The sequence below is a fragment of the Ischnura elegans genome, chromosome 13 (genome assembly GCF_921293095.1).
Source record: "Ischnura elegans chromosome 13, ioIscEleg1.1, whole genome shotgun sequence".
Classification (NCBI taxonomy): domain Eukaryota; kingdom Metazoa; phylum Arthropoda; class Insecta; order Odonata; family Coenagrionidae; genus Ischnura; species Ischnura elegans.
The window spans coordinates 19974287-20046375 of record NC_060258.1 but is presented as its reverse complement, the minus strand read 5'-3'; the positions used below and the strand labels follow the sequence as shown (position 1 = coordinate 20046375).

At 38.6% G+C, this 72089-nt stretch overlaps 1 protein-coding gene across 1 annotated transcript; it reads right to left on the bottom strand.

The window, feature by feature from the left end:
• Positions 1-12779: 12779 nt before the first annotated feature.
• On the bottom strand, positions 12780-54320 carry LOC124170185. Its single transcript, XM_046548879.1, has 5 exons — positions 54140-54320; positions 21709-21870; positions 20106-20288; positions 17809-17928; positions 12780-13890 (listed from the first exon to the last, which is right to left on the bottom strand). Exons 2-5 carry the CDS (start codon positions 21820-21822, stop codon positions 13816-13818), a joined length of 492 nt encoding a protein of 163 aa, XP_046404835.1. The 5' UTR covers positions 21823-21870; positions 54140-54320; the 3' UTR covers positions 12780-13815.
• Between the last annotated feature and the right edge of the window lie 17769 nt (positions 54321-72089).

Sequence of the window (72089 nt, the reverse complement as noted above, 5' to 3'; positions counted from 1 at the left end):
AGTTCGCAGAGTTCATTGAGTTCACGTTGTTCATTTAGTTCGCTGAGTTCATTGAGTTCACGTTGTTCATTTAGTTCGCTGAGTTCATTTAGTTCACGTTGTTCATTTAGTTCGCAGAGTTCATTGAGTTCACGTTGTTCATTTAGTTCGCTGAGTTCATTTAGTTCACGTTGTTCATTTAGTTCGCTGAGTTCATTTAGTTCACGTTGTTCATTTAGTTCGCTGAGTTCATTGAGTTCACGTTGTTCATTTAGTTCGCAGAGTTCATTGGGTTCACGTTGTTCATTTAGTTCGCTGAGTTCATTGAGTTCACGTTGTTCATTTAGTTCGCTGAGTTCATTGAGTTCACGTTGTTCATTTAGTTCGCAGAGTTCATTGAGTTCACGTTGTTCATTTAGTTCGCTGAGTTCATTGAGTTCACGTTGTTCATTTAGTTCGCAGAGTTCATTGAGTTCACGTTGTTCATTTAGTTCGCAGAGTTCATTGAGTTCACGTTGTTCATTTAGTTCGCTGAGTTCATTTAGTTCACGTTGTTCATTTAGTGCGCAGAGTTCATTGAGTTCACGTTGTTTATTCGGTTCGCAGAGTTCATTTAGTTCACGTTGTTCATTAGGTTCACGTTGTTCATTCGGTTCGCAGAGTTCATTGAGTTCACGTTGTTCATTTAGTTCGCTGAGTTCATTTAGTTCACGTTGTTCATTTAGTTCGCAGAGTTCATTGAGTTCACGTTGTTCATTTAGTTCGCTGAGTTCATTGAGTTCACGTTGTTCATTTAGTTCGCTGAGTTCATTGAGTTCACGTTGTTCATTTAGTTCGCTGAGTTCATTGAGTTCACGTTGTTCATTTAGTTCGCAGAGTTCATTGAGTTCACGTTGTTCATTTAGTTCGCTGAGTTCATTGAGTTCACGTTGTTCATTTAGTTCGCTGAGTTCATTTAGTTCACGTTGTTCATTTAGTTCGCTTAGTTCATTGAGTTCACGTTGTTCATTTAGTTCGCAGAGTTCATTGAGTTCACGTTGTTCATTTAGTTCGCAGAGTTCATTGAGTTCACGTTGTTCATTTAGTTCGCAGAGTTCATTGAGTTCACGTTGTTCATTTAGTTCGCAGAGTTCATTGAGTTCACGTTGTTCATTTAGTTCGCTGAGTTCATTTAGTTCACGTTGTTCATTTAGTGCGCAGAGTTCATTGAGTTCACGTTGTTTATTCGGTTCGCAGAGTTCATTTAGTTCACGTTGTTCATTAGGTTCACGTTGTTCATTCGGTTCGCAGAGTTCATTGAGTTCACGTTGTTCATTTAGTTCGCTGAGTTCATTTAGTTCACGTTGTTCATTTAGTTCGCAGAGTTCATTGAGTTCACGTTGTTTATTCGGTTCGCAGAGTTCATTTAGTTCACGTTGTTCATTCGGTTCGCAGAGTTCATTGAGTTCACGTTGTTCATTTAGTTCGCAGAGTTCATTAGGTTCACGTTGTTTATTCGGTTCGCAGAGTTCATTTAGTTCACGTTGTTCATTCGGTTCTTTATGAACGACATGAAAGAACAGTTCATTCACATGAATAGAACCGAATGAATCGAATCACGGAAATGAACCGAAAATCCCACCTCTAGTACGTAGTTCCTTGGATTTGAAAGAGCATTTTGTGTTATGCATGGATTACTGAGAAGTATGATGCATAATGCATGCACGCATTATCTGACATAGACAGTCATTAAAAACTTATTGTTAGCTGTTAGAAGAAAACTCATTAACCCATTTATGCCGAAGGTTTGAAAAATGCGAAATTAACCCTGATTTTTACATATTGTCGATAAAAATGTGTATCAAAACAATATCCGAAAGAAAAAACAATGTATCTCTTGCCAATTATTAATTACGAGGTGTTCCAAAAATGGAACACTCGGCAAATCATCTACTATGACGTACTCATTGATAACATGCAAAAAATTTGATTCAACTCACTATTAATAATGATATCCAGGTGAACACTTAACATGCAAGGATACATTGCAGTTTTTACATTGAAAAATGGTATTTTATGGCATTTGACACAGCGAGTCTGCTTTCCCTGCTTTACATTCTAATGATTCATGCCGTCATTACGTGAGTCAAGTTTATACGATTCATAGATTTCATGGTCTCCCGTTCCCACCAGGCTCAGCAGAATTACCGTATGTCTCTATATAGTGACAGGTCACACGGCGACGAAATTCAAGATCAACGCCTTATCTGACAGAGGCAGTCATTAAAAACTTAGCTGTCAGAAAAAAACTCATTAAAACTTGTTAACGTGGGACGTAAACGTTTTCATATTAAGGGCCGTTTTATAATGTATGGACATCTGTTTTATTGTCTGGTTAAACTGGACATTTAAAAACTGGGATTAGGATTGGTCAAGTCTCAAAATAGGGTTTTATAATGCGTGGTTAAGTTAAGTCTGTACGTTATTGAGGCAATAAAGTAAAACCAAGGATTTCCACGGGACAAAAGGTGTATGTGGAGTTTAAACCTTTAGAGACGGGAGCGTAAAAGTTTTTCTTCCTCTGTGAGCGGGACATGAGCAGGGAAGATATTTTACCCTCGATCCCGGACGTGTGTCTAGCAGGTATGGTGGACACTATTAATCCGGGACCGCCCACCCTATCCACTGACGAAAGACCATGAATATAACATGTCCTTGGTATTTAGGGTAGTTTCCTTCATCAAAGAAAACGAAAGGCATTGATTGCGATTCGTTACCCACGATTAGTGTATTCATAATATACAAATTATTTGGCTTTAGAAATCCCAGTTTAGACGAATGACAATGGTCAATTTTAACCTCATTTGAAAAAGGCCAGATTGGCGCCCATGCGATGCCACTCCACGTGACGTCACAGGGACACAGTTTCTACACGAGAGGATAGGAGTTATACATCGTCTGAGGTTACCCATGCATGCATGAGGCACAGAGCTCAGGGAAGCACGTCTTAATAATCACCTATTAAAACTGGCTAAGGTCAGAAAGTTTCTTCGTTTGATAAGGTATTAATAATCCTTATTTAAGCCAAGTGCTACCAGCTAGCATGGTACTCTGCTACCTGCTAGCATCCTACGTCGTATCAGCGCTCAGAGCCTGACCCAAAGGTCACCTCACACGGCGACAGCGGGAACCAGAATGACGTCAAACAGGGTTTTCCCAGTATTCATACATAGCCGTCGCGTTTACGCGCGCTTGAAAATTTTCACTTTTCATTTAATCGCGAAAAATAGATATCGTTATTTAAAAATCTAAAAGCGTGAAATACGTACTCCAGGAGTAATAAACTTTCGATTCAGGCAATTAAAAAATAATAGGTAACCAACTTATTACGCAGGGACAGAGGACCCACCACCAAAAAGTATAAGAAAGAGAGACCTATGATTTCGAATAATTTTCCCCGGCTAATGGACAACGGGAAGATGTTTAAATTCCAAGGAAATGCAAGGGTTCGTCGAATTACTAAAAGTCACGTTCAAATATTTGAACGTTACTTATAGTAAATCGATTGTTATAGGATTTTTTTCCTCAAATTTGGCCAGCGTGACATATTTATGAGCGATTTGATATCAAACAGTAATAAAACCCATATTACTCGATATTTCAACCATATATTCAGCCGATTTGAACTTCGCACATAACTGGTAATTACGCAGGGGAGAAAGACCCACCGCCAAAAAAGCATAAGAGAGAGAGAGAGACCTATGATTTGAAATAAGTCTCCCCGGCTAATGGACAACGGGAATATGAATAAATTCCCAGGAAATGCAAGGGTTCATTGGAATTGTTTTCATCGTGAATGCGCCGTGAAGAGCTCTCTCTCTCAGATAAGGGATAATCCGGGTAGGACTCCCCGTGGTGAGGGTCAGTGGCGCAGCGAGAAATTTTTAAGAGAATTTTTTTTTCTCAGAGAAATTTTTAAGTTTAATCAATTTTACTTAATTGGATTGATATTACTAATAGAATAGTGTAAGGATTAATAAAATATCCCCTGCGCCCCTGGTGAGGGTACCCAGTCCTTGAAAGACTCCTTCGTGCTATCTGCCAATAGGTTAGGCCGAGTTCAAGGAACCGCGGAACGGACGGCAATAAAATCGTAAGGAAAGGCTGCCAGTGGTAAGAAAATGTGGTCAAACGTAGAAAAACGTTTTTCCCGCACTCACCATTCAGACCATTCAAAACCTTTCCCACAGGCTCAGGGTTAACTGAGCTAAAGGCTATCGATATTTTATCACTACCGTCGACAGGTCCAAAAGATGTAGGTGGTTGTTTTCGGGAATAGCGTAGTTTCCTTCATCAAAGAAAACGAAAGGCATTGATTGCGATTCCTTACCCACCATTAGTGTATTCAAAATATACAAATTATTTGGCTTTAGAAATCCCAGTTTAGACGAATGGCAATGATCAATTTTAACCTCATTTGAAAAAGGCCAGATTGGCACCCATGCGATTCCACTCCACGTGACGTCACAGGGACCTAGTTTCTACACGAGAAGATAGGAGTTATACATCGTCTGAGATTACCAATGCATGCATGAGGCACAGAGCTCAGGGAAACATATATCTTAATACTCACCTATTAAAACTGCCTATGGTCGGAAGGTTTCCTTCGTTTGATAAGGTATTAATAATCCTTATTTAAGCCAAGCGCTAGCTGCGTCGTAACAGCGCTAAGCCTCGCCCCAAGGTCACCTCACTTGCGGCAGCGGGAACCCGAACGACGTCACACGGAGTTTTCCCAGCTTTCATACTTAGCCGTCGCGTTTTCGCGCGTTTGAAAATTTTCACTTTTAATTTAATCGCGAAAAATAGATATATAGTCATTTAAAAATCTAAAAGCGAGAAATACGTTCTCCAGTAGAAATAATCTTTCGATTTAGGCAATAAAAAGTAATAGGAAACCACCCTATTGCTGCTTAGGTAACATTTTCACACTCAAATAACGTTTCACTGCTCCTACTGGGTGCGTTATCAAGAGAATGGGAGGAAAAGCGTTCTCGTCCCGAGCTTAGGTGTATAGGTTTCGATATCCCATTGTTGACCCGAATTTAATTCTCACGGAAGGTCATTAGATTGGAACCCTCGAGAGAAACGAAACGAGTGAAACGTCGCGTAAGAAAATGTTACCTACGCAGCAATAGGGTGGTTTCCTATTATTTTTTTATTGCCTAAATCGAAAGATTATTACTCCTGGAGTACGTATTTCACGCTTTTAGATTTTTAAATTACGATATCTATTTTTCGCGATTAAATGAAAAGTGAAAAATTTCAAGCGCGCGAAAACGCGACGGGTAAGGAAATATCTCCGTGTGACGTATTTCTGGTTCCCCCTCCCGTCTTGTGAGGTGACCTTGATCGAGGCTCTGAGCGCTGATACGACGCAGGCTGCTAGAGGGTAGCTGAGTGCCTTGCTGGCTGGTAGCGCTTGGCTTAAAAAAGGTTTATTAATACCTTATTAGATGAAGAAAACTTTCCGACCTTAGCCAGTTTTAATAGGTGATTATTAAGACATGTTTCCCTGAGCTCTGCGCCTCATGCATGCATTGGTAATCTCAGACGATGTATAACTCCTATCTTCTCCTATAGAAACTAGGTCCCTTTGACGTCACGTGGAGTGGCATCGCAAGGGCGCCAATCTGGCCTTTTTCAAATGAGGATAAAAATGGACCATTGCCATTCGTCTAAACTGGGATTTCTAAAAACAGTTAATTTGTATGTTACGAATACGCTAATGGTGGGTAACGAATCGCAATCAATGTCTTTCGTTTTCTTTGATGAAGGAAACTACGCTATTCCGGAAAACAACCACCCTAGCTGCACCAAAAGGAGTATGTCTGTATATTTTTAAGATTTCGAAATATATTGGTTTACAGATTTGCCAATCTGTATATTATGCATATTTTATACATGTCTGATGATCCATGGTCCTTGATGTATACCAGAATCTCTAAAATATACAAATAATATCCTTACGGCGTAACCAGAGATCATCAAACATGTATTAGATATGTATCATGTACAGATTTACGACGAGTTATACGTATTTAAATAATATAAAATCCATATTATGGCAGCAGATATAATACGTATAACATTTATACCAGATCATATATGATACATATATAGATTATATTTTATATGTACATATTATCTGCGTGGTAGAGGACATTTGCATGTATTTTATGCAGAATTAATGTGTATGCTATGACACGTATCAAATCTAGATATAATCCTTTTGGTGCTCCTAGGGCACATACATTGATAAAAGAAGCTGTGAAAATATTCATGCGAAGGTTCAAAAGATTCCAAAAAGTTTGGTACTTACTGAAAATTAGCTCGGCGGAAGCGGACGACGCAATGGTGTTCCATCATGTTGTTAACCAAATTTAAGACGATGTTTTTACTATTACTACATGTCCTAAACATGCCCCATAATCCTCCTCCTGTCAATGTGCGGGCTACACTTGATGTATTATCATCAACATATCAATAAATAATGAACGTATACAAAAATAATTGGTATTTTCCAGATAAAAAATATTTCTTTTGAAATAAACATAAACATTTTCAACAACCATTAAAAAATTACAATTACAAATAGGTACATCGTTTCATAAAAGTTTGTAAGGTTCACTATTATATAAGTGTGGGCAACACACGAGTTTCGTAACGTAGGGTCCATTTAAAGGTGATTCCAGTCAGTCAGACTCCAGCAGTTACATCTCCAGGTGACTCCGTGGGTGTCTCCAGTCGCCTGAAGATGTAACTATGTTACGAAACCCGGGTCGTGTTCATATTAATATAATAGTGAACCTTACAAAGGTTTATTCCTTTATTTCCAAATTGGGGAGGTTTCACAAAGTAAAGCCTGAAGTTATCAGTTACATCATTTCATGTTAAAAAATTCACTTCAAAGGCCTTTTATCAGCGTTTAAAAAACAACGTATGGTAGGATAGGATAGTTTCCTTCATCAAAGAAAACGAAAGACATTGATTGCAATTCGTTACCCACCATTAGTGTATTCATAATTTACAAATTATTTGGTTCTAGAAATCCCAGTTTAGACGAATGTTAATGGTCAATTTTAACCGCATTTGAAAAAGGCCAGATTGGCGCCCATGCGATGCCACTCCACGTGACGTCACAGGGACCTAGTTTCTATACGAGTAGATAGGAGTTTTACATCGTCTGAGATTACCAATGCATGCATGAGGCACAGAGCTCAGGGAAACATATCACAATAATCACACAAAATAACTAATTTCGGAAAGTTTCCTTCATTTCATAGAGGAATAATAATCCTTATTTAAGCCAAGCGCTACCTGCTAGCAGGGTTCTCTGCTACATACTAGCAGCCTGCGTCGTATCAGCGCTTAAGCCTCGCCCCAAGGTCACCTCACACGCCTACAGCTGGAACCAGAAATACGTCACACGGACTTTTGCCATCATTCCTACCTAGCCATCGCGTTTTCGTGCGCTTGAAATTTTTCACTTTTCATTTAATCGCGAAAAATAGATATCGTCATTCGAAAATCGAAGAGCGTGAAATGCGCACTCCAGGAGTAATAATCTTTCGATTTAGGCAATAAAAAAATAATAGGAAACCACCCTATTGGTGTTCATAATATGGATGATTTTTTTCAGTCACTGTAGCGCCCAGTTCTTGGTAGGTACTTAAAACATCTCTTGATAGAATGGAATCATGAGGCTACTTCTAGCCATAGTAGGCTACCTTCCTTTGACAGAAATCGTAAATTACATTTTTGTTTAAGGATTAATTATGGATGCTTAAACTGACTCTAAAAAGAGATCCAATCAACCCCTGAAGCTTATTATGTAAAATATTTCAGTAAATTTTATTTCTTGAATTTTAATTCCTTTATTCACGTCAATGTACCCAGTGATTCAGGGAGTAATTTTATCTAAAATGGTACTTAAATGTACTACTCTGCAACAACAACATTCTCTTTCACCGAGAAACTCATCTTAAGGGAATCAATTTAGGTTTTAAAATAACTTTTGAACCTGCATGCGTAACTTTATCTAATTTCTTTTTAAGTTTCCTTTTCTAAATCCGCTTAATAAAATACTTTTCTCAATAATAAATGTGATGTTTGAAGATAAAAATTTATATTTTCATTGTTTTCCAGTTTCTCTGGTGTTATTATGAACACATTCATTCACATGCTAAGAAATACTTGGAATATCATGTTCACAGTCCACGGTTTTTGTAGCGGCGATAAAATTTCTCGCCCATACAAACGGTGTTTGCCCTGGGATAATTTTGTGCCTTGGGCCGGCAAAAAAAAATTTTTTTTCATCCTTTCACCCATTCCAAGACTCCACAAGGTATATTTCCTTACCATGGGGATACAATTAATGTTTCCTCTTGGCCGTTGAAATTCGAGTGTATGCAGGAATATTTATATTGATTCAAGCTGGGATTTGGGATTTGTACGAGCGAAATAATATTGTTTTTTTTTCTCGTGCAAAAAAACTTTGGACGGGATGAACTTTATGGGATCGTCCACTTCTTTATCTATCCATGTTTGTACATTGTGATAAAGAAATCCCGATATTTAACTAAAAATTTAAATCTCGGCCTGATGGAGTTGGAGAACCTGACCCGGTGGAAATCCCGTGTAACCTTCCACAAGATGAAAGTAGTTAAGTTGTAGCACATTCTTACGAGTTTATTACTCACGTGTTGACTGTTATTCCAGGGTGAACATATGTGGCTCAAATAATCAGAGGTAATCGCGAAGATATTTAAGTTATATCGTTAGGTGAAGCGATCTAAGGTAGGTATGTATCTCTATGCTGCTTTTTCTCCAGTTAGGTATGAAAGAGAGGAAGTGTATTCGTCCGGTATGTTCCGGTTTTCCTATAAAATATACCTTATTTCCGATGTTGCTGTCGTCCGTCCATCTTTTTATGCAAGACCTTTCCATTTTGAAATAACTTCTGCCAAATTATGTTGCGAAAATAGAGGTGAGAAATTCCAATCATAGCAGGGTTTTCACTGTTGAGATTTTTAACTGTTAATAGGGTAGTTTCCTTCATCAAAGAAAACGAAAGGTACTGATAGCGATTCATTACCCACCATTACTGTATTCATAATATAGAAATTATTTGGTTTTAGAGATACCGGGTTAGAGGAATGGCAATGGTCCAATTTTAACTGCATTAGAATAAGGCCAGATTGGCGCCCATGCGATGCCACTCAACGTGACGTCACAGGGGCCCAATTTCTATACGAGTAGATAGGAGTTTTACATCGTCTGCATGAGGCCCAGAGCTCAGGGAAACATGCCTTAATAATCACCTACTAAAACTGGCTAAGGTCGGAAAGTTTTCTTCGTTTGATAAGGTATTAATAAACCTTATTTAAGCCAAGCACTACCTGCTAGCAGGGTACTCTGCTACCTGCTACCAGCCTGCGTCGTATCAGCGCTCAAAGCCTCGCCCCAAGGTCACCTCACACGGCGACAGCTGGAACCAGAAATACTTCACATGGGGTTTTCCCAGCATTCATACTTAGCCGTCGCGTTTTCGCACACTTGAAAATGTTCACTTTTGATTTAATCGCGAAAAATACATATATATCGTCATTTAAAAATCTAAAAGCGTGAAATACGTACTCCAGGAGTAATAATATTTCGATTTAGGCAATAAAAAATAATAGGAAACCACCCTATTATTGACGTATGCAGTTCTAATATTATGTTTTCCTATTTGGTTAAAAAATTCGCCATTAAAATGATATCTTAATCCGATATATGAAAGAACTGATTGCGTAACATGGTCCTTGTAATACATTTATTCATCCTCATGTACATTTTTTCACACTTGATTAGGATTAGTTGCTCCCAGGCTTTTTAGCAAAAATATAAAAAAATACATTCATTGTTAAAAAATAAAACATTGAAGCGTCGACATTGTCCTCCTTTAAAAAAAACTCATTTCAATGAGGAGGAACAGTATCTGCACAAACATACAACAAATGTAGACAACAGTTACATACTAAAACGTTAATGTAAACTTAGAGGTTCACCGATGATATTCGTGAATGTGAACAAATATATATATTTTTTCACTCTTTGTTGTGGCAACCCGCAAACATAGGGATGAGTCGACCCATTAATGCCCAGAGAAAATTTTTATTTAGACAATTTTTATCAAAATTTAGAATGTTTTCCCCAAATAGTTACCTCACTTCGGAAAATAATATTATTCAAGTGGGACAATGTTTTTTCTGGCACTTTAAGCTGCCAGAAAAGATATACAGTTCACGATACAGTACAGTACAGTTTGCGATAAAAATTGTTAACAAATTGTACACATTTATCAAAATTTACCTTTGAGTACTAAAGAGAGAAGGGGTACCAACTGTAATAAAAATCTTTTTTATTTTATTAAATTATCTCCCCACCTTCCATGTAGCCCTCGCAATATTTATTTCATTTGAACATGATATTAGATATGGTGAAAGGTTTATGTTTTGCTTTTTTAACCAATTCCTCAGTGATAATCCTATCAAAACAATACAGCATGTGAGAAAAAAGAATTTTGATTGTATCAATAATAAAAGCAAATAAAAACTGCGAAAATTAACAATTATTATATAAGGTAGAAGCCAAAATGGATACATTCGTTAGTTCTAGGAGGGGTGTCGAGTCCGGTATTCCTATATTGTTAAACGTCAAAGCTCGGGAATGACCACTTATATACATTGTGTGTATGAAATTCTTATGCGTTATGTAAGAAAGTTTGTTATCCATGTGTAAATTACTGCAAGTTCACGATCGAATCCAATCGGTAAGGAAACAAATCGCTGAATTAAACGAAATAAATTCATTTTCATTGTATATCAGCACCAGTCATGTTTTAAACAGTGTACGATGGTAGCCTCAAAAGTATTCCACAAAGGGGTGCCTATACATTCCACAATTATTAAAGGGTTTTTCGATGTAATGTATTTGAATATCAGTGGAATGAAATTATATTATTATTATTGTATATTTTCGTTATTCGGGTCCTATGGCAACGAGCTGTGATATCGGAAATGATGCGAAATGGCGACGGCGGTAGGGACCGTGTGATTCAGAAAAATGATCACTAGAGCGATCGCTTTTCGCGACGAAAGAAAATATCTCGTGATTCAGGCTTACGGCGCGTATTGGGGAAGAAAACATGTTTCAAAAGCGGGAAAATATTTTGGTAACTTAGGTTTCCAATTGGCATTAATGGGTTGATATTGTTTCCCAATTTTTCCCCACACTTCTCCACAGTAAGTGGACAACTAAGCGAGATACCACAAGAAAAAAATGCATCCCCATAGAATATTTAGGTCAAAAAAACCTCATTTAATTCTTTCAAAAATTAAACTCCAAGCATAAAATACACCTATTTGACTATAACTCCCGGCGAGGTTACTAGTTTGTAGATTTAAATCTTTATTGTTGTTGAAAAAATAAATATTCTGTTCGAAAAGTTTAAAAGTAGAAAGATTTTGTAATTTTTTTAACATATTAAAAAATTTGTAAAATAACATCGAATATATCAATGCATACAAAAATGTTTTGTCATTCCACTTCCGTAAATAAAAAAAACACTGTACAATAAAGTTTCCACATTGAATTATGAACAATATTTGTTTCGTAAGGTGCCACGAAAGCTTGCACGTGCACATGCAATAGGATCATTCATACGTCATATAAAAATGTATCGTAAGAAATAAAGTGATCACTTAAGCCATCAAAAAATAATCTGTGTACTTAGTGAGTGCATTCAAATGCAAATGCATATAGTTATTTCAATCATATTTATATGTACAAAAATCACAAATGCAACGATGATTCTTTTAGCTAGGTACAAATGAAATGTCTGATAAAAAGATAATGTATTTCGCTCATTCATACAAAATTGTGTGCGTTGTATAATAGTTTAAAAGTTAACAGCAAACTCTTTCTAGGTTGCGTTGGCAACACGTTCATCTATGTAGCAATAAATAGAAAACGAATGGAAATGACAGACTTAGAAAACGAATGATAAATGGATGTTATTGTTGTCAACGTCAACAACGTTCTACCAAAACATCGGGCAGCACGTTTTTTTGATTCTATTTCGCATCAATTTTTTTACTGCCTCGTTGACAAAGAAATAACGTCGAAAATTATAACATTTTCAGCGATTGCATTTTGTTTACTCTATCAGGCGACATTTAACATTCATTGATCATTATTTAAATATGTCGAACTTCCACCATATAATTCCTGAATCTGTTGAACTTAATCGTTGACATATTTTGTGATTTCTAAATGAAATCATTATTATAGCAAATCATAGGATATATACGGATTTTTTGATACGGATCAGAATGTCCCATTTATCTTGACCACCCGAAATAACTTATTGTCCAGATGCAAATTCAAAAATGTGTCAAGCAAATGTTCATTAGCCGTCAGGGGGACATTTAATCACCATGATTGCCTTCCTTGTAGCTTTGTTATTCACAAAGATATGAACAGCGGTATGTCTTTTTTAAATGGCACCCTATATTTTTTATTCGGCAATTCATTTCCTCCATTTAAAAAAGACATACCGCTGTTCATATCTTTGTAAATAAGAAAGCTACAAGGAAGGCAGTCATGCTGATTAAATGTCCCCCTGACGGCTAATGAACATTTGCTTGACAAATATTTTTGAATTTGCATCTAGACATAAAGTTATTTCGGGTGGTCAAGATAAATGAGACACCCTGTATAATGAAAAAATCATACCATATTTCTTCTAAATCTTTGAAAAGGTTATAGATATCTGACCCAGAATTTCTCATTTCTGTTATTTTTCCTTGCATGACAATGGCGTTATTTTTCAGGAAACAATTAATGTGTCCTCAGAAAAGTATATTATTCGGAAATCTATTTGAAATGTCATCTACAGAGAGGATTACGAAATAAGCGTACGAAAATACAACTATTTTGTAAGGACTTCACAAAAGCATGCAAGCCCAATTCGACGGCACCTGATAAAAAATTTGAAAGGCACAACAAACGACACATTTCAAGCACTTGACGCAAGATGGCACCACAATTGGTCATTGAGTAGTAAATATCGTCGGGGAGATTACTTAGGAGACCCCAGTTTGTCCCCCGGATACTGCAATAATATTGCCTCTTTGGGCGCAGTTCATACCCGCATTGAAAATACGGTAATTTCCTGATTTTCCGTGAGCGGTTTATCCGTGATCGGATTATCCGTTCGCGAGATTCTCCCTCAAATAAGATCTTTTCCGTGATGTAAATATAAAAGAAATTAATTTAAACACGGTTAAGCCACGCCCACTTGGCTTTAAAGACACATTGAAGCGGGTAAAATTTGTTTGCAAAAAAGTACGCAACGCAGCGTTGACGGCAGTGCGAACCATTTGCTCTCAATATTTGCAATGTTATATTTGGAATAGCATTTTGTAAGCATGAATTTAGTAGATGATTCAATCAAGAATATATCAATTTAGATCTTATTCGAGCTTGTTTCGGAAAACCGGATCGCACTGCCCACTAGCGACGCAAGTGGCGACTTTTGTAAACCTATTTAAATGCACTGTGGGTGACGACACATTCAGAGACCAACTGAGGAAGAATTCTCCACTGCAATATTCGCATTTTACTACCCGATGACCATCACTCTCTCTCCAAGCAACTTCATTTGTTTTTTTTCCGAACACCAGAAACGGAGAGTCAAGTAAACAGTTTCCATGGCTACTGATGTCCGGCGTATTTTGATGTTTCCGCTGCTTATATTCCCCTGTAGTTCCTGTAGCCGAAAATGGCGCTCAGCAGATAGAGGGCAGAGTTGATCAGGCCGATTATCTATGGAGTACAAGAAAAAAAAATAAAAATTAACGATTATAGGTTATAAGTAGTGGAAATACATAGCGTTCATGATGGAAGATATAAATATATATACAGAATGTCCCAAGGGTCGTGTGTCATTTTTGACTTGTAATTTTAGTAACTTTGCATCGAGCAATATTCATGAAAATTGACATACTTATAGGGAGAGGTCCTAAGTTTTGTCGAGTGTAAGCAAAATTTCACAAGTTTTACCTTATGACCTTACAATGTGGGCCCAAACCAAAAATTTGAATTAGCCTAATGGGGTTTGAATGTTAAAAAAATCGAGATAGAAAAAAATCTGAATTTCATTGACCAATATGTCAATTCTTAGGTTTTCGGACATGAGAAACCCGAAAATAACACTTTTATTTACGAAAATTCAACCGTTGATCCAGTAAGGTCACATTCAAGGTCATAAGGGCGGCAAAAAGAATAGCATACCAACAAAGGTGTCGATCCATGGGTTTTATAGGGTGCCCAAGTCATTGGTATTGTCCAAATACCCATATTATTCACTAATTGACCTCCGAGGGTCAATGGGGGTCATAGAGTTAAAAGTCGGGCCATCGTGACAACCAAAGTGTCAAACCATAAGTTTTGAAGGGTGCCAAAGTCGGTTAGACAGTTCATAGATCCGTATTGTTGATTTTTTGACCTCCAAGGGTCACAATGGGGGTCAACGGTCATAAAGTTAATCCGGTATCCCAGCGCAGGGGCGGATCAAGGATTTCTTTTTGGGTGGGGCACAAGGATACCTCGTGATACAAAACGAACGCAATGATAATGGGACCGATTTAAAAATCTTGCATATTTTTGAGGGTCTGGGGGGGGCACGTGCCCCCGTGCCCCCCCCCCCCCTGGATCCGCCTATGTCCCAGCGCCTAACCATCGTAAAGTGGCAACGTTAGGAACTACGTCAACTATAGTCAGAACTTGCATTCACACGGCTAACTCAGCCAACTATCGTTGGGACGATCGCTTAGACAATCGTAATGTGGACGAGGCATTCCGTTTTTTTTGGATGTGGTAGTCTTTGTTGAGGAAGTAACATTACCGTCAACTATCGCAGGAGGGTTTTCCTGTCTTTCCTTTTTTAGCTTGACGAATGGCGCCAAATTTTACGGCCATTGGAACTCTTTTTTTTCATCTGTTAACCCTTTAATGTCCAAGGGTCCAAAATATGTCCCAGATTTTTTAATTTCTCTCAAAATCAAATGGGAAGGTGCATGACTGTAAAAATTGGTTTTACTGAAGAATAGGCTATTGTCTTCTAGTTTAAAATTCTTCTTGTGATATCCTTCAGATATTGTAGTTTCCACATTGTCATGATCTTTCACTTGAAATGCTGATTACGGGGTGAAATTTTGATTGTTAATAACAAATCAATGAGGAGGTCGATTATAAAAAGACTTTATTTTTATCCTTTATGCGCACATTGCATGTGGAATTGGTACGAAAAACACCGCTCTTGGGCTTAAATTTTCACAAAAATATCCAGAAGGAAATTATCAGCCGAATAGCCCAGGCGAAGAGAGCATTCCACCAAAAGAGAGACCTGCTAACAGCGGGAAACTTAAACATGGAAATAAATAATTTATTTATAAGAACCTACATCTGGAGTATTCTCCTATACGGAAGTCAGACATGGACATTTACAGCAGCGGAGAAAGCAAGGATAGAGGCCTTCGAAATGTGATACTATTCATAAAAGGCTATTTTTCGAAATTTGAAACATTTCAGATTTTAAAAATTTTCAGCTATTTAATTTTATATTATGCATCTAGACTTTTTCCCAATACTTAAGATATATTTATATCTTACAACCATACATAGATTATAAGAGTTTATATAAATTACAGGCGCTGAAAAAGGCCACAATCACGAAAAAATTTCAAATAATTCGGGCCGAGAAATCGACCCCTTGCAGTTTTCGCTCGACCAGCGAGGGCCGATATATATCGGCCCTGTGGCAGTAAAAGGGATATGAATGATGAAAATCAAATGAATCGACCGAGTTAGTAACGAGGAAGTCCTAAGAAGGGTAGGAGAGAAGAGAAGCCTCATTTAAACCTTAATAAGAAGACGGAACAACCTTATAGGCCACATCTTGAGACATGATGGCCTGATGAAGACAATCGTCGAAGGACAGGTGGAAGGCAAGAATGGAAAAGGAAGACCCCGAACAAAATATATGGAACAAGTAAAGAGAGATGTGAAAGAGAGGAAATACGTAGGTGTGAAAAGATTAGCTGAAAGGAGAACTGAGTGGAGAGCTGCGTCAAACCAATCCTAGGATAGTTGACGAGTGATGATGATGATGAAGTTTTTTACGTAATGGGACATATATGTCCCTATGGCCAATAGGGGAGCGAGCCACGATTGGTTTTATTTCACGTCACAGACGCCATCTTAGAAACTATTATAGATGTCGCTTTCGTATAAATGTTTTTTAATAATAATAATTGTATTACTCCACACACAAAATACACGAAAATAGGAAAATTGAGTAATTTTAGGTAGCCGCGAAGGATAACCTGTTTGAGGCTACCATCCAAAATAATAATACATTATGCTTTACATATAGTGTAGCTCATTTTGTGTTACCTTGATAATCTATACTGACCAAGCTTAAGTGCGTACATGAAAAAAACAACTAAAGTAGTATTTATAATTCATTTACATCAATATTTTATAACAATATTTGTTCTACACTCTCTTAAGTGAGAAGCCAAGAATGTGCATTTTGCAAAAACTTTTCCAAGACTTTGAAATAAAGCATGACTGGGGTAGTAAACCTTTGGTCCCACGTACAAAAAACATCTTTTCAACAAAGTCAAATTTGGTTGTGGTAAGGGCACACTTGTTTTACGGATTTTTTTGGAATCCACGCCTTAATAATATTAGCCTTAAAAAAGTTTAATCGCAGCAATTTTTGTGGACCCCAAACAGTGTTGAAATTAGTGCTGTGCGAGAGTCTCGATGGTCGAGACGAGAATTTCATTTCTCGGCATTGCGGGGACGAGACTTTCGAAGCGGCGAGAGTCTCGCCTGTGTCGAGAGTCTTGACGAGAGTCGGGAAGTCTCGCCCCTTCGAGATTTCTCGACACCGGTCGAGACTCCCCGGCAAGGCGAGAATTTCCGCTGAATACTGCAATCAGACGATGATAGAGTTTACCAAGCTATCCCTTGCGACTTTTATAGATTTATTCACACTATAAAAATATTTTATTTAACGATTTACCCTCTGCATCCAATTTTTCTAAGAGTGTGCACGATTCTAATAGAGTTCCCAACGAGGGATTTGGAAAAAAAATTACTTCCTGTTCCTGACCTCAATATTTAATATAAAATTTGAATCTTGGAGTGTAGTCTTTAAATTGAAATGTGAATTTTGCCGACGTTTCCGTTTATTTACAAACCATTATCAAGGCTTAAAATGAAATTGTGCATATAATTTTGATACTTAGGCATGTTAAAGTGTTACACCATTGTTTATTTTTGTAGTACTATAGTAAAAAAGTAACATTCACTTGTAAATTAACAAAAAAGAAGAAATCATAGTTTAATTTTATAGAATTTTATACGCTTTTTTGAAATGTTTATTTATGGTAACTAAGGTTCATGGTTACCAGTCAATTTTGGTTTATTAAATAATAAAATATGCTTAAGTTGTCAATGTCGATCTTACAACTATTTCTAGTTTTGGAAATATATAAGATATCATAATATTTTTTTCGAGGAGCTGGGAGTCTCGACGGGTTTCGAGAAATCTTGGAGGGGCGAGACTTCTCGAGTCTCGTCAAGACTCTCGACCCAGGCGAGACTCTCGCCGCGCCGAGAGTCTAGCACAGCCCTAGTTGAAATACAGTGGTGTGGATGTTTGATACTCACCGACGCCGCCAAGAAGGGTTCGTAATAGTAACCGCGGTACTGTTTATTGTTGACCTGGACGAGGAGAGTTGCTGACGCGGCAAGCAGGAGGATGAAGCCGATGGCGTGGTACATGAGCTCCTGAAATATGAGACGGAAAAACAATATGAGAGACACCCAACTCCAATCCACTTGGCTGAATACTACTGTCGGCGTCAAAATAATGTGCCGCTATACTTTGAAAATTTATATCTGGACTTTCGTGCCTGCCATTAGAATGAATTATGCGTCATTTTAAATATAATTCTATTGTCAATTTTGAATAATTTTTTGTTTTATGAAAAATTCAAAAATGTTGACACGGGAGTGCAATAAGAGACTCCGTGCACCATAAAATTAGCCGCTTTATCAACTTCATGAACATTGTAACTCAACCTAGGGAAAACTACTACGTCTACCACATTCATCTTCCACTATAAGTTGTAAACATTAATGTAGATTAATGAAATGGCTTTTGCGTATTTTTAAAACGCATATTTTGTTGTAGAATAACGAAAATGTTTAAACACTATCTAGTTCCACGGTTTACCCCGAAAGAAAAAATATAATCGATAAAAAACTTCCTTATTTATTAGAAAAATTTCTATTATCCATAATCTATAAAAATATTGATATTTGTGAATTCTAATAGCTTCTATTAATGTCATGTTGCCAAGCGGGGCTTAACCGGGCCAGTGCCGGTTACCAGGAAGCAAAGTTTTGCGCACAAGACGTGGCAACGCAGCATTTGCTCGCTCCGACGTATTTTTTTAATGCTCACATTTAATCTATAGTTCATTAAAATCACGAATTTTCGGATCATAGAAAATTTTCAAATAAATTAAGACCTTTTTTTTATCAATTTTTTTTCGGGGTAAACTGTAGGACTAGCTAGTGTTTAAACATTTTCGTTATTTTTAAACAAAATATGCGTTTTAAAAATACGCAAAAGCTATTATATTAATGTTTTCAACTAATTGTGGCAGATGGATTTTGTAGACGTAGTAGATTTCTATAGGTTCAGTTACAAAGTTAATGAAGTTGCCTATGGTCTATGCCCAATGCCACGGTCGGAAAGTTTCCTTCGTTTGATAGGGTATTAATAATCCTCATTTAGGCCCAGCGCTATCTGCTAGCAGGGTACTCTGCCATCTGCTAGCAGCCAGCATCGCAGTGGCACACATATCCTCGCCCCAAGGTGACCTCACAAGGCGTTAGCCGGGACCAGAATGACGTCACACGGGCTTTTCCCAGCATTCGTACTTAGCCGTCGCGTTTTCGCGCGCTTGAAATATTTCACTTATTATAATCAGAAGTATATTTACCCTGTGAAAATGACACTTGAATTATTTCAAATTTTGCGTAATTTAACATATTTCAATATGGCCGCCAGCCGAAATTCCTATTTCAATACTATAATGGCGTATTTTCGCTGTCTTCTCTCTAATATTCTTACTTTATGGTACAGCATGGAATGGTATTTAGAGTAGTAAACTGAGAGTTGAGGTCATTTGACATGACATTCGACTCATTTCCAAGATGGCCGCCGGGCGTAATTCCCATTAATATATTACAATTGTAAAATAATAATAATAATAATATGGTTTATTAACAGGCATAGACACCCAGTATAAAATTACAATACATAAAAATATTAACCGTTACAATATAATAAGAAAAAGAGATATAAATTACTTCATAATATTATGCAATCAAAACTCAACAAGATTACAAAAAGAAGACATGGTGTTTTGAACGCAAATTCATCCAAGCTCACAAAAGTAATATGGAAGAAAATAATAATTATAAAAGTATCACACATTTACCTACCTGTTGACTTCGCAAAGTTTAAAAAAGTATTTAATAGTGTGGCAAAAAAGTCTAAGTTATTCTCTTATAATTTATTCTTTATAGTATTTGTATATCGATGGCTAAGTTCTAAGAACACGTATCTCAAATTCGGCCGGTTTGAGACAGTTATCTCAAACAAAGTGTAATAATTCATTAAAAAATAAAATACATGCAAAAGAACAACCCTTTATTTGCAAATGGATGCTTCTTTTACAGTTTTATGTACTTTTGGTTTTTAATTTCGGTGTGCAAGTAATAGAAACTAATCGTTCTTTTCTGCTCTCCTAAACAGTTGCTATCTTTGAGATACGTGTTGTTAGAACTTATGCATCGATATCTATACTTGTAACTATATGCATGGTTATTGTTAACATTGATATATTTGAACGCGTTAATAGAGGCATATTGTTGTCGGTTGAGTGACTTACGTATAGAGTCTTGGAGATGATGGTTGCCGTGGCGAGGGAGAATAAACAGGAGAAGAATAAACACGCCGACGCGATGAGGAACGTGGTCACCATGAGGAGGTAGAACAGCTCTGACGTGTAGCCGTAATTACGAAACCCGGTGGAGTAGTGCGCGGCCAAACCAACGCACACAGCGCCAAGCACCTGCAGCGGCAACAATGGGAAAAAATGAAACAAAAAACATCAGCATCCCGTCAATAAAAATCGAACAGTTTATCGGAAAAATTAGCCGTATATTAAACTCTGTGAAAGAAGCAATGAACTGATCATCAGAAAATTATAAAGGGGCTCAGTTACTGTCACTTTGTAAATTTTTCACCTCAATGGATGTTTTATTTAAAAACTTTAAATTCTATACTTCATTAAAAATTACTTCATTATCCACAGTATTTAATGAAGAATAGAGAAAAGCGTCGGCATTTTTTTCTTCTATATATGAGCGTTTTTGATGGTTCTTCTACCCCTGCCAAACACCTTAGATGTGGCTCGGTGGGTATTATTTAGATGTAGATATATTTGAACCGCCGTATTTTTACGTAAATCTCCGATGAGTTGGGAGTTCCGATTTTAATCATCTATCTTCGACTAACCCTGTTGCTAAAATTGCAGCCGGAACCAGAATGACATCATACGGGCTTTTCCCAGCATTAATTTGGTCAATGTCTGCCCCCACTAATCTTGCCACCCTTAACAGTGTTACAACCTTTTTTGCAAAAATAGTAAAATTTAGAAACCCAAATCTCCGCGTGTCACCTACTAGTGCAGTTTTATCCTCTTTATCCGTCCCTAGTCTATCCCTTCTCCGACTTCAATCAGACATCAAATTCATTTATAATACCCTTAACTCCCACTTCGACAGTCCTGACATTGTTAACCTTCCTCAACATTAGAGTACCTTCCCGCCACACCCGATCTACCTCTTTACTCCACATTCCTCCTACACCCAGGCTATCGGTAATTAAGCGCTCACTTTTCCATAGGCTTTCCCTTTTAATAAATACTCTACCCAGTGATATTGATCCGTTTGGTCAGACACTTAAAAATTTTACTCATCGGGCATTAACATATTTATTGCATAAATGACTAAATAACCGGATAAATGTTTGTTTTTCTTTTTTATTCTATTTGAATTTCTAATCAAATAATTGTTCTTTAATTATTTAATATCTGTTGTTATAAGTGCACTTTAAATTGGCAGTATTGCTGTATGCGTATATCTTTATTAAAATAAAAATAAAAATAAATAATTTCATACGTAGCCTCAGCGTTTTCGTGCGCTTGAAAATTTTCACTTTTCATTTAATTGCGAAAAAATAGATATCGTCATTTATAAATCTAAAAGCGTGAAATGCGTACTCCAGGAATAATAGTATTTCGATTTAGGCAATAAAAACACTAGAAAACCACCCTATTCCCAACTTTCTGTATATAAAATCCAGGCGTCGGAGTCTGAGCTGTTCTATCGTCCAATCGAAGCAAACTAAACGCAAAGCGATAAAAAAACATACGATAGAGACCGTTGTCTCCCGATAAACAAACTCTGTTGATTATAAATACGACTCACGACTTGCGCCAGCTTCAGGAGTCCCGGCAGTGTTTTGAAGTATCCCGTGTTGATGAGCAGCGCTGAAGTTGTCGTCGACGTGGTCGTCCTGGTGATGGTCACGGAGTGCGACATTCTGCTGTTACTTCTAGTTCACTCGTCCAGCAATAAAAGGCAGCAATCCTGGAAAGATATAATTGAACGATGAAATTCGCCAATATAATTAAATTATAATTGAAGATATGCGTTCTAACTCCCCAGTTAGCTACCTAAAGCCGCGTCCCAACTCGTCACAAATTGGGGAGCATGGATTTGGAAGGCCAAATGTTGGGTGGTCAATTCTAAAAGGGGCATGCATCGGGACATCCTAACACAGGTTTTACCATCTGCTGAGACAGAAGCCAATAAAAAAAAGAGAAATATGAAATAAGTTGAGCAAATTATTAAGAAAAACTCTTCACATTCCAAATTGATGTAACCTTCTCGTGCAATGAATGGGGTGCTCTCATAAAATTAAAAAGGTAATTTTTTTAACTTGTCTAGATAAGCATGTTATATTTATTAACGTCTGAAAAATTTTAATTCATAATTCCAAACATTCTTGTTGCTAGAGAGCTTCAAAGTTCACAAAAATTACTAAATTCTTTCGCGCTACAAGAACGCTCTGTGACGTCAGAATGCGAATAAACAGACTCGCTCCATGGTAATAACAAAACAGTAACGACGATGGCAACATCTACGATGATACTGATTCGTAACTTGAAGGGTGTGTGAAAAGCAGATGTGAATAGTTTAATAGTTTTATGGTGCTTGTATTGTGTAATGGTTGACAACGACTTCGAAAAGACGCATCCTGGGAACGTTCTGCAGGTAGATTAATTCATGGCCGCTTATTTCTTCTCCAGTGATGATGATTTCTCGGTGTGGAGTCGAGAAGCCGCGAGATTGAAATATAACATTAATTAAATCAACAATCTCATTCGCTAGTAATCTAAAGCTTGGTATGTACCTCATTTAAATACTGTCATGTACTTATTACTTTTAATGTCTACTTGGTGCAATATTGGAATATGTGAAGTTAAAGTTTTGGAGAAATACAATAGGTCATATTGCATGCCGATTTACTCAACATTTCTAAGGTCTGGAAGGGAGACATAATGAGATTCAGCAATAGGGTGCTTTCCTATTATTTTTTTACTGCCTAAATCGAAAGATTATTACTCCTGGAGTACGTATTCTTCGTTTGATAAGGTATTAATAATACTTATTTAAACCAAGCGCTACCTACTAGCAGAGTACTCTACGCTACCTGCTAGCTGCCTTCATCGTAGCGGCGATCATAGCCTCGCACCAAGGCGGCCTCACACGGTGGCACCGGAACCAGAATGACGTCACACGGGCTTTTCCCAGCATTAATACTTTTCCGTCGCGTTTTCGCGTGCTTGAAATTATTCACTTTTCATTTGCTCGCGAAAAATACATATATATATATATATATATATATATATATATATATATATATATATATATATATTGTCATTTAAAAATCTAATAGCGTGAAATACGTACTCCAGGAGTAATAATCTTTCGATTTAGGCAATTAAAAAGAAATAGGAAACCACCCTATTGTAATACCATTCAAATGTATTTCTGAAGGGAATTCAACGTGAAATGCATTCACAATACATATAAACTATTGTTTTATTAGTCGTTGGATCGAACGATTCGCGGGAACGACTCGTTCCAACGACTCGAACGAACGCCTCTCGATCCGTGAGTGGAAAAAAAGTGTGTTTGTTGGTGTGGGAGTGCCGTACTATTTTCGTCTCCTCTCCGTCGTCATGGAGACGGCGGCCGTTATTTACTCTCCGTCTCGTCACGTGGCGAAACATGGCGTGTATAAACCCACGTCGACTTCAAAGCAAAGCAACTCTCTTCTTTCGACACTGTGAGGTTGAGCGTACGGGTGAGATCTTGTGAACGCATGGTAATTATCGGTCGTTCGCGATCGATTCGTTCAAAGTAATCGAGTAAATCAAATGGATCGAGAGTCATTGAGCGAAAACAATTCGATCACTTGGGACTTCGATGTTATCAAATTGGTCGTTACCACTGCAGGTTGTGAAATCCTGGGTTTGCTGATTATACACATTTTATAAAACAGAAACAGTTAAAGTTCGATACAAAAATAAATGGAGTAATTTGGACGTTATGAAGCCACTTTGAAATAAAATATGTACTAGGTAAATTATACAGTTTTTATGATCCTTCAATCAATTGTACTTGTTTCTGGAATATTTCTGTTTCACTTTCACAATTTTACAATTATATTTGCCTTTATTGGGGCCGTAAGGATAGACTCGCTTCGATGATAATAACGATATTAGACATGGCTGAATGATTAGTGCGTTGGGGTACATATAGTGACACCAACCTATTCGTATCTATTTTTATGCCGTGTCCATTTACCGGGAAAATAGACTGCTGATCATTTAGCTTAGCTTAGGAGCATCTATTTAATCAGTCTCATGACTAAGAATAAATCTTGCTCGGTCAAAGAAAAGCATAATTTACATGGATCAGTGTCTTGGAGTCTTCAAGACTGGAATGCTATTTTTTTTTTCCAACATTTGGGTAGGTAAATTTCTGTACCTTAATTATGCCTATACCTGAATATGAGTACGGTAAGTTAGATACATAAAGGCACGAGGTTATTCATATGTTTTTACTATAATAAAAAATAATTCAGTTATATATAACTTAGACAGACAGAAGAGAATGAATTGTTAGACAGGAGAGAATGGAGACAGCATTGGCGCGGGGGACCTGCCGACGGGCAGAACACCACAAGATGATGATGATATCACTTAAAAAGAAGATAGTTACTAGATTTTTGACGTATTTTTTAGCAATGAATTGCAAAGGGTGGTATCCTATTATTTTTTTATTGCCTGAATCGAAAGATTATTACTCCTGGAGTGCGCATTTCACACTTTCAGATTTTTAAATGACGATATCTATTTGGGAATTGCCTATATGGTCACCTCACATGGCGGAAGCGGGAACCAGAATGACGTCACACGGGCTTTTACCAGCATTCACACTTAGCCGTCGCGTTATCGCGCGCTGGAAAACTTCCACTTCTCATTTAATCGTTAAAAATAGATATCGTCATTTCAAAATCTAAAAGCGTGAAATACGTACTCCAGGAGTAATTAATCTGTGAACGGCTGAGTCTACCATCGTCTTCAGGGATAAATCTACCGCGGAGCCAAATTATTGACGGTATTTTGTTTTTAAGTATTAACATATTTGGTGGCCGTGATTGCCGCTTACGTATGTTTCGGGTGTTTCAAGAGGAATTTGCAATGCTCCAGGAGGCGCGAGGGGAGACGATTTTCAGCATTTTTTTGTCCTATACATATGGAGTCGCAACTCCATAGTTACTGAGCTATGGAAACGCAAATATATTTTTTGATGAACTTTGCAGTTACCATGGAAACTGTTTTTCTTGGGTGTCATGCCTATTCGATATTTTTTAAATACTCTAGATCTTTAAGGACATTAAATAATTAAGTTAGGACAAAAATTTGCTACTAAACGTTTCTGAAACAATTAATATTTGAGATTCATTAAACGAGAGCTTTGGGCGTGTATCAGCTATGCGATTGTGCAATATCACACATAGGCGGATCCAGGGGGGGGGGGGGGAGGGACGGGGGCACGTGCCCCCCCCAGACCCTCAAAATATGCAAGATTTTTAAAATGGTCCCATTATCATTGCGATCGTTTTGTATTACGAGATATCCTTGTGCCCCCCCCCTGAACTAAATCCTGGATACGGCCTTGCTTGTGCCCCCCCCAGAAATAAATCCTGGATCCGCCCCTGATATCACACATTTTCAGATGAATCGTTTCGGAAAAAAACTATGTATGAAATAACCACGAACTGTAAATGTTAACGTAAACTCTGAAGAGATCTTTCACTTTTAAAATAAGGAATAATTAAACCATAATTCTTTTTCATTTTTGTTCATTTATATTTTTTCGTAATGTCTTAAGTTACGGATACCTCCCCCTTACTTGAGACATTTTTTGTTTTCTACTGCCTGTACCATATTAAAACTAATAGGGTAGTTTCCTTCATTAAAGAAAACGAAATGCATTGATTGCGATTCGTTACCCACCATTAGTGTATTCATAATATACAACTTATTTGGCTTTAGAAATACCGGTTTAGACGAATGGCAACGGTCAATTTTACCCTCATTTGAAAAAGGCCATATTGGCGCCCATGTGATGCCACACCACGTGGCATCACAGGTACCTAGTTTCTATACGAGTAGATAGGAGTTTTACATCGTCTGAGATTACCAATGCATGCATGAGGCACAGACTTCAAGGAAACATCTCTTAATAATCACTTATTAAAACTGTCTATAGTCGGAAAGTTTCTTCGTTTGATAAGGTATTAATAATCCTTATTTAAGCCAAGCGCTACCTGCTAGCAGGGTACTCTGCTACCTGCTACCAGCCTGCATCGTATCAGCGCTCAAGCCTCGCCCCAAGGTCACCTCACACGGCGACAGCTGGAACCAGAAATACGTCACACGGGGTTTTCCCATCATTCATACTTAGCCGTCGCGTTTTCGCGCGCTTGAAATTTTTCACTTTTCGTTTAATCACGAAAAATAGATTTCGTCATTTAAAAATCAAAAAGTGTGAAATTCGTACTCCAGGAGTAATAATCTTTCGATTTAGGCAATAAAAAATAATAGGAAACCACCCTATTTATACAGGGACAGCGTCATTAAAATTAGCCGTACTTAGCAACCCGTAATCAGCAGAAACAATCAACAACCCACTTCTCCAACCTCCCGCTCCCCTCCCCCCACCACCTGACACACATACTTAAGATATAAGAATTTAAATTCCCAACTTTTCAGAATCCCTTGAGAAAGCGACCAGCATCGGTCGACAAGCTTCTAACATTGATCCTCGGGAATTATATAGATCGCTTAAATTCGAGACTTATTTTATGAGTAATAAAGAACGATCTGAAAAATGTAACGCCAAATACATTCATCTTAAGCAGCGCCTGCGTCAGGAGTTTCCGTTGCAGATATCCAAATTGTTTCTATCGCCTCTGTTGATTATCATTTTCTTCACTAAAATTCTGAAGACTTTTTGTCATTTCCTTTTTATGATGTTTAACTCTTTTTCATTGAACTTACACGTTTTAATTTTGACCTTACTACTTACGGAATCTCAGATTTGTAAATACTTCTTACTATCTAATCAACATATTTAAACCAAATCGTCTGTTTTAACATTTGCATGTCCTAATATATCGTTTATTTATTTCTCTATTTATCAAATATCCCGTGGTGCCTACTCAACGGAGGCTGCCTTAATAACATCGGTGGATGAAAGGAGTCTCTCCTAACCGTAGCAGCCTCATCAGCCAGTTGACAGAACATCCAAGCATCACATGTAGTGGACTTATCGGCATACGTGCCAATAAAATGCTTAATAACATCTTATGTAAAAGAGCCCAGGCCCAGGGGGAGAGGGGGACGGATTGTGGCCTCATCTGGGCCTGGTTAAGTAAACCAAAAGTCAAAGTCGGGAAACGTTGGGACACCTTAAAAAATTGACGCGGCGGCATAGCCCAAAAAGTTTTTATTCAACATGACGAGCACACGTGAAAGCTTAAACGAAGAATCACAGGGTCCTTTCGATAAGTATCGGGACTGGTTCGCAGTAGCCTCAACAATGCGGTGGATGGGGGGTATCGACTTGTCGGCTCGGTAGAGGGGTCCCCCACCACTACGGCGCACTTTAGTTCAGTCGCCTCCGGGCATGAGTTGAGACACCAGGTTGATTGTTGTGACATGTGATTGCTTGTGGTGTCGTCGCTTCCCAGCACGGAGTCCACTGTCGAGAAACGCTAAGCTGTGAAGTTTTGCGTTAGAACTCGGGAAATCCGCGTCGGAGACCCTTGAACTCATTATCCCCCTTAGTGCCACGGGCCGATATATCGGCTTTCGGTCCACGAGCGAAAAGTGCCAAGAGCCGACATATCGGCACGAGCGTAGACCGGATTTTCAAACTAATATTGTCGTAATAATTAAATTTATCCTTTATCCAATTTATTAGAATATTATAATCAAGAAATAATTACTTTTAGTGAAATAAAAAAAACATTACGTTAAGATCTAAAATAATAACTTCATGTTGTAATTTTTTCATAAAGTGCTACAAAACTCTTAAATTCAGGTTGGCACTTTTCGCTAGAACCACCAAATTTCGGTGGCTTTAAAAGCGTTAAACAGGCTTATGGGGATGCCTTGATGATGCCTTGAGCTGCACTAGAGTTTTTGAGTGCACAAATGTTTAAGGAAGGCCGGGAGCTCGCCGAATAGGAGCACCGCGTCGGACGCCCGACGACCGCTCGAACCGATGCTCAGGTCGACAAATGAAAAACGTTTTGGACTCTGGCAGGCCCATCATCAGTGAGGCCTTTCAATCGCAACCGTCCACAACATTGTAACAGAGGATCTTGCGATGACGAAATGTGCGCGAAGCTTGTTAGACATTGCGTAACGCGCGTGTGATCAGCCATTGCCAAGAATTGGAAACTTCACCATGACAATGCGCCGTGCCACAGTGCGATTGTTGTGCGGCAGCTGCTAGCGAAATTCGGCGTGGCGACGTTGCCGTTGACACGAAAGATAAGACATCCTTTGTTATACTGTTGGTAGCAGCCGAAGCTATCTTCACCGTATTCACAGTCGTAGTGATTTCGAGTTTTCAGTGATTTAGTCACCGGCAGTGATCGGCTACTTCTCTTCAACCACAGGCAACGATATATAGCATATCACTTCTGTGCTTTCATCACACTCGTGATGAAAGTGAATACAGTGATCCAATCACAGTGATTTCGAGTATTGAGTCACCGACAGTGACTGCTACTTTTCAGTAACGGTGATTCAATTACAGCGATGTATCGCTCATATCTAGTAGCTGATATTAGAAGCTGGCGAGGCAGCTTCGTGTGAATGAACCTTTAGGATCGGTTCCTCTGCCACGCGAACGAGGGACTCTTTCTTTGATGTCGGGATTAGAGGGAGATGAGTAAAAATGCGCCATATTGCGTGACGGGGCAGAGTAAACAACGTCTGCCGTCTCTATGACGACGGAGAGCCCAGAATAGAACGGCACACCCACAACACACATTTATTTCACTCTGCACACATCGGAGATGGGAGGAGTCGTTCATTTTGCTGATACAATATTTTTGATTGATGTCACTTGAATGATTCAATCATAGAAGAATCACGATTCTTCCCTCATGTGGGATGATTCACCGTTCCCCTTCACGATTCTCGTTCACGATGTCATGGAACTGGTATATACGTATTGACCGATTGATTAAAAGCGCTAGAATTTGATTTTAAAGAATCGTTTCTATTTTCTACGCTGTGAATTCAATTATATGTTATAAGTTGTGATGGATGCACTTTTAAAATTTATGGGTTATTTTAAATTGAAGGTATTGGTAATTATTTAATGCATAGATTTTGTTACCACATTTTGCATAGATTTTGATGCACATTCACGCTGCTGACGGTTTCAAATTTGAGTTTTCATATTGAATCTTATTTATCTATATGACTGTGGCCCCTCATTTATCAAAAACATTTCTCGCTGGGAGCGCCTATTTCGAGATTCGAGGGATTCGGTGGTCACCACAATAGAGGTTCTAAACTTTACGAAAATACAATAGAGGTTCTATACTTCAGCAAAATCGACGTTACGCATTTTGAAAATCGTATAATCGTTACTTCTAAATCAGAAACTGATACCTACACGATATCACTACTGTGCCCTTCCATTTCTCGATCAGCTTCTGAGAGTTTTCCAAATTTCAAACCAGTCAAAATCTTAAAATTCCCTCAGATGTCCCGGCATCTCTGAGGAACCGGAAGAGGGACTGACTGATGATCGACTTGCTTACGAGAAAAGGATCACGATTCTTTTGATTCACACGCTGATTAACGGATAAAGAGCCGTTCGTCTTAGTCGGCATTGTTCCGCTCAGAGCTCAGGGAAACGCCTCTTAAAGACTAAAGTGACCTACCAAATGATATTTATTACTTTTTTTGCATATCCTATTTCATTTACAACTGATTAAAAGATATTATGAAAGAAAACCATAACTGTAATAATTATCCACACTATTTTATTCGGTCAATCGGTTCCAATGTCTCGTGATTAATGCGTGTGAAAGTTGAAACCGGCTGAGTGAATTAAAATATGAAAAAAAACGATTTAACATTAATAGATAATCCCTTTCATAATTGCCTCAGCAAACTCTTCCCCCCCACTGGGCCCTCCCTACCTCAGCTCTTCTCCAGATTTTCCAACACTCTTGTTCCTAACTACGAAGAAGGTGGTGAAGCTACCGAAAATGTAGTCTAATTATCGTTTTTTATTTATCTTCCATTTTCTTTTATTCTTTGTCTTCGTGGACACACTCGCCCCAAGGAAGCTGATGCCTCCACCAATTTAAACCACTGCTTTGACCCTTTAAACCAGGGGTTCCCAAACTGGGGGGCGCGCCCCCCTGGGAGGGCGTGACACCCAAATGAAATAAATAAAAAAATTACAAAAATAATTTCCTCAGATCTTTGAAATAAAGTCTTCCTAAGTTTTCATAATTGTTTTTGTAAAGTTTCAATAAAGTTGTAAATTTTATCAAAGAAGGTTACAGTACTGGTAAAAGTACTTAAAAGTTTACCCCAGTGTCTCAGAGAAAGCTGTTCGGATGTACCTACTTGCCTTTTTCAACAACATACATGTGCGAAAAAGCGTTTTCAACTCTTGTGGTGATCAAAACCAAGTACCGCAACAAACTTGATTTCGAAAGTGACCTATGCTATGCTTTGTTTGAAACTCAACCCAGGATCTGTCAACTTATCAACATGCAAGCGCACCCATCTCACTAAATTACATTTTATGTTTTGTTTTTGTTAGTAGGTAGGCCTATTGTTTCACCTTCCTTAAATTGAAAATGTATCTGTGTTACAGCGTTAAATTTTGTATCAGTAATTATATTCGTTTTTCATGTAATACTTGTTATAATTTTCATCATACGTACAATTATTGAATCTTTCCATTCTGCGTTACTGCATTCAACAGTGAACAAAAAAATCTACCTACTCACCGTATCAATTAGGTAGATACTTGTACGAGTACAAGTACTTGTGCAAGTAGGAGTTGGTATGTACGGCACCGTGGAAATAGGGTATTGCAAAATGGAAAGCTGATCTGTGTAGCGGGGGGGCGTGGTACAAAAAAGTTTGGGAACCCCTGCTTTAAACACTGAGGTAACCTACCAACTGATTTTTATTACTTTTTTGCATTTCCTAATTATTTTACAACTAATTAAGAGATATTATGAAATAAAACCCGAACATAAATTTTTAAATGCGTTTTCAAGCATGGTCTCAAATTGAACACAGCACAACATTTTGCTATTTCTTGAAAAATAGATATACTATTGACCAAAAAAACAATTTTAAATACGCAATGTATACTGATCTTTTGAATAAATTGAAGCATTTATCACAAGAGAGAGAGAGAGGGTGAGGAAAAATATCGAAAAAATCGCATACTCGCGACAGAGGTGATGAAATCGACCAATTTAGAAAAGGCATATAACGACCAATGTATATATAAAAGTCAAGCGATTCACTTAATAAAAAATAATTCCAAACTTCATTTACATAATAAAAGCAGTATAAGTAATCACAGATACGAAATGTATTTTGAATTTTTATAAATCTCTTCGCAAGTGGGAACATTATACTGAAAACGGTTTTAATATACGTAATAGTTCCTGCTATAATTTACCTTTTTTATAAATGTATTTGAAGGAAAATGTGAACCTGCTGGAAAGCGAAGAGAGTTCATACGATGGATAAAACAATCCTTGGATCTTTAAAATGTTTGTACACATTAGACAAGAAGTAATGAGGGCTCGGGGGAGTCCTGCGAGGGTACAGCACACTGGGGCCGGGAACCAAGTCCGTGTCTTATACGCCCAATCACCCGGGGAGGGGTTTGGATGGGAAGGGAAAAGGAAAGAGGCGCCGCCGCGATAGGAGCCCGACGACGACTCTGGAGTGGGGAAAGGGTTGGAAGGGAGGGGACGGGGTAAAACACTTCAACGGAGTGAACAGGGCCCACTAAATAGCAAAACCAAGCATCAGTCATTACTGTGCCAGCGATTTTAGAGGACTATCATATGAGGAAGAATAATCCAACGACCGAATCGCTAGATTTCTCTAGCGATTGGATCGTTGGATCTCTAACACATTGTATAGTTAGAAATATATGAAGAGTTGTTTCCTATTATTTTTTCATCGCCTAAATCGAAAGATTATTACTCCTGGAGTACGCATTTCACGCTTTTAGATTTTTAAATTACGATGTCTATTTTTCGCGATTAAATGAAAGCTTTCAAGCGCGCGACAACGCGACGGCCAAGTATGAATGCTGGGAAAAGCCCGTGTGACGTCATTCCGGTTCCGGCTGCCGCCGTGTGAGGTGACCTTGGGGCGAGGATGTGTGCGCCGCGGAAATGCAGGCTGCTAGCAGGTAGCAGAGTACCCTGCTAGCAGGTAGCGCTTGGCTTAAATAAGGATTATTAATATCTTATCAAACGAAGGAAACTTTCCGGCCATTGGCAGTTTTAATAGGCGATTTATTGAAGGGTCAAAGCAATGGTGAAAATTTGTTGCAAAAGAGAGTCCTCATGCGGACACTTGCCCCAGGACTCTTACCCCTAACTGCACTTGCTACACGTAATACGTCATAAAGGCCGTTTTACTCGGGGCATGGAATTGCGCAGGTTCGAGCTGCATTAATTTCTAAAATGGCGTGGAATTGCGCGAATGCATGAACGAAATTAGAACAGGGGCTATTTTTCCGTCTCGCATCCACGCATTCTCGCATGTGTTCTAGCAATTCACCGCTTTACACGACGCAATTTTGATTGCGCCTTCGCACGTACGTCAGATTGCGCAATTCCGTGTACCGTGTAAAACGGCCTTAACACAACCACATGCTGAGTTACGAACGAGCTGACTGCATGGATTTTCGTGGGAAATAAGTCATGTAAAGGAAGGCTGGACAAAAATATTAGTTACACAATCGCCCGAAGCACTTATATAAAAATTAAGAGCTTCTACAATTCAGATAAATGTTGGATAAAAAAATAATAAAAACTCACGTCCCGCCGTCCGTTATCTTTCACTGAATACACCCATGGGTAAGCTACAAAAATTCACGTGAATGAACCTGATTGACTCCTAGTGACGTATTCACGGTATTCAGAGAAATATATCCGGAATGGAATCTTGCCGCGTGCAAACCTTTGCCGCTCACTACCCTACTTGACACACGGTCGATTCGTATCGGTGTGAAATTGGTCATTAAGACAATAACGCGCTTTAAGAATGGTAGACAAGTCGTCTTCTGTAACATCAGCCAATTCCAGGGAAACAGGCATCGAACGATTGATACGAAGCTGAAAGGGAACCGAAGCCATTTAAGAGAGAAGTGCTATGAATACATAATACAATAGGGTGCTTTCCTATCTTTTTAATTGCCTAAATCGAAAGGTTATTACTCCTGGAGTACGCATTTCACGCTTTTAGATTTTATAAATGACATGTCTATTTTTCATATCTATTTATCAATGATATATCTATTTTTCGCGATTAAATGAAAAGCGAAAAATTTCAAGCGCGCGAAAACGCGATGGCTAAGTATAAATGCTGGGAAAACACCGTGTGACGTCATTCTAGTTCCCGCTGCCGCCGTATGAGGTGACCTTGGGGCGAGGATACGTGCGCCACTGCGATGCAGGCTGCTAGCAGGTAGCGCTTGGCTTAAATAAGGATCATTAAAATCTTATCAAACGAAGGAAACTTTCCGACCGTAGGCAGTTTTAATAGGTGATTATTAATAGATGTTTCCATGAGCTCTGTGCCTCATGCATGCATTGGTTATCTCAGACGATGTAAAACTCCTATCTACTCGTATAGAAACTAGGTTCCTGTGACGTCACGTGGAGTGGCATCGCATGGGCGTCAATCTGGCCTTTTTCAAATGAGGATAATATTGACCATTAACATTCGTCTAAACTGGGATGTTTCTTAAACCAAATAATTTGTGTATTATGAATACAGTAATGGTGGGTAAGGAATCGCAATCAATGCCTTTCGTTTTCTTTGACGAAGGAAACTACCATATTCTGTTCGGTGGTGGAGGGGTTCCAAAACCAGGGTGGGAAATTAAAAAAACAGGTTTCTTATTTAAGAGTTATAAATTAATTTAAACACTTAAATTAGTACCACTTAAACATCCTCCTCATTTCTTTCTCAAAGAGTAATTCGTAATTTAAGTTATGTAACAAATTTAACTGTAGTATTATTATATTTATATTTTTATATGATTGTAATTATTTGTCATTCATTACTTTTACCGGAAAAGAAATTGATCATTTAATATTAATCGAATAGAACAAACATAAAATAACATAACTTAATTTAACAGAGCAATTTAAATATAAATTGTTAATATAGAAAATGTAAATTGATTGCCTTTTATTCATAACTTTTCCCTTCATTGATGAAAATACACTTCCGGGCGCAGAGATACGTTCACAGCACAAAAAAATCGAGATATAGAGAACGGGTCGCAGGAATCGTTCGTTCATTCATTCGTTCGTTCGTTCGTGGGGGGAATGAGGTCATCGACCGACTCGCCCATCCTTCATTCATGCGCCCTACCGCCTTTCCTTATTTGGTCACCGCGGCAACCACCGCCATTACATCACTCCCCCCTCGCTAGCACATGTGGTTCAAGGCCACGATGACGCACACATGCACAACTCGTCATTTCTGAACTTTCTCCTCTCTCCCTCTCTCTCGTTGGCTCATGAATAGAAATGAGCCGATGAGATTCTCCGGAAGGGAAAAGTTTTGTCATCGCTGCTCGCCGATCGGCGTCCGAAACAAAAGAAAAGCGATGCCCGCGCCACACGCGCGCTCGCCCGTAAACTGGGGTTGGTGAAAAGAATTCTCGTGGGAGCTGTGTGGCCAGTTGGGCTGGTCGGCGATCGCCGAACTTATCAGCGGCCCCCGAGCTGATTGGGTCCCGACAATGCTCGCTTCTATGGTGAAGCGTAAACAAATAAAATCTTCTCTCGTTTAAATCGTTTTTTTCATATTTTAATTCACTCAGCCGGTTTCAACTTTCACACGCATTATTCAAGAGCTCTTGAAGCCGGTGAACCGAATAAAATAGTGTGGATAATTATTACAGTTATGGTTTTCTTTCAGAATATCTGTTAATCAGTTGAAAATTCAATGGGATACGCAACAAATAGTAAAAATCAGTTAGTTAGCTTTTTAAAATTTCAAAGCAATTGTGTAAATTTGTTGCATAAGCCTGGGAAGAGAGTCCGCATGCGGACACTTGCCCCAGGAATCTTAAACTGCACTTGCTACACATAATACGTCATATCAAAACCACATGCTCAGTTACGGACGAGCTGACTGCATGAATTTTCGTGGGAGATAATTCACGTGATGGAACGGTAGACAAAAATATTAGTTACAGAATCGCCCGAAGGACAGATAAAAGTTACGAGCTCCTACAATTCGGAAAAAATTTGGAAAAAAAACTCACGTCCCGTCGTCCGTCATCTTCCACTGAACACACCAATGGTCAAGTGAATGAAACTGATTGACTACTAGTGACATATTCCAGTGGCGCAGCGAGGGGGGGGGGGGGTTTGGGGGATAAAACCCCCCCCCCCAGAGCATAGAGAAATTTTTAAGTTAAATCCATTTTATTTGTTTGTATCAGTATTACTAACAGCATAGTGCTAGGATTTATCAAATACCCCTTAGAAAGCCGTAAAACTCGCCATTTTGAACCATTATTCTTTAAATTTTTCTGAAGGAGGTCCCCCGCAACTCCTGCTTACCCTGGTGGGTATGCAATACCCCTACACCTGTAAGTATTAGTTGCGCCTAAAACCCCCCCCTAGCCTTAATTCCTAGTGGCGCCCCTGACATATGTATTCATCACGGTGGGCAAGTCAAACGAAAGGAAAATGTTTCGTTTCCATCCGGAGGGACGCGAAAACACGAGGGCTACTAAAGTTCATGAAGTTGACAAAACGGCTAATTTTATGGTTGGCGGAGTCTTCATTGCACTGGCGCGTCTACATTTTTGAATTTTTCACGAAACGAAAAACAAATAAGAATTGAGAATATATGTCCTTTAAAATGACGCGTTGTTCATCATTATGGAATGCACTGAAGTCCAGGTATAAATTTGCAAAGTAGTAAATCGGCACATCATTTTGACGCCGACAGTAGGTTTAGTATCCTTCCCGCACGAAATTAAAATCAACAAGGAGTTTAGTTACGATGCGAGACGAAACTTTACTCCCTTGGAACGAAACTAAATCAATCGAAACCAAGGCCGTAGCCAGCCTCAATGATTTCCCCCCTCATCATGGGGGATTCATCCCCCCCCCCGAAATGAAAACAAAAATTAAATAGATATTACCTACTTTATGCTTGCTTGGTGCTCACACGAGGATCTTACATAGCGGCGCAGGGACACGTAAATGTCACTAGATAGCACGTACTACGCCAACTAAGGAAGCAACGAAACTTCGGAGTCGTGTTCGAGCTGAATTCAGGAATATTGGATAGGCTTAGAGACTTTTCTCGATGTTTCGTTGTGCCGCGTCTACGAAATGAATAAGTGCGCCGGGAAGCACGGAGAGGCAGTTCCGTCTTGGAAAGTGATCCAATGCGACTTAAGTCAATAATATTATCTAAGCGAAGTTGTAGGTGCAGTGCGTATAGTTGCAGTGCAGTTTTTGAAATAATAGTGCTGTGAATTATTAGAGAAATGGGTTAGTTATGATTTTTTAAGAGTCCGTACTAAGTGAAACTTGCAAAGTGTAATATACCTATCAATTTATCTATATCAAGCAGTTTAATATATGAATCGGTAGGTATTTCAATTTGGCATTATATTTTTAGAGCACTGTATTAAATAAAACAAGCCGTTTCGGAGATAGAAAAGTTTAAAATAAGGATCACGAATCTTTAGTGGCAGGTACATTTGAAGGTACGTAGATATTTGTGTTTGGATTTGTTAACCCTCGAGCGGGCCCGCCTGATATTTTTACACGACCGGGCGCGTGGCGTACTTTGTCCACGATACATGCATTTTATTATTATTATAAGGGCGGTTTTTTTTAAAGGTTTAAAAGTTTTTCATCATCACCTTGTTTTATTCATCAAAATATCATAATTTCCTTTTATTTTCTTCATTTTCATTCATTAATTCTTTCGTTTAACGTCTCTTTCGTCGCCTTTCCACTCTCCGAGGGGAGGGGCCGCGCTCAGGGGAGGTCCGCCTAAGGGGCTGGTTACCGCAACCTTGGACCACATCCCTCCGCGCATGTGGGCCCCCCTCTCCGAGTGGTTGCGCCTCAGTAAGGATCCGCCTTTATTATTACATTCTATATTTTATGGCTCTATCTTCATTTTTAATATCATGTCCCCTGATGGATGCATTTACATGATAACTCTCGATCATCGTTAAAATTTATCTTTATTTGAAGAAATTAGTTCAAGCTTGTACATATAAATGTGATATTGATATAAAGGGTACACAGATGGTAGAGGTGGTACACGCTCAGTCGCGCGGCGTAATTTATACGCCACGGGTGTCGGGTTCCTCTTGTCGATTAAAAAAAAAAAATCTTCAATAATTTGTACTTAAAAAAGTCACGCTGCAGATAGTGAAAATTACATTGTAAGAATACACAACATATTACATTACATGAATATTATAACATTATCTACCGATTCGATCGATGGATTTTTCTTCCCCATAGGAAAATCCACTAGAATTGGTAGAAAATTAATTGCGTATGTTTGGTTTCGCTGTTTAGTTGGGCCCCCTTCGCTTCTATAGCGTTGGGGTGTTTTTCCCCGTCCCCTCCCTTCCGCTCCTATCCCCTCCCAGAGGCGTCGGCGGGCTCCCATCGCGGCGGTGCCTCTATCCTTTTTCCTTCCTCTCCAGCCCCTCCCCCGGTGATCGGGCGTATAAGCCACAGGCTTGGTTCCCGGCCCCTGTGTGTTGTATCCTTAAGAGGGCTCGCTTGGAACCATCATGATCACTGTAAGAATACACGAGACCATTCAAGAAAAGCGAAGCACGATGTACACGGCCGGTCGTGCGGCGTACTTAGAGGGCGCCACGGGTGTCGGTTCCTCTTGCCGATCTAAAAATAAATTAGCTGCAATACTTCGTCGAGCTTTGATAAATCGCACTATAGACCGTCAAAGTACGTTGTAATAATGGACGAGGCCATTCTAACTCAGAATCTACGTACAATCTATGGTAGTATTCAAAGACTGGCGTACTTTATACGCGTTATAGCGCGATCGCTCGAAGAGTGAAAATCATAGCTTTAGATTCGAAAATACGACGATTACCTAGTCAATTTAATTTTTTCAGGTCTGTTCAGCATTTGAAGTGGCAAGAAAAAATTATTTAAATATTTATTTAAAAAAATCTAAACCTGACACTGCGCAAATAGCTGAAAATCGGATCTGAATTTAGCTTTGTATCACTCTTGCCAGGTTCAGCTTATTCGAAATGCTATTGGAATCATAAAATCGATTGGAAATTTTATCTAGTCCTAGGTAAAACGATCAAAGTGCCTAAAACAGAATATCGAAAATAAACTTCTCCGAAACGCAACGGAAAAGCCATGCGGCGATGTGCCAGACCCGTCGGGTTGAAGCAATCGTAAAGCAATTGTAAGCAATCTATAAAGCAATTGTGCACACACTGTACAACTTATGCAGTGACATGGGTTCTGAAATATCTTTAAACAATTTGACTACAGTATTTTTAATCACTCGCTGAAACGTGTATCAACATCTAAGGACCTAGGCATTATCACTGACGATAAATTAAATTTTTCTCCGCACATACAATCCATCAAGTCTAAAGCAATGTCCCTCTTAGGACTCCTGTTCCGTTTCACTGAAATGAAAGACCCCCAGGCACTTCGAACTTTTTTTTCATCTATCATTCTTCCAATTCTTACCTACTCTTGTCCCATCTGGTCTATCTCTTCACAAACCAACCTCTCATCCCTGGACTGTGTCTGCAATTTCTTTGCCAATATAGTAAAAAATAGAATACAGCATTTACGCAACATGTCCACTAATGCTATTCCCTCCTCCCTCTTTATCCCCAATCTCACTACCCATAGGCTCACAGCTGATTTAAAACTTATTTATAAGATTCTCAATTCCACCATCGACTGCCCAGCATTGCTCTCTTTTATCAATTTTAAAGTTCCACCCCGCCCTACCCGTTCTCATCCCCTAATCCACATGCCCATTCCTAGACTTTCGCTCACGAAACGTTCGTTTTTCTACCGCATTACTTCTGTGTTGAACTCACTCCCTCCACACATCGACCCCTTTGCACTCCCATTGAAATCCTTCATAAGCCTTTCCCTATCCTATCTGTCACCGAAGTAGTCTGTCACTGCAGTTTCTTGTTGTCCTTTTGTTTTTGTAAATGTAATTATTGTTTTCTACATGTTACATTGCGTCTTCGTCCTCTAATTTATGTATTATTACCTGGCCACTATAAAATGGCAAGTATATGCTGTATGTGGTTATATTTCTTTAAAATAAAATAAAATAAAGGCTGATTCTTTTCTAAGATCAGTCATTTCAAGTGATTTTGTTGTAAGCTTATATCCCTTACACACTGTCGCTATGTAGAAAACTCCAATCTCCTCTCCTTATGCGATTTGGCAGCTGATTTACAACATGTCGATTTAATTATCAAGACTATTGACGATGTTCGTCAAAATGTTGATACAAAATTTGCTGAACTTTTCATGAACGCGGAGAACTTGCTCAGAACTGTTAACGAGGAAATGAATATTCCGCGAATAACAGCCCGCCAAGAGCATAGGGTGAAATACCACACAAAAGAGCCTGAGACTTATTTTAGAATTACTCTAACGATTCCACTTTTGGATGATTTCATTGATGAGCTTACGTCGAGATTTCAAAATCACAAAGACACATTATCATTTCTCAATATTTTAATACCATCTGTGCGTTGCCGCAGAGTTGACATCGACACCGAGGAGTTAATCAATTTGTTCGCTGCAAAGAACTCTAGAAGGCTAAATTTAATTATTTGATTATATGTTTATATTTTCCTTTAAGGGTTTATAATAAATACGTATAGTTAACCATATACGCTATTTATTTACCTTATTTAAATAATTATATGTTTCTGACAAATATTTCTCGGGTTTGCATCCAGGTTAAAGCTTTTATGTAAGGCGACGTTTCGGAAGACGACTTGTCTTCCATCCTCAAGGCTGTGTTACTTGAATGAAGTTCAATTTCACACTGAACAGGATCGACCGTTTACGGAGACAACAATACGGCTCAGGTGTCGTCCGATTGGCTGTAGGTCTTTTGAAATTCTTCACGTTTAACCCTTATGTTTTTCATACAGCTGATTACAGGTCTCCATGTAGTGCTTAGATGAAAGCCGGTGTCCCGATTGAAATTTTTGGGATTGAGGCGGATCTCTATTGCTTCCTTAACTACGCGGTCCCAGTAACGTTGAGCATGGCAAAGGATTTTGGTGTCGTCCCATTTAATAGCATGGTCTTCATTAATGCTGTGTTCCGCCACGGCCGACTTTTCTGGTTGCGCTAATCTGAAAAATCTCCGGTGTTCTTTCAGCCTCGTCTCAATCGTTCGGCCTGTCTCCCCCACATACATTTTACCACATTCACAAGGTACTCCATAAACCCAAGTAACACAGCCTTGAGGATGGAAGACAAGTCGTCTTCCGAAACGTCGGCTTACATAAAAGCTTTAACCTGGATGCAAACCCGAGAAATATTTGTCAGAAGTATTCACCAGGAAAAACTTAAATCGTTTTTTAATTATATGTTTGTCTACTATTCCATAAACCCCCCCCGAAAATATTTTCTGGCTACGGCCTTGATCGAAATTCCACTGCTCATTGTTACGTTTTGATCCCATAAGTTGAGTGTAGGGGGATAAGAGGGAATAGTTTCGACCCATTACGTTTGACACACTACGTGTAAAGAGGTTAAAACATTGACCTTAAAAATGGAATGGCAAGTTTTTGTTCGCCGTTCTCTTGTTAGTGGTAAAAATATGAGTTCCCCATGCATCTAACGGCGGTAGGCCGAACCTCTACTTCATTCAACCATACCTCGTACTGGTAAACTGTTCGAAGGTGAAACACGTGGTCCCTCCGGAGCTAAAAATTATCTACGTTTCGTTTCGTAACAGGGTTTTAGTTTAGTTTTCACCCGAAGTAATTTTGACTCCGATTTCGTTTTCACCCTGAGTTTAGCTCCCCGGGTTTAAATTCATTTAGTTTCTACATTTCGTTCCTGGGAACGAAACTAATGAAAATTTTATGGTTTTGACATTTGTTTCCTTTCATTTGCCCACCCTAATATATTCATAATATCTCCAAATAAGTTGTAAAGTAAATAGGATATGCAAAAAATATTAAAAATCAGTTGTAAAGCCTGAATGACACGATCAATTTTTTTCGTCGCGAAAGTGATCACTATCGCGATCACTTTTCCCGTCGCGAAAAGCGATCGCTCCAATGATCATTTTTCTGAATCACACGGTCACTCCTGCCGTCGCTTTTCGCATCATTTCCGATATCACAGCTCGTTGTCATGGGACCCGCATCACGAAAATGTATATCTAGCGTGTTTGTTTATCTATGACGTTCCCACAATTGTCAAACGCTGCGCTGCAATCACACCATACGGTCATGCGTTCCGATTGGCTGATACGGGGTTTCAGTGACAGTTTTAGCGACGTAAAAAGCGATCGGACGAGTGATGAAAAATAGCGATGGGAATCCTCATCGCGATCGCGAAAAACAATTGCCGGCGACGATCATTTTGCGAGTGATCACTACAGTGATCACTTTCGCGACGAAAAAAATGATCGTGTGATTCAGGCTTAAGATAGTTCTCCCGGGTACGAAACTAATGAAAATTTTATGGTTTTGACTTTCGTTTCTATGGCCAACCCTGATATTCATAATATCTCTTAATATTTTGTAAAGTAAATAGGGCATGCAACAAAAATAATAAAAATCAGTTGGTAAGATAGTTCGGTCTTTGAAGGTTTAACCAATTTTTAATGCCAACTGTGGAAAGGACGTTCGATTGCACTGTCGATGATCGCAGCACTCAACGTGTTACCATGGTGATAAACGCTGTTTGGGGTTGATAAGGATGTGGAAGTGATAGAATCGACCAGCTGCAAGAAGATAAATTCCGAGAATCCGTAGAGCACTTCAAGAAGTTGCATTATTCTGCGATGAATTCCTGGAATTCTTCTCCGTGTACAGTACACGGTCGTTTCAAACCACTTCCTCGTCCTTATCTATTCCAAACAGTGTTTATCACCAAGGAAACATGTTGAGTTTAGCTCTCATAGACCAAGCAATCCAACGGTCCCGTAAAAGTCAGGATTAAATCCTTGTTTACAGAAAAATTAGCAATGAATTATCCGTGCGCAACACTTATAAAAAAGCAAAGATCCGAGCTCAAAACAAGAATAAACATCAAGCGATAATGTAAATACTGCTGAAGTTTAACGTGCACGATCAACATACATGAATTACATACATTTTTCGGCACTCAACAATACGAATCAATTTTCAATTCGAAGCAAGCAGAGATCTGCGTTGTTTATATACAAATCCATAGATTAAAATGGCATGAAAAAATTGTTTTCTACAAACTCTCAATACTAGCTTACTTATATCAAAATTCATTGTAAAGTCACTTGAACGAAAACTACGAGATTACCAAGTGCTCAAAGTGGGGCAACTTGATTTTACGCTAAAAAAAGGTTTTTACAATAATATACTTAAAAAAATAATAACTGTTGTAATAAAAAACAGAAATTGAAAACCTTAGCAAAATTTATTTTTGTTTAATCAATCAAAATTAATGGTAAATAGTTTTGGTAATAGCTTAGTAACGTAATATATATAAATTTGTGCAAAGGTAAGGTATATCAAAATTTTTGTGTATTCTCTTCTTATTTAAAAAAAATTATATCATCGTAAAAAAACTCTATCGCAACATTTATTTATGTTGGTAATGATATTGTATATCATTGTATTTTATATTGTTCTTATGTTTTAATTCACAACCCTGATGATAGTTTTACATAAAATGAAACGTTGGCTAACAACTTTTTTGCATTATTTAAATTTGACCATTTTATCAGGAATTTGAGATTTTATTTTTCGTCAAAAGCTGGGGATTCAACATTTAAAAAAATGATACCTTTTTATCTTCATAGCTGCAGTATTAACGGAGTATATAAGGGATTATATAAAAAGACCTTTTTGTAATCTAATATATAAAATTCTCGACTCATGTTTTTTGTACACAAACTCCTACGAAACGACTGGACCGATTCCTATAAAATTTGGTGAGTGTATTCAGTGGGACTGAGAATTCGTTGTATACTATTTATCATTCTTCTCCAGGGCCCACGACGCTCTAAAATGGGCCCTAAATCATTTCCATAAGAAACACATGTAAAGTTTGTTTTTTATGCCTGAATACCTTTTTTCTTTTGCGTATTTAAACTATAGCGTAGTATCCTTCATCAAAGAAAAAGAAAGGCAATGATTGCGATTCGTTACCCACCATTAGTGTATTCATAACATACAAATTATTTGGTCACAGAAATCCCAGTTTAGACGAATGGCAATGGTCAATTTTAACCTCATTTGAAAAAGGCCAGATTGGCGCCCATGCGATGCTCTCCACGTGACGTCACAGGAACCTAGTTTCTATACGAGTAGATAGGAGTTTTAGATCGCCTGAGATTACCAATGCATGCATGAGGCACAGAGCTCAGGGAAACATGTCTTGATAATCACTTATTAAAACTGCATATGGTCGGAAGGTTTCCTTCGTTTGATAGGGGAATAATAATCCTTATATAAGCCAAGCGCTACCAGCTAGCAGGGTACTCTGCTACCTGCTAGCATTCTGCGTCGTATCAGCGCTCAAAGCCTCGCTCCAAGGTCACCTCACACGGCGGCAGCTGTAACCAGAAGTACGTCACACAAAGTTTTCCCGGCATTCCTACTTACCCGTCGTGTTTTCGCGCGCTTGAAAATTTTCACTTTTCATTTAACCGCGAAAAATAGATATCGTCATGTAAAAATCTAAAAGCATGAAATAAGTACTCCAGTAGTAATAATCTTTCGATTTAGGCAATAAAAAAATAATAGGAAACCACCCAATTGTGTTTTTATATTTCGGGGGTTTCCGGACCCCCCGCGACCGCCCCTCGCTACTGGTCCGATATACTCATAATCAAATCGCTTCCAAAGAGTGGGATTATAGTGTCGTGGGAAGATTTCCAAATGAGAAAGTGAAAGAAAGGTGCTATTTCGCACTCGTCCGACCGCACCTTGAATATACAGCGAGCGCATGGGGTCCGGTGCAGAAAGACTTAATCCGCGAACTGAACAAAATACAAAGGAAGGCTGCGCGTTTCGTCAAAAACCGCTGCGGACAGATGGACGTACAGACAGATGTTACCCAGTATTGTACCCAGTTACCCAGTATGTTACCCAGAGTATTACCCAGATGTTAAGCGAATTAGGCAACCTCCGAGTTTCCAGCGAGCCGCTGGAGACTCGGAGGTTGCGCGCTAGATTGCTTGAACTTGAACTTGAATTGCTAGCATCAGAGCACTCATTTTAGGCACAGTAGTATGACTAGCCCTCACAAATGCACAGTCCAAAAGCCGTTTCTCACCACGGCATCCACAAATTCAATCACGGCTCGGATAACGGCGTTCACCGAAAGCGTGCAATCAGCGAGGTAGCTGTGTGTGACGTTAGAGCCATTCGAACCTGAGTTCCCGCCGAAACTGGCCGTTTCAACGGCACACAAATTTCATCGGAGCACAAAAGAAACTGCAACGTACCTATAGCAGAAATTTTTTCACCAATGTGAATTATTAGCCAAAACTCACCGTTTGCATCTACTTAAATGGGTAATTTCGTTTGAGGTTAACACCCCTATTGAGAATGGATATCTTTAAGAGCGACACGGAGAACTAATTATTAGAGCCACACTATATTTCCAGGTCCGATAGCAGCGATATATTAAGAGAGATGTTTTGCCGAATGGATAGATATGGTAACTGTATTTTACCCACACAATACAGGACTATGATGAATGCTAGTCGTCAGGGCCGTATCCAGGATTTTGTTCTGGGGGGATTTGGGGCACATGGATACCTCGTAATACGAAAAGAACGCAATGATAATGGGACCGTATTAAAAATCCCGCGTATTTTTAAAGGGTCCGGGGGGGTACATATGCCCCCATGTCCCTCCTTTACATCCGCCTATGCTATTCGTTATATCGTTAGATTATTTCCTTTTTATATGTAAACGGCTGGTGTCATAACATCCCCTGCCAAACGCAAATTTTGGTGTTCAATTTGGTACTGGCTTGAATTCTAGTCTATCGCAAAGCTTCGCCGATTCAAAACATTGGTTGGTTTAGGTTCTTCTTCTTTTGGAAGTCGACCTTGTTGATGCAGGCATGACTCCAAACTTAACTGCATTTTCAACCATTTATTTGGTTTTTTGAATCATTGTTGGATGTGAATCTCATTTCTATCGCAAACACTTTTACACATGAAATTCTCAATCGTCATTTTTTTTTCTTTTCTACGAATCATTTCTTCTGTAGTACTCTGCATGAAGAAGTGTGTCCTGAGTAAGTGATGGATGAATTTTGCTTTTTCTTGGACTACTGTTCTTTCTGTTGTTATGCTAAAAAGGCGTGTGGCAGGGGGTGATAGGACAATAGCCGTTTACATATAAAAAGAAAACGCTCAATCAAGATTACGTCTAGCATTTATTCCTTAAGTCCTTAATGGTTCGGGAGAAAAGCGAAATCACATACCCGTCCGTTCGGCAAAACACATCTCTTAATTAATCGCTTCTATCGGACCTGGAAATATAGTGTGGCTCTAATAATTATCATGTTCTCCGTGTCGCTCTTAAAGATATCCATTCTCATTGTTCAAGCAATCTAAGCCTAGCGCGCAGCCTCCGAGTCTCCAGCGGCTTCCAGCCTAATTCGCTTAACATCAGAGTAATACTGCATATTCAAGATGCGGTCTGAATCTGTATGAAACTGTGAAGGGGACAGTAAGCAAAAACGCTAATATTTCACAATTTTTTGTAGTGTTCTTCAAATTTCACCGTAAATCACGTGGAAAACGAAAATTGATTGCAAGAATAAAAATATGCATTTTTATCTTTCCAATGGTGTATGATTGAACTAAATATGACCATTTCAATTGGGTAGCTTCCTATTATTTTTTTATTTCCCAAATCGAAAGATTATTACTCCTGGAGAACGCAATTCATGCTTTTAGATTTTTAAATAACGATATCTATTTTTTGCGATTAAATGAAAAGTGAAAATTTTCCAGCGCGCGAAAACGCGGCGGCTAAGTATGAATGCTGGCAAAAGCCCGTGTGACATTATTCTGGTTCCCGCTGCCGCAAGTGAGGTGACCTTGGGGCGAGGCTTTGAGCGCTGATATGACGCAGGATGCTAGCAGGTAGCGGAGTACCATGCTAGCTGGTAGTGCTTGGCTTATGTAAGGATTATTATTCCCCTATCAAACGAAGAAAACTTTCCGACCATAGGCAGTTTTAATAGGTGATTATTGAGAGATGTTTCCCTGAGCTCTGTGCCTCATGCATGCATTGGTAATCTCAGACGATGTAAAACTCCTGACTACTCGTATAGACACTAGGTCCCTGTGACGTCACATGGAGTGGCATCGCATGGGCGCCAATCTGGCCTTTTTCAAATGAGGATAAAATTGACTATTAACAGTCGACTAAACTGGGATTTCTAAAACCAAATGATTTGTATGTTATGAATATACTAATGGTGGGTAACGAATCGCAATCAATGCCTTTCGTTTTCTTTGATGAAGGAAACTACCCTTTAACCTTCCCACCATTGATGTCGACTTATAAAAAATATTGAGGGGGGGGGCAAACCGGGGATCTTGCCCCGGAAGATTTTATAAGTAGTGAGTTTTAAGTTTAGGGCAAGAATTGGAGCATTTGAGAAAAATAAAAGTAAATTAAAGGAGGAATATATAAAAAAATAGTGTTCTGAAAACAAAAAATTTTTATTTCGTCGCGAGTATAGAGTCTATGTCGCCGACTCATGGCCCAATAAAGCGGCATGCTGTCCCAATTAAGCGTAGAATACTCTGGGATATTCCTCTATTGGGTTCTGTTCTCCAAGATCTTCCCCAATTAAGCGGCTGCCCCAAGTAACCGGTGGACCCACTAAACGGAATCTACTGTAGTGAGTTTCAAGATTTTTAAGAATTTCAGAAGAGTCTTAGAACATTAGAACGAGGTATCCTTGTGCCCCCCCCTCCCCAAGAACAAAATCCTGGATACGGAACATTAGAACCCTTATAACTCGAATGTCGGTATCTGGACACCCCGAGGAAAATTGACATGCCTAACACATTTTTTCCTCACACCTAGAACGAAGTTTAGAGGGGGCTCTGGACCCTCTCAGGGCCCATGGAGTCGGCGCCACTGTTTCCTACATAAAAGAAAATAATGTACTGAAAATTTATGAATTTTCGAAACATTTCTTTGAAAAATTAAGTTTTTCGATAATGGAAAGTGTTAAAATTAGTTTAAAACGCATTACTTTAGTACCCTGTTCTTGAAACAATGTCCCCCCTGGTTTTGGACCCCCCCCCAATGAACGAAATTCCTGGTTTTATGGATGGTAGAGATGGTGTCGCGATTGTAACGCTTCATTCTCCGTGACTACGGGAGAAAAACGATGGAAGTCAAATAATAGCGGACAACAATTCTCCTTGACAACGCGAAAGTAAACAAAAAGGAGTCACGTAATAAAAGTAGTGGAGTTCAGCCATACGTACGTATTTACTCCCGATTTTTCGTCCAGAATATTTATCTATTTTTTTGCAATTATTTTCTAAATTGATTTGTGAAGTAATGATTTGTGTCGTCGCCCCCAATTTTACTTCGTGATTATTTACCCAGGAAAATGTTTCTATAATATGTGTTAATAGGAAGTAAGGGCATGTAACATCGCCGCCAATTTTTCTTCGTGATTTACAACTCAGGACGATTGTGTGTTGTGATATGTGCCTTATATTATTTTATTTGCGACGTAAAAGTGAACATTAACTATGAAAGTTATCTTAATAGCTAAACCAATCCAAGCCTAGTTCACGGCCTCCGTAACGGCTTGGTTACACGGTACATTAACACGTACAATTTAATTTACGTTTGCGTGAATGATTTTGGTGGATCGGAACGGAACATTTACGAATGCATGAACCAAATTATAACAGGTTCTATTTTCCGTTCATGCACTTGTAAAAGTTGGGTTGTTACACGGTACATTTTCGTGTTCATTCATGCTTTAACTTGTACGTGTTAATGCAGCGTGTGACCAGGGGCGGAATTCTGTACACGGATACCGACGATCGTCGGTGTCGGTAGCTACCGACGATCGTCGGTCGCACCGATAGAAATGTGATTCACAAAACCCCGCTACCGACAGATTGTCGGTGCAACCGACAAATTCGTGACGTAATGCTTTTGTCGGTACGAAAGTGGCACCCGCACACGAGGCTAGGTGCCTCGACCAATCATATTTCTCCTTTGTTTGCATTAAACAAATGAGGCTCCGAAAACGCCATCTGTTATTCGTCAGCCCGCGAAGAAGTTAAAAAGAGTTGATCACTGCATTGTGAAATATTTACGATGTTTAATCACTCTGCGAACAAAATTTCTTACTCCCGTTGGTGCGATGTGGCTTGTATTCCGAGATTTTGCTGTATTTACCATCGGATTTTTTCTAGCCCAAGTAAAAAAGCCTTTATATTCAAGGATTCAACGGTCGTTGATAGAAGAACACCGGCAACATTAGGTGCTCAATGTATTGGAATTTTCAAGTATAATTGTCTTGAAGAGGACTTTGTCTGCTACATAATTGTTCACCTACGCTTATTATAATTGTATTCTTGGGATTAGCAGTGACGAAATTATTTTTATTAGTATTGTAACAATGTACCTTCATCTTGAGCCACGGCTTGTTTACATCGTTTGCCTCATTGTTCGCCGTAAGTCCGATACTTCCACAAGGGTAATTATTTAATTAGAAAACATTTTTGTCGCTTGAATTCACATTTTGGGCTATTTAAAATACATTCGTTGAGAAAAACACCGAGATTCCGCGGATATCACGGAAGGTATCATAGCGTCAAGTGTTGTGATTGTGAACTTGAGTGACATACTTTACGCTATCTATTTGGAAGTGTTAACTTTTGCATTTTGATACCATTTGTGTGTTATTTCAAACTTTGCGTTGATATGACTTTGACTAAATATGCTTGATCAGTGTTAATTTGTGATATACCGTTGGAAGTATGAAGGTTTTCTCGTGTTGAAATCAAATTTTTGTAGTTTTATGATGAATAATTCATTAAATGTTTCCTTTTTTCGTGCAATCATTCTTTTTATTTGCCCCTTTCTACCGATGGAATACACGTACGTACCTACTCAGTGCTCTTATAGTAATAATGAAAATCTATCTTGAAGTCCCGTACGGTGTTTGGTTAGTATGGTGAAGTAAATTCAGCATTAATTTTACGGGAAGTTTTGTGCACCGGTAAGGACGTCAAAGAGTGAGAGGAGTTAAGTGATGCCATTTATATTCTTCTAAAATATAGTAGCAATATGCTTTTTCTATTTCGTCGTTGCTGTCTGATGCTCTCAAGAGTACTTACGAATGTAGGAGAGTTATTTTCATTATAAACCCCATTCTCAGACGCTCACATAGGGTATTGAAGTTAATATAAAAGTGAACGAAATGTCCACGTATATATTTCATTGAAAGTGCATCAATAGGCATTCGTTTTTATTGAAAATATAAATTAATTTCGGATCCAAACTTTACGAATCAACAATAGATACCTATCGTGTCTTGTTGTGAGTAATTTAAAAGCAAAGCAATACGTTACATACTTAAAATTACGGAATATTTATAATGTAAAATACCTTACGCTATTGGAACGCATAATGTAATATACGTTTAACATTGGCAAAGTTAAATACTGCTCCCACTATGTAAATTTTACGTTTCAAGTGTTTAATCAATCATTTTTATTATAAATAACATACAATTAGAGCACTTCCACGGATCTAGCGTCGTAGATTATGATTTAAAATCGTCAGCTTAGGCCGAAAAGTGTAAACAAAAGTCCGCCATGTTGCTAAAAATTTGTCGGTAGGTCCTACCGAGCGTTTTGAAATCGTCGGTATGTACCGACGGGTTTACCGACAACTGTCGGTGGGATAACGACGATCGTCGGTAAAACGTGTCACCTGAATCGCTCGTACCGAGACTTACCGAGAGCTCGGTAGGACCGGCTTACCAACGGTGTACAGAATTCCGCCCCAGGCCTCCAGACGCAGGGGCGCAGCTAGGAATTAAGGCTGGGGGGGGTTTAGGTACATCTAATACCGGGGTGTGTGGAGGTATAGTATACCCACCAGGATAAGTGGTAGGTGTGCGAGATTGATAAATTGCGGAATTTGAAGATAAATGGTTCAAAATGGTGAGTTTTATGGCTTTCCGAGGGATATTTTATTAATCCTTACACTATTCTATTAGTCATATCAATCCAATTAAGTAAAATGGATTAAACTGAAAAATTTCTCAGAGTTCTGGGGGGGGTAGGTTTATCCCACAACCCCCCCCCTAACAGCGCCACTGTCGAGAAGAGCACGATTATATTAATTAATTATCTGCTTTTTTTATTTCTAAAAAGCGGCTCTAAGGAGTGTATTTTTTTCTTCCCGGTCCTCTTGACTTTTCTGAGATTTTCATTTGAACAATAGGGCAGTTTCCTTCGTCAAAGAAAACGAAATGCCTTTAATGCGATTCGGTACCCGACATTAGTATATTCGTAATTTACAAATTATTTGGTTTCAGAAATCCCAGTTTAGACGAATGGCAATGGTCAATTTGAACCGCATTTGAAAAAGGCCAGAATGGCGCCCATGCGATGCCACTCCACGTGACGTCACAGGGACCTAGTTTCTATACGAGTAGATAGATAGGAGTTATACATCGTCTGAGGTTACCAATGCATGCATGAGGCACAGAGCTCAGGGAAACATGTTTTAATAATCACCTATTAAAACTGGCTAAGGTCGGAAAGTTTTCTTCGTTTGATAAGGTATTAATAAACCTTTTTTAAGCCAAGCGCTACCTGCTAGTAGGGTACTCTGCTACCTGCTAGCAGCCTGCGTCGTATCAGCGCTCTAGCCTCGCCCCAAGGTCACCTCACACGCCGAAAGCTGGAACCAGAAATACGTCACACGGACATTTCCCTGCATTCATACTTAGCCATCGCGTTTTCGCATGCTTTAAAATTTTATCTTTTCGTTTAATCGCGAAAAATAAATAGCGTCATTCGAAAATCTAAAAGCGTGAAATGCGTACTCCAGAGTAATAAACATTCGATTTAGGCAATAGATGATTAATAGGAAACCACCCTATTGAGTCTGACTAGGGACCAGCGGATCACAGAACACGCGATCCGTTCCATTCGGAAATAAATCGATCCACTCATGAACGGCTCACGAACGAACGAAGCGCTCAGAGTTCTGTTTTGAGGTCATTCACCCATTGATCTTCTCGTAGGCTTAAGTAGGTCAACCTCATCTTTTAAGGGTGACTGGAGAAACCTATTCTGGAGGATGAAAACCTTTTTATTTTTTATAGTCTGGAGAGGAAAGTGGCCTTTGCTCATCAGCTAATGGAATAACCCAGAGAAGCCTTCTCACTCTTGAAATGAATCGAAGACAATATTCATTGTAATTTACGATAGCTGACCCGGCGAACTTCGTAACGCGTAGCAATCAATAAACAATTTAGTTAATCAATTTGTAAATCAAGAACTTGTACCAATTTGAAAACATATTTGACGTGTTATAATAATCTAAGGAAAAATATTCAATAAAACTACGAAAATAAGTATAAAAAATGGCTCGTAACAAACACATTTCTTTATTCGATCTATATAAATATTTATTGATTCAGGTTAAATTTAAGAAAATGAGGTGAAACCGATTGATTCGTCGACAGTAACAAGGCCATTACCGATAGTCAACAATTGCCCGGAGATTTGTTTACAAACACGGTACAAACACGCAGTAAATATTTTTATTCATATACTTCGCGACGGTTAAAACCAATTTACAATACTATGGTTTACCGAAAAAGAAAGGAGCCTTACTCAAAATGGCTGCGTAGAAAACAATTACATTGAGAAGCCAGTACCAACAGTAAAACATGTAAAAACAAAACAAGAAACAATTACAAGACAATAAATTTTATTATTTAGTACATACAGCCTGAAAGGTAACTATGAAACTTAGTTACCATAAATAATAATAGTTGCGGGAACGGTCTCCGTTAAAATTCTAATTTCTCCTTCTTTGTTAATTTAGAACTGAATGTGTGTATATTTTTTCAAATAATTACTGTAAAAATATTTTTATAACCCTTTAATTTGTTAACATACATCACAACTATAAAAAAAAATTATTTTAAGCCTTGATGAAGGTTTCAAGTTAAATTGAATCGTAGGAAAAAATTGTAACTTCATTTCTTTCAAGGCATAAAGAACAAGATAGAGATATTTTTACGGGTGGTTTAATCATAATAATATAAATAACAGGCTTCAACATCAATTGAGTTTCTGATATGCGTGATAATAGGATAAGTAAATAAGGTTGTCCACGGCAACACCCCACGAGAAGGTTTCCGGGCCAGGTTTATCGAAAAAATTATAAATAAATTCGAGTGAAGCACATCACGATAAACAAGCTCATATTATTGAGTCGCCATGCCAACATGCCTCAACTCACTCGAAGGCGTGCGTACTAAACTCGAAAGCTTTTTGAGGGCGTGTAAATATAGTCAACATGTTGCAGCATGCCTATTTTCGTCGTCATTACGCAGTCCACATCACGTCACGCGGATTCCTGGACGAATTCAAATGAGCAAACGAGATGACATTCATGCACGCAAGCATTTTTCCATGGATGCGTGACGAATGTCTTAGTAATCCTTAAGCGTGACGATTTAATTTCATTATATAGACAAATAAAAACAGGGAAAGCAAGTATTTTTACGGGTGGAACGACATCTTTTCATCCTAATGCTAACGATTCGAAATAATTTCGCTGCGAATCGACTGTTCCTGGAATTAACTGACGCCAGAATTGAAATAAAAAAAACTATTATCTCATTCACGACATGCTCACTCGATCGATAAAAATCAATGCCTTTTCAACTTACGGCGTGACACACTTAACAATAAATCGTACGCGTGAAAAAAGACACGCCCATTTCGGGATATTTTCATGCATAAAATGTGGTATTTTTCGCTTGATTACCAAGTATTTCTTCTAGCATTTAGCTAAGGTGATCATGTTCAAATTATCCAGAATCAGAAATATTCATGGGAATTTCCAGCATCGCCATGGAACTGTTTTTCAGAAAAATTAATTTATGCAACTTACAAATTCAGATTCCGAAAGTTCCAAAGGATAAATTTTATCTTCACAGCGCAAACAGACAAAATTTCGGCTCAAAACCGTAGCACCACCATAACGACAGCATCAAGTAAAACAGTAATTGTTGCCGTAACGTTTTAAACATGCTTCATCCGTTTAACAACAGTGAAGATAACTTCGTTGCTAAATTAAATAAATAAACCACGCTTTGTGACTCACTTCCTGTGGCTTCTATGACTAACACAAATTGACACGATATGAAATAACAAGCGTAGGGAAGTCCACTCCATCGGAACGGTTAATTTTGAAAATAAATTTCAGAGAACGCCGCGTCAATAAGATTTATAGCTCATTCGGTGTATGACAACGCGACTGTTTACCCAGCAACTGACAACTTTTGTAACAATCAAACTGTAGCTAGAAAAGATCCTGTTCAGCTATTTCGGAGATTTTTAATAGTATGGTTTTTAAAACAATCTTTCAAAAGAACAAGCATGACATTTCAAGTCGCGGCAAAGGTTACTCATGAAAAAAAGCCATATAAGTCGGTACTCACCAAAATGCGATTGTTTACGCGATCACTGTACGTGTGTTTATATCCAGAAAGAATCTGCTCCCGTAGGCTTTGTAGCGATATCACACTTTTCGATTAATCAGTCAAAGTCACTTATTCCAAGACGGTATCGTACGAACTAACCACGCCCATCCAACAACGCGCCGATACTGAAACTGGTGAGGTGGTGGGTAGACGGGAACCAACCAAGGAATGTACTAGGCAAGAGACTGAACTTTCCTCGCGTACGAGGCGCCGGAAGAAACGGCGACGAGTTTCGATTTCTCGCCGCTTGGAGCGCTACAGCTCAAACTGCCATAGAGCGGTCGTTTTCAACGGAGGCTGAGACGAATCTACGGTAAAAGCGACGTTTTTGCGCCGTTTTGAAGCTGTTTATGCTCCAAATTACTGATAAAGTGAACGGAAAAAGTCAGCTGAATAAATATAAGTCTTCATTTTAACAAGTTCCGTGAGTTAAGTATCTTAAAAACCTACCAATCGTTAAATATGTTCTGTTTTTTAATATTATCCCAATCGTTTATGTTTGTTTTTTTCGAAATAATTGAAAATTTTCACGATGATAAAACTTATTTCGGCCTAATGCATATTAATTATAAATCTTAATTGAATCTGGTACGTTTAAAAATGGTAGGTATCCCTATCAAGTTTCATTGCATCATAGGGTAGTTTCCTATTATTTTTTTATTGCCTAAATCGAAAGATAATTACTCCTGGAGTACGTATTTCATGATTTTAGATTTTTAAATGACGATATCTATTTTTCGCGATTAAATGAAAAGTGAAAAATTTCAGGCGCGCGAAAACGCGACGGCTAAGTGTGAATGCTGGCAAAACTCCGTGTGACGTCGTTCTGATTCCCGCTGCAGCAAGTGAGATGACCTTGGGGAGAGGCTTTGAGCGCTGATACGACGCAGGATGCTAGCAGGTAGCAGAGTACCCTGCTAGCTGGTAGCGCTTGGCTTAAATGAGGATTATTAATACCCTATCAAACGAAGGAAACCTTCCGACCATAGGCAGTTTTAATAGGTGATTATTAAGACATGTTTCCCTGAGCTCTGTGCCTCATGCATGCATTGGTAATCTCAGACGATGTAAAACTCCTATCTACTCGTATAGAAACTATGTCCCTGTGACCTCACGTGGAGTGGCATCGCATGGGCGCCAATCTGGCCTTTTTCAAATGTGGATGAAATTGACCATTGCCATTCGTCTAAACCGGTATTTGAGCGTTTCTACGTAACTGTCATACTAGGGTTCAAAAATTCAATTTGAATTAAATGGACAGTTCAAAGTCCTAACATGGTGTAAATGTTCCAAATTTTAATAATCCGTACTTGTTTCTTCCCATACTCCAACCATGTTTTGCGAAAACGCCGCGTAATTGAGCTCTCGTATTATATGAGCAAATGATTCCGTTTGCAGAGCTATTCTATTATTGAATATTTCGCCACTAAGATGCGAACTTTCTATGAAAATTTCCAGTTAACCATTCTCCCCAATCATGACTGTGTCTTACCAATCCATTTCATCAATACTTAAAGTCACATGCTCACGCAGAGGAATGTAACGCAACAGTGCATCGTTTTGGTGTCAGTCAGTGACGATTGACATACATTTTTTTCCGCTGACCAAAATCGAGGGATGCGGGAGATAAATCGTTTCGTATCCAAATCAAGTCCATCCCAAGGATGAAAGATCAGAATAAAAAAATTCCCCAGTATTCACCGTTTTTGCTCCTAAGCGCTGTCACTGACATTTTAACCCCTGATATTGCTCGAGTTTCAAATTTTGGTGCGTGCGCTTAATTGGCCCCGACTGGTACACTAAATTTGTGGCATAATATGTTCCTCGAGTAATAATGCCATATAAGTTTTATTGTTCTCAGTAAATTATTTGTTTATACTGCGGAGTATTTCATTTTTTTGCCAATTGTTGACTCCGGCATGCTGCTTATCACCGTCACCTCCGTTGTCGTCGCGTCCTTTTGGTACGTTTGTTGTGAAAGCGGGACATAGGAGCAGAATGATTGTTGAGATCTGAAATCGTTACTTGTAGCATGTGTCAGGATTTATTGAGTTGGCAAAGACGGGAGCAGAAAGACAGCGCGAGCATCGTGAGAGGAAAAAGCAAAAAGCGGTGAATGCGAGGAATTAAAAAGGAAGGATAGAGAGCGGCAATGAGGTCGTAACAGATCATGGCAAGGGTGGTGTTGATGTAGTTGAGGGCAAAGGCAGAAACATGACCTGGGAAGCTTTTAAGTCGGGTTCTCCTGTAATAAATGCAGTGTGAGTGTGTAATTAAAACAGCATGAAAATAAAATTTGCAGAGATCCCTGTACACGCCATTTCTGCCTCCAATGAAATGCTGGACTGACAGTGGCACGGCAGTTAACCCATACGGAACACACTCTTTGTTCACCATGTGGAGTTAGTTGCTATAAATATAATTAAGATGTCTCCTTAGATAATAGATCACAGTGATAGGCGTACTCACTATTTTAAGCGAGACTATAGAAATGGAAGCAAAATTACTGGATAAATACATACGATGTGCTTATGTTTCAGTGGGGTAGCCAGGAATTTCGTTCGGGGGGGGGGTTCAATACAGGGGGAAAATAAAAAAAAAACAGGGTACTAGGTAGAGGGTTTTAAACTAATTTTAACACTTTTTTCTGAAGGAAAATAATTGTGTTTTTATATTTGGGGGGGGGGGGGGGGTCCGGACCCCCTGGACATACCCCCCTGGCTACGCCTTGTTATATTTCTTTTATATAAATTTCTGTGTTCAATATAGATATATTTTGCAATGCTCATTCCATGAAAAAGAAAAGTTAACAAGCATCAAATCACATGTGTCAGTCAGTAACAATTCCCGTCAGTCAGTGACACTCCATTTTTATGACCAAAGAGAGGAAACCATTACTCCCACAAAGTCACGATTTCGCATACGTTTGGGCAACAACTAGAAATATTTTACGTATTTCGTAGATTTTTTCATCTTGCATAATTTCGGAGCAATCATAAGAACTGTGACGATGTCAAAAAACGGAGTTTCATATTTGTCAGTCAGTAACGACGACTTTGAAGTAAAAAATCTCCGGTTCTCCAGGGGTCACAGGGTGGTACCAAAGCCAGTGTACGCTTTCATTAACTTATTTTGGTGGAATCCTCCAGAAAGTTCCTACATTGACTTGTATTAAGTCAAAGAGGAAATATATGAACAAAAACTGGGTGTAACGGTCAGTCAGTGACGTGTAGAAACGCTCATTTCAAAACCCAAATAATTTGTATATCATGAATACACTAATGGTGGGTAATAAATCGCAATCAATGCCTTTTGTTTTCTTTGATGAAGGAAATGACGCGTATTGATTCATTATTACATGGTTTCGTTCTTATAGTTTTGATTTTATTATTTCTTTAGTTTTATCGTGCCTGTATTTTATATTGGTCGTTTTGCATTGTTGCTATGAAGTTGTTATGCTGAAAATAAATAATCGGTCACTCAGACTGCAACAACAATGGAGTTTGCATTGCATTGAATTGGTTGTGTTAATTAAATCTTTTGATTTTAATTACATGCTTTATAATAATATCACTTTTCTCTGACCAAGAGTAAATTTGTGAAAGAATTTCGTTTTGAATTAGAGTTACTTTTGATTCTTATGGGGGGCACTTGTCCCCTGCTGGGCACGTCCATGTTAATTTTATTTGCATCGGATTGTCTGCAAACGCGAGGAATAGCGTGGAAAGGAGATGAATTTGATGCATTGTGTCATCTTGGATGTAAATTTCAGTTATAAGCCCTTATCAATGCTGGTCAAAAGCACAGAAAATAAGTAAGTGAGTAATTAAAAAAGTATTTAAAACTCTACGCTACAGCTGATGTCGTCATGTGGCAGTCGCTATTCAATTGTTTGTATTCATGAGAACTCGTCTCTCATTTATGCTTTTGAATTTGAGTCTACGCTATCGCATGCCGCAGCGAGGTCCGACATTTTATCCTTCGCTCCATATTATACCTATTTGCCGATGCGCTCAAAGGGAAAGATTACTCTGGATTCCGTACACGAAGACATCGTGCATGATCATTCACGCGATGCATCCGACTGTCGTTTAGCTCGCTGCGTCGTCCAAGAAAAATCCTTTCGTGAATTTTATTTACTCTTCGTGAAGACTGCAGTACTCCTGCGATTTCGTATTGGTGTTTTTTTGTGCAGAGCTTACAGGTGTGCAAATATGCAGGGGAGGCTCTAATGGGAATGACGAATGCTATTAATTTCATTATTCACTGTTAATTCCAAGTTTTAAGCAATTGATATTTCGAATCTTTACTAAACATGAGATACATTTTAACCCTAGATTAGACTACAATCACTGAGGTGCGTATATTAGCATTACACATACCCAAAGAATAACTGTGGATCCCGTACGGAGTCATCGTGAATGATGGCTAATATCATTCACTCTCGCTGTGAACATGACGAACTACTGCCGTTCGGCTGGCCGCATTTTCTTCAATGTTTGCTTAAAATGCAGTGAACTGTGTCACGTACTAACCGTAGGAAGGAATCGTGTCTATAAGGCATTGGGATGACTCAATTCAGAGTTGAGGGTGGAGAAAAAATATCGCATTGACTATGCGAAGCGACTCTGAATATCGTTCAGTTGCTGGGTAACCGTGTGACGAGAGTGTCGAATGTTATTCCCGAGTGTGCCTTTTCTGTCTAGTGAAGAAATTATTCCCGTGTTCTGACAACATGAAAGAAGTGTTTTACACTTATCTAAGATGTTAATCTTTCGTGGTGCATAGTGAATTAGTGCATTGGTGAATGTGGATTAATAAAATAATCCGATTTTGGAAATCACTGGATTAACGCCTGGTGCATATAGTGTCAAGTGTGTTCTATGGTGTACGTGGGGAAGCACCTTGTGGTGATTGTGTTGTAGTGTGTAGCTTGTTGTGTTGACAAATAAGTGTCTAACGGCTCCAATTACAAGGAAAAAATCAAGTAAGGATAATTTTCATCTTTTAAAAACTAATTATAATATATTTGTCCATACTTTCGCGTGTGTGATTAAAATTTTATTGGCTTTATTATTATTAATCACACAGAGTGCGTTTAGAATTCTTTATCGCCAAGGTGTAGCATAATTATTCTATAAAATCCACGTCTGACCACTGACTTACTGATTTATACTAATATTTGGTGTGAACGAGACGAGATACGAAAAAAGTCACGGAGTTAGTCCCCACTGAAATTCTAGGAAAAGTTGTAGTAACACAGGACTTTTTTTTAAATCGAAGGCTAAATATCACCGAGAAAAAAGATTCTACGGTCTAAAGATTGTCTCCGTGGCTGTCTGACGTTGGTGGTTCGGCGAGTTCTTTTATTATACTACTCTTTTTGTTTCTTGTATTTTTTTAGTTATGCTTCGACAAAGAAACGCAGTAGAAATGGATCGATTTTTAAAATATTTTTTGATAGCACTTATTGCCGAAGACGAATCATTCGTACCATTTCCATACCATTAAGTCCGCTTTTAATTTTAAGAAGACGTAAATAAAAATTGCTGTTATAAATACTAATAACATTCAGCATAACAGCCTTAAGGATTACATAAGCTAGTAGTCTACACTATAAGTTAATTAAACCTATTTCTAAGTAAGCCCTAACGCTGCCTTTATTGTCTCTTATCTATCGTGGAAAAACCGACATTCTGAATCAATTTGTTCTTCAGTCTATCTCTCTTATTTTATTTTTATGATCTGATCTACCGTAGTATGCTGGCGTTCGTAATATATCCAACTAACTCCCTCTATAAGCACTCTCATTACTTCTTTACAAGGATACAAAAATCGTTGGACCAATAAAAATAAATTGTTTTAGATAAAATTTGGTGGGTTATGACCCCTGTTACCCCCCCTTACATCCGTGGTTATTAGCATCTGTTTTAGCAGGATTAGGTCTTCAGTGAGGGTGAGTAGTAGTACAGCCAAGGGGTTGGAGGAGTTGGCACCCCGGTGTAGATTGCAATATCACTTCCATTCATATGAAAATTCATTTTCTTTACTCACGTGTTCAATATTATTTTCCGTGAATTTCTGCTCCGATGGCATACTCGTACCAAATATCGACACCATATTTTTCTCCTTGCTTATTTCTCATATCCGTGGCAGCAGCTCCGAATAACACTTGGATCAATGCCCAGGAAAACGATTGGAACAGCATCACTGTAAAATTACACCGAAGAATAAATACGGCATTAGAAAGGATTTTGGAAGTATATGTAAGAGATTTTGGAAGTAGATGTAGATTTAAATAGATATATTGCATGAATCCGATAGTTTGAATAAATATTATGGGATTATCGTTATAGTATGGGACTTGTAGGGATAATATTGATAGGGTGATTAAGCAAACAAATGATAATCATAAATATCAATAAGTGACCACACTAAATATTGCTGAGATACAGGTAGTTTATCCGAGAAATTGAAAAAAGTACTTGTAATATATTATGGGACTGTGAAAACAATGTCGATAACCCATCCTATGCAACCCGATAAGTTTATGGAATATTAATGAGGGATTCCTATTGAAAAGACAACACAAAGGGCGCCATTGAACAATTGCGGTGAGGCGTGGAACTATATTTGAGGGGATTTACGAAAATATAATTATATTGTAATCACTCACTCGATCGCTGCATCAAACGGAAGGTTGCTGTGGAGAGACGTAAACATAGACAGGACATTCCGTACCCCCATTCTCTGTAAGCAGTAAAGCACGTGTACCGTAGGATCATTTCCCAGCAAAACGGCGATGAAGAATTTACCTGTAAAAATACACAAAAGAGACCGACACACGGAACATCAACCATTTACAACTTAATGTCTGAATGTATTTAAACGCGTAAATGAACATGAAAATTTCACCGTGGAACCAGGGCCGGCCCTAGCAGGTGCGGGGCTAGGGGCGAACCTTCAGTGCGGGGCCCTTCACTTAAAATATTACACTCCATACCCCATCTATAGACTCGAGCATTTCGAATCCCTACCACTCTCTGGCTTAAGTATGTGGTCCCCTCCCAAATTCAGACTTCGTAATTACGCCGTTATGATACCTTTTTATAAAAATTACTGCATTATTATTCCTTTTTCATAATATTATTTTTTGTATAGCCTGGACTTAGCAATACAGTAATAGTTGAAATTGGGTTTTCAAAACTATCGTATATTTTATTTTTTTTCACGAACGCGGGGCCCGTCCCAGGCGAAACGGAAGTGTTGAGGAAGTGTTGGGGAAGCGTCGGACGGAGTGTTCGGGAAGTGGCGGGCAAGTGTTGGGGTAGCGTTGAGGAGGTGTCGCGGAAGTGTTCGGGAAGCAGATTATGGCCCACTTGGAACGCTTCCGCGGAAGTGTTTCGGAAGCGTTCGGGGAGTGTCGACAACGGTCGCGGTCGAGTGTCGGGGAAACGTCCAGCGAGCGTCGAGGAAGTGTTTCCCACGCTTCGGAAGCGTTCCGGGAGTGTCGGGGAAACGTCCGGGAAGTGTTTCAACCACGAAGTGGCGAGGAAGTGTTCGGCAAGCGAAGGGTCGACAGTCAGGTAGTGTTGAGGAAGTGTTCGGGAAGCTGCCGGGAAGCGTTCACGTACCGTTAAACGCTTCCTGAACACTCCCGCAACACTACCCGGACACTTCCCCGAACGCTTCCTTTTCGACAGGGGTGGCTGTCGCCCCGCCCTGAGGTCGGCCCTGCGTGTAACCACCCAGCTTAAACGAATAGCAAATCTACAGGAAATAGAACCTGTTCTAATTTTGTTCATGCATTCGTACATTTTCCGTTCATATCGACCGAATTCGTTCATTCATTCACACATTACTTCGTACGTGTTAATGTACCGTTTAAAGAAGCCTTAAGAAAGAAATACCGTTTGAAGGGAAACCGAATTTCCCGCTGATAAAACGCAGGGCGGCCAGATATTTGTGATGAGATGTCGAGTCAAAAAGTGCAGCAAATTGAATCATAAGATACCAACAGTTGACCATATTATTGTATTATGATGTAAATCTGCCAAACAACGACGAATCAAGAAATGAAATGCATATTATACGATGTCAATTATATTGATAATATACATTAATAATAATATTTTACTCACGGACCCAAATACTTCCAATCACGTTAATGTCGTCCCAGCAAGCCGCTGTTTGCACCAGGTTTTCTTCCAACTCTGACCTCTCATGCGCACGCTATTTCACTGTTTTTAAATTTCTCCAGCAAACTCTGCGTGCATGAAAAATAATCACGTATCTGCACGCGTGTATCCATTGGGTCGTCATACGGATGTCAATGGAATTAGAAACAGTTGTCCGTTGATGCAGACATTGTTACGCTTTAGTAACAGTGTGCAAGCAATTTGAAGTGACACAAAAGATAACGAGTCATATGGTGTGATGACGGTTAAGAAGACCGTTGAGTTGTGGGTGGAGGAGGAAAGTCAGGGAGGTGGGGAGGATACGAAAATGGAAGTTGAATAGAGTATTTAAAAACCGTCGGAGAGTCAAAAGGGCCCAGACACTGAGACAGACGAACTTTTTCCGTGCACAAGGAAAGCAGACGTGACGTCAGGAAAACAAAAGCCAATCGGTGTTCGAAATCGTTAATCAAAAAATAGCCTAATAGTTTTAAAAATTATTTTAAACGAATTTATTTAAAAATATTACATTTAAAAATTAATTTAAAATTTATATTACTTATTATCTGAACACTGATACTCTATTTATATTTTTTTACGAAATAAATGAGACTCAAATTTTCGTGACGTCATAAACGTCCTTCACTCAGGTGACGAATCGCACCCGCGCAGCTCCTATCCATCTCAGTTTCCTGCTAACCGCCGTGGAGTTAAGACGTAAGTAAGCAAGCACGTTTTTATGGTGTCATACATTTGTCATGGCTATATCATTTTAGTGTTTAAGATATGAGTGAATCTGCTTTTATCAGTGCTTATAATAATTCGCGAATTTCTCTGCTTATTTGAGATTTATCCCGCCTATGATTATTTTTATTACCCAATGCAAAGAACCTCAATGGTTTGAAGGTAGCGTAATCGTGATATCTTCGCCAGTGATTTCTGTGTTTATATTGTTCCAGCGATACCATAGGACGTTATTGGGGATATATTTTCTCTTAGATTTCAAATACGTCCCGTATATTCACCGCTTATTCGCTTTCACGACTTCGAGAGTCATTGTGAGTCTAAATTGTTCATAAATTGAGTTCGATGTCTAGTGATCCAGTTTCAGTAATGTCGTCAGAATGTCTCGCATATCAGATGTTCGTAAATTGTCCGTTGCAGCGATCATATTGCGATCTTATTTTCACTAAGGCGGATTCTGATTGATTAGGCCTGATTGCGATAATATGTGAATTGCTTACGTAAGTGCTTTTCCCCAAGGCTGTACGTACTTACTACTCCGGTGATTTCTTTAAGAGGTTTTGAGAATAGCTTACACGAAGGAATTCATCCCCCATCGTGTGGTTTAAGCGATTATTACTATCGAGCATTCTCGTCTTCGAAGCTATTGCCGCTAGAATATTCCGAGTTTTATGGGGCTTGTCACCGAGGTGATGGAATACTTGCAAGGCTGCCCCATTTGACCACCGACTGATACACCTAGTTGTTTTCAGTCCCGAGAGTTATGTGGATATCTTACTGGACTAACTTCTTAATATAATTCGCGTTTATATTTGAAGTAGACGTCCCTCTCCCTTGTGTCGTCGGAAAGCAGTTGTGATCGCTTAAATGTATCGCAGTTATTCCGATATTTCGTCTGAATTCAACCGAAAATGACTTCTCAAGTTTTCCTCGCTAACTTTCTCGTCTTTACCGTTGAATCACGCGACTGCTGCAAATTATAAGAATTGAATTGAATAGTTAAGTGGATTAACTATCATTTTTCACCAATTTTTAATTTCCGACATAAACTTTTCCGTGTTCACAATAGCCGGTCGTTGCTTCGATATTATTTAATCATTCGGGTTTTGTACTCTTGGTTTCTGCTTGATGATAGCATTATGTTAATGTGTGTCCATTTCTTATTATTTCCAGTAAATTGTTTCCGTGTGGTAATAGTGCTGTGTCAGTTATAACGAGTGGAATTTCTGGGAATTATATTACGCCGGAGAGAGACCCTGAGGGAAGAAATGGTAAGTGGATTTCATTTTTTAATATTATACATTATTTCATTATGTTATATCCCAAAATGTTGCCATTGGTATGCTAATATTTACTTGAAATTGAAGCATTTATTTTTTTTTACATTTATGGGATTGTTTGCTTTCGTCTACGAACTGAAGATTTAATTTTTATTTGTCTTGTTCCTCCGCGAATGGAATTATTAGAAACAATTGCAGGGAAAATTCTAGATGAGATCGATAGAACTTTGTGCGTTTAGGTTTTTTTGTGTAGATCTCAAGATGGAGGTGACGATTTTTTTAAATTTCCCTATCATAGTTTACTAGTCTCAAAATTTGTCATTTTACTACTTAGTGGCTCCTTAAAATTGAACTACACCTGAGTGTTCGTCATGGATATTATTATCTTATGAATAGACTTGATAAGGGTTCTTCCGGGTTGGTTTCCACTTGATGAAGGATTGGCCTTATTCATTTCGCTGCTGTTATTTTCTGTGGAAAGTATTATGTTTCCTTGGCAACATTAACACGTTTATGCCTCAATGCTACTTATTGATTCGCCTGCTGTTATTCGATAATATTGTAACGTGATGAAGTGATGTGAATAGTCTTGTCTAGTTGGCATTTACTGAAAACCTACACATTAACCTTTAATGAACTTTCTTCTTCACAACGGAATTACCTTTTCACATGTTCTTGCGTCGACATCCACTGAATGTTTGAAAGCATGGGAAAGGCTCCCAACTTAATCGTCCAATTCTTTCGAATGCATTTAATTATTAAATCAGTTAGGGAATCTTTATCATTAAGACGTCCTTGCTTCAAAAATCAACTGCTCGATTGAAAAAGAATTCACTTAATGTTTACTTGAGGACGAAAAGACCTCTGTAGCTATAATTTAGCAAAAATGGCTGGATATTTTTTCAGTAGGGCTTTACAATTAGCGGCCGGCACTCAAAGTGTAAAGTCGCAAATTTCCAGATTTGGAGTTAGTGTCTCCGCAATAAAATAGGCAACACAATGTTCAGCATAATATATGGTTGAGAGTACGAGGGAATGAAGATAACTTGGCTGCTTACTCCTATACGAAAGAGAGACGTTGACCTTCAGATATATTGACTTGAATATCCGTCATTCGAAAAGCTTTGCCGGTTCGAAAGACTGGTTGGTTTAGGTTCTTCTTCTTTTGGAGGTCGACCTTGTTGCTGCAGACATGACTTCAAACTTAACTGCATTTACAGCCATTTCTTTCGTTATTCGAATCATTGTTGGATGTGAATCTCATTTCCAACGCAAACACTTTTACGAATGGAATTCTCGATCGTCATTTTTTATTTTTCTACGAATCATTTCTTCTGTAGTACTCTTCATTAAGATTTGTTTTAGTATTAATTGACAGATGAATTTTCCTCTCTCTTGGACTGTTATTCTTTGTGTTGTTATGCTAAAAAGGCGTGTGGCATGGGGTGTTAGGACACCAGCCGCTTATATATGAAAAGTGAATCTTCAAACAGTATTACGCCTAGCATTTGTTAAAGTCCGTAATGATTCAGGGCAAAAGCAAATTCCAATATCCATCCGTCCGGCAAATTATTTCTCTAATTTTATCGTTTATGAGTAACTTGGAAATATAGTGTGGCTCTAATATTATGTTCTCTGTGTCGCTCTTAAAGATATATCCATTCTCAATTGCTCAAGCTTTCTAAGACTGGCGCGCAGCCTCCAAGTATTCAGCGGCTCCCAGCCTTATTCGCTTAACGTATGCGTAACGCTGTCTGTACGCCCGTAGCAGTTTTTTACTTACCTCGCAGCCTTCCTTTGTATTCTATTCAGTTCGCCGATTAAATATATTTATGCACCGGATAACATTTGATATCACTGCATATTCAAGGTGCAGTCGGACGAGTGCGAAATAGCACCTCTTCTTTTACTTTCTCATCCGAAAATCTCCGCACAATACGCTTGACGAATCCTAATTACTTCAGAGCTCTGCCTCAAATATTCCTTTTATGAATTCCACACGGCTTGCTCCCTTTGATTGCCAGCGTAATTAAAAAGAAAACACAATGTTCTGCAAAATATGGTTGAAAATACGATCAAATTATTCTAACTTGGTTGCTTACGCCTCTGTGATAGAGAGGCGTTTACCTCCAGAGCCATTGATTTTAATTAGTGATGGGTCGGTTCGATTCCTCGATTCTTCGATTCCTCGATTCTCGACCAAGAACCGGAATCGAAAAGGAGTACTTGCCAAGGTGAAAAATCAATTCCGATTCCATTAGTACTTCAAACAACAAAATATACGACCGCGTTTCCAACAGTCATTTGAATTTTCGCGCCACGTAATCGTAATGACAAAATACATATCTTCCAGGGATGTGCGAGTACTCGAAAATTCAAGTCGATCGAGTAGTTGGTACTCGACTCGAGCGTTTCGAGTAGCATTACGAATGTCGAGTCGAGTAATTAAGGTTACAGAGCTTTCGAGGCTAGTAGGTCCAGCAATCTGCCGAAAGGAAGCGCTATCATGAAACTCATGTAATAATGCAGTTTTTAAAGCCGATAAGTCATTCTAATGCCTTGACCTGGTAGTTTCAGCTTGCCGAATACACTATAGTTGTCGACGTGGGCGCCGAATATCTTTACGCCAGCCGCAGCGGCCGATCGTCTTCCTACCCGGCGCACACTGGTCCGAAATCGGAAAAAGCTGGAATAAAGTCCAAAATGACCTTTTTGGGGATAGAGGCTTGAAACGTAGCGTAAATAATCATAAATCATAACCAGATATAGATTTATATGCCATTTTACATAATTACGAACCTTTAGTGAGATACAACGGCCCAAACATGACCAATTTTTCAATGCCACGCGAGGTATCGTTTATCCTAAATAAATCTTTGAATTTATCCAAGTGGTTTTGCGTTGGTATGAGTTTTATGGAATAAAAAACGAAACATTCCTTTGATCTGGTGCTTTGCCTATACTTTCAATGGCTTTTGAAGATTTTGACTCTCATCTGTCTGGTTTTACGACGCAAAATGGCCGACCCGTTTTTCGCATGAAATTTGACATAAAGTAGACATTATCTTTCGTTTACGAAAAACATAACTCGGAAAATTTGAACCACAATATAAAGTAGAGATTTCTAAAGAGTACTAATTAGAAATCTTGGAAAAAAAGTCTGCGACGAAGGAAACAAGAGCGATTTTTCAATCGCGCGTCAAAGCTCAGCTACACGCCGCGGAACTCCTAGGCTCGGAGGCCGATTTCTCAAGTTTTTTAAAACATTAGTCTTGAAAATCGTAATTTAAAGCATGGATAATCGTCTTCATTGACTTAAAACACTAAACTGAGGATGTTAAAAAGGATTATGTATAGATTGACTTGAACAATTAGCGCATTACTCAAGTGAAAATACTAAAGATTGGATATTTTTCGGAGCTATCCCACGCATAAGAAATATGCCCTGGGTATTGAAGTAAAGTGAAGAGATTATTTCAGCATGCTTAAGAGAGAGAAAAATGAACTGTTTCCGTGAAAGGCAACAACCTATACCCTTTTTCCCTTTCCAACTTCGCCGAGGTGAGTCGCGCGGAAGGGGGAGTTTTCACACCACAAGGCTCTTTTAGCCTTTTTTATTACTGCGTCCGTCCGATGTGATATTAATTTGTAGCGTTTAGTTTTTTTGTTGAACTTAAAAAAAAGCAAGAGATTTTAAAGTTGATTAAATGACGTGAGAAGTATAGAATTTTTTTAGATCTACAAAACTGAAGTTTAGTTCTTTAGTTCGTTCGCTTCGTCAACTTGAATTCCAAGAAGATTCAAGATCCAAAAAAATCGTTGATATAATTTTTAATAAAAATTCCAAAGTCTCCATAATGTTGCAATTTTGGCAGGAAAGTACTTGCCCAATCACACAAGTGTGTAGCAAAAGGCAATTTTCTGCAGGCAGTAATACTGAAACGTGGAGACGTCAAAACCTGCTGGCTGAATATGTAGAATAATAAGTTTTTCTGCTTGAGAATTTGAAAGGGCCAAATATTACATGATTCATATATGTAGTATGTAATCTTTATTACAGCTATGAAATTTCTGTACTCAGGGCTCTCCTTGTAGTTTGGATACATATATATATGGTCAACATATTATGATTGCCAATATTCTAAAGTAATACCTATCATGTAACACCACTTTTCAGGTATTTTCTGTTTTGAAATTTAGCTATTATATTTTAATTACATAGTGATGATATGGAAGATGCTTTTGTCAACTGACTCTTTTATGGAGTGAAATTTTTTAAAGTGGTTTTCTTGTTGCCTGGAATTAAGTCATATTTTTCTTGGAGCCTATGGCATCAGAATCGATGGAATCGGTATCAGTAGAATCGGAATCGAAATGTCAGAATCGGAATCGGGATCGGAATCGATAAAATTTTGGAATCGACCCATCACTAATTTTAATATTAGTCTTTCGCGAAGCTTTGCTGTTTCCAAAGACTGGTTAGTATCTATCTGTTTTATATTTTAAAGTTGACCTCGTTGATGCAGCAACGACTACAAGCATAACTTCATTTTCAAATATTTCTACCTCTTACATTCTATTGTTAGAAGTGCATACTATTCCGATCGCCAACACTTTCACGAATGAAGTTCACAATCGTCACTTGTCTTTTTCTATTAGTTTTTTCTTCTATAATATTCTGCATGAAGAGATGTTGTCTGAGTAAATGATCGATGAATTTTGCTCTTTCTTGGGATTTGTGCTGGCATAAACCCCCACATTTATCGTACACGATTGCGCATTATTTATTTGTTTTGATATTTATTTTTTGTTTTGTTGCCCGTGGATACTTTTGTTCCGGTTACTGTTGTCGTAAAAACGGTTGTGCCATTTTTAATGCCGTCCAATTTTTTAGGAGGCGAATGCGTTGCATAAAATAATTTCCCATTTTGATCTTTTTTCCATTGGTTATTTTTATATATATTGGACATCGTGTGGTGTTTTTCCTCATTTTTATTTCGGCCCACCGAGTTCTCGTCACCCTCTTCCAAGATCACATACATGCAACTTTATATATTTCGTCATTTACCACATCCTTAGTGTCCATTATCAAAACCATGTGTCACAGCACAATTTGAAGAAAACTGATCAGGAATTTCTTCCCCGCATCGAACACTAATGCTTCTATTAGCGAAATAACTAACCATGGCTTAACTCATGGCCTTTTGGGGCCCCATCAAAGTATCACGTGCCCTGAAATTCCCTCCGAGACATTTCTTTAATCTTTGAAAGGGTTTCTTGGCTCGCGATATCCTTCTTTTGACTTGATGTTCACAGTTGCTGATATCCTCCGTTTAGTATTCAAACAACACACCCCTTCTACCGGGGAAATCACGTCGCGGTTTAAAAGCGACGTGTTACAAATATCCAACTGCGTATTCTTCCTCGTAAATTTACTACTTATCCTTTCGCCAACATTTCGCCCGGAATGGAGTTTACTCTCGTTGGAACATCTGTGAAATAAGTCGTAATTTGAAAAAAAAAATTGAACAAAGAGGACAATTGAATTGCGAGAGAGCGCAATTGTTTCTTTGTTGTTGTGGGTTACGTAACATGCTATGAAACAAAGATTGTTTGTATCAAATCTTTGTGAGGGATGATACGGTAATGCACACGCAGAATGGGGATGTTTTTCTGATCATTGAAATATCGCAGAAACGAGTATGAGGCCCAGAGAATGGCACATGACTTTATGTGTACAACCAGACATTTTAAAAATATATACTCCTTTTATGGGGGAAATTTAATCACGTACGTCGCAGTAAGACAGCTCGTAAATGACCCAACTACGAATTCTTCCTCGGTTTATCGCCTACGTTTCACCTATGAATAATGAATTTACCCTCGTCGGGATATCTGTGAACATTACTGTGATCTGGAATTGAAACAGCCAATCGTTCCGGTGGCCTAGTGGGTAAAAAATGTCTCGCTAAGGATCAGTGGTTGTACGGATCAAATCTTGATCGATGGATGATTGGATTTTGCGCTCACAATGTACACAGAAAATTTTCATATAATCGTGTGTGGTGTGGAGTATTTCCCATTACCATTGAATTATTAAGCGCTTAGTTATTTGTTGGAATTTTAAACTTCTACCTTCCATAACCATTCGGGCAGTTGACTGTGTAGAGGAAATTTTTGACCACATTTTCCTCGTTATTTCTTCGGTTCCAGTAGCCATTAGCTTCGCATGCAATGCATCACGGCCTATGCTTCCTCGCAAACACTTTTACGTATGGAATTCTCATTCGTCATTTTTTTCGTTTTCTACGAACTTTTTCTTCTATAATGATAATAATAAACGTCTTTATTGGGCGAGATTGGGGCTAGAATGTCCCATCTTCCATCTAACCCCTACAGTACTCTATTTGATGAGATGTGGTCTGAGTAAGTGACAGAGGAATTTTGCTTTCTCTTGGACTATTATTATTTCTTTTCTTATGCTAAAAAGGCGTGTGACCAGCTGTTTACATTTAAAAAGAACTCGCACAATCAAGGTTACGCCTAGCATTTATTTAAAAATGGTTCCGGAGAAAAACGAACTCTCATACATATATGTTCTGCAAAACATCTCTCTTAATTTTATCGTTTCAGTGGGACTTGGAATTATATTTTTGTTCTAATATTAAGTTCTCCGTATCGCTCTTTAAGATATCCATTTTCCTCCTCCATTTCCTCCATTGCGAATTCCTCGAAGCTCAGCAGAACTGGGTGAAAGCAGAGGATAAACACTGAGCTTTCAATCTTGAAACTTTGGTCGCACGCACATGTGTAGCATCTGAAAAAGTGAACGAGTGAAAAGAATTAAAATATGACAAAGTGTTCATCACACATTCGCAGGGGGCGCCCTATCACGGTCGCGGAGAGCGATGGAGACCCTGTCTATTAACCAGTTTGTGCTTCGCTCGTCATAGGTACATTCACTTTCAAAAGTCGGTCCGCATACCTGACGCAGCTGTCTCTGTTATTCTCCGAAGTCGACCTTCGCGTATTTCTTACGCGTTCCTTGTCCGATTGATTTGATCGGGTTGTGCAAATGGTGAAAGTTGACTACTTTAACCCTCGGCAAGAGCCCCGAGCACGATTTCAGAGGTCCTAATGAACCCTCCCCCCCCCACAGCCAAGCAATTCCACCATCGAAGAAAGCGGAGAAAATTTAGGGATTTTTCTGGCGAGTAACACATCGTGAGAGGGACATCCGAATAGCTTGATAAACTTATACTGCACACATGTTGTTAATAAATTTTTTTGAACACATTCCGAGCATAATGCTGCAACATTTTTTTCTCAACACGGTCTTCATAAAAATACGAAAATATTTGCGCCAATGTTAATATTGTCGTTTGCGTCACGGCTACCATTCATGCTCGCGTTCACCCGTGTCGAGGGCGAAGGATTTTCAGATATTTTTCAATGTTTACAAGTGAAGTATCAGCTACTCCTCAAGTTTAAGCTTATTCGGAGTACAAGTGGTGTCTACATAATGAGTACATTAACTTATTCCCGTTCTGTTAATATAAAATAAGAAGTAGTATTTTAATTTTTCCCTAGAAAAACCACCGGCAAAGAAATTGTTTTATATGAGAACATAATTTTTTCATTATATTTTTCAGATGTGCAATCGGATTGCCTTGAATTTCTATGAAGATAAATATAATTTTTCACTGA

What these genes read in the sequence shown, in the direction of transcription:
- LOC124170185 (XM_046548879.1), bottom strand. Translation starts at nt 21,822, where the DNA reads ATGTCGCACTCCGTGACCATCACCAGGACGACCACGTCGACGACAACT. An exon ending in TCCTGAAGCTGGCGCAAGTC is followed by an intron (nt 20,289 to 21,708) that starts GTGAGTCGTATT and finishes TTGCCGCTGCAG; the next exon opens with GTGCTTGGCGCTGTGTGCGT. An exon ending in TCATCTCCAAGACTCTATAC is followed by an intron (nt 17,929 to 20,105) that starts GTAAGTCACTCA and finishes CTCATATTTCAG; the next exon opens with GAGCTCATGTACCACGCCAT.